This window comes from Pinus tabuliformis, chromosome 5_2 (genome assembly GCF_031772625.1).
Source record: "Pinus tabuliformis cultivar Carrire ecotype Pingquan chromosome 5_2, CPIR1, whole genome shotgun sequence".
Lineage (NCBI taxonomy): Eukaryota > Viridiplantae > Streptophyta > Pinopsida > Pinales > Pinaceae > Pinus > Pinus tabuliformis.
This window is the reverse complement of record NC_142306.1, coordinates 1008889836-1008961924: the sequence shown is the minus strand read 5'-3', so window position 1 is coordinate 1008961924 and position 72089 is coordinate 1008889836.

Below are 72089 nucleotides of genomic sequence, written 5' to 3'. Positions count from 1 at the left end.
TACAATAGTAGCATTGTAGGCAATTACGCAGTAGATTCTTTCCTCGGCAATTTCAATGCTCATATTTCACCTTACTTAGAGAATTCAGTTTTATCCCAAGTTGAAAATTTCTCCCAAATTGATGACTCAAAATGTTTTAGTTTTTTAGATAATTCTGTAAATACTTCTTTATTTTGGAAATTATATTTTGACGGGTCTAAATCCAATGAGGGAGCAGGAGCAGGATGCGTTCTGATTAGCCCGGACGGGAACAAGATTATGCTCACATGCAGACTTGAGTTCGATTGCACGAACAACACGGTGGAGTACGAAGCCTTGGTTCAAGGCCTATACAAAGCGATCGGATTGAACGTTAAGTATCTTCAAGTCTTTGGAGATTCTGAGATCGTCGTAAAACAGGTACGTAACACCATACACTGCCTGTCAAGTCATTTAAAGCACTATCGATCGTTAGTTCAAGATCTCACTGCACATTTCATAGCACCAACATCTCGTCAATTCCAAGAATTCAAAACGCGAGCGCAGACCTGTTAGCTAATGTAGCCTCTAGACTTATTCCTTCCGAAGACTTCAGTCCAGATAGATTCTCAATAGAATTAATCTTTAGACCGTCCATCCCTGACAACATCACCAACTGGAGAGTATTCAACGACGATCCAGACATCGTAAGTTTCCTCACCTCTGAAGGATCCTACTCAAACCAGATAATTGACGAAGACTGTCATGATCACCAAATACAACAAAGTAGCACTGATAATGCTATACCCAAATCGGTGGTCAAGTTAGAAGACCTATATGATTTAAAAAGTCGGTTCAAAAGGTCAGCTAATGCCAAACTCTACAGTTCAACTCTGAACTATGAATCGGTGAACCTAGGAATCGACGAGAAGCCAAAAAACGTTAATCTAGGCCAGGGCCTAGCCCCTGAAGAGAAATCAGCATACATCCGTCTTCTGAGACAGTACAAAAACGTTTTTGCCTGGAATTACGATGAGCTGAAGACTTACAACACTTCAATCATTCAACACACTATCCCTATGATTGACAATGAAAAACCTGTCCAGCAGAAGCTCAGAAAAATACACCCTAACTTAGAAAATCAGATAAAAACTGAGCTTAATAAGTTGTTGAGAGCCAGAATAATTTTCCCCGTCAGACATTCCAAATGGGTGTCCAATATGGTACCCGTTAGGAAGAAAAACGAAGACATTAGAATCTGTATCGATTTCCGAAATCTCAACAAAGCCTGTCAGAAAGATAACTTTCCCCTCCCACCTATGGAACAAATATTACAGGCAGTAGCAGGCTTAGAATTAATGTCTTTCCTGGATGGATTTTCAGGATACAATCAAGTACTAGTGCATCCTGATGATCAGTTAAAGACTACGTTTCGAACCAAATGGGGCACTTATGCATATCAGAAGATTCCATTTAGTCTGATCAATGCCGAAGCTACCTTTCAGAGAGCCATGGACATCGCGTTTAAAGGATTAGTCAATAAATCGGTAGTGATTTACCTGGACGATATAATAGTGTACTCCAAGAACCGAAGCGACCACCTCAAAGATTTGAAACAAATCTTTCAAAGATGTTTAAGGTATGGGATCTCACTTAACCCGAAGAAATCTTTTTTCGCATTAAGTGAAGGGAAATTGCTAGGATTCATAGTGTCAAAATCTGGTATCCACATTGAACCTGACAGAATCAAAGAAATTTCCGAGATATCCATGCCCCACAACAAAAAGACCATGCAATCCTTCCTGGGACAGATCAATTTTGTAAAAAGGTTTGTCCCAGATTTTTCACGTATTATTTCTCCTTTACAAAAAATGATAAAAAAGAATTCAAACTTTAAATGGGGTCTAGACGAGCATGAAGCATTCAACTTGATCAAACAAGCCATCATCAACGCTCCATCTTTAGCAACCCCAAATTTTTCAGAACCTTTCATCTTATACATGTTTGCCTCAGAAAAATCTTATGCTGCGATTTTAACTCAAGCGAATCAAGAAAAGGTAGAAGCTCCAATCGCATTTTTTAGCTCAAACTTACAAGGTGCTGAACTCAATTATTCAGACGTGGAGAAACAGGCATATGCTGTTTTCAAAGCAATCAAATATTTCAGACCTTTCTTGCTAAAGGCCCATACCAAAGTCATAGTACCGTTTCCAGCGGTAAGAAACCTCCTGATACAGAAGGATGTGGGCGAAAAGAGAGCGAATTGGATCACCGCCTTACAAGAATATGACCTTGAGATCAAGCCGGCACATATCGTAAGAGGTCAAGGCTTCTGCAAGATGTTAGCTGGAGCATCGCAAATTCCTGAGAACTCGTCTGAAGAGGTACACACGTACGAGGTAAGCCTAAACGACGCAGAATCATTATATGTCGACACCATTTATTTTCTTAAGAACGGGTATGCTCCATTTCACCTGGATCACACCAAGAAGAGAGCCCTGAGATTGAAAGCTAAACAATACCATCTCATAAATGATGTCCTGTTTAAAAGAAATTATGATTCTGTGCTTCTTAGATGTCTTGAGAAAACTGAAGCCGAAAAGGTTTTGCAAGAACTCCACGATGGACCAGCAGGTGGACACTATGCTGGAGAAGCCACCGCACATAAAATCTTACGTGCAGGATATTACTGGCCCACGCTGTTCAAAGACTCATACAATCACGTAAGGAAGTGCCCAGTCTGCCAGACTGCTGCAGGGAAACAAAAGAAGTCATCCATGCCACTGCAGCCGGTTAACATTGAGCAGCCGTTCAGTCAATGGGGCCTGGACATAATAGGTGAGATCGTTCCTCCCTCTTCTAAACAGCATAGGTATATCCTCACAGCAACTGACTATTTTACCAAATGGGTAGAAGCAGTTCCTCTCAAGACGGCTAATTCTGAAAACATTATTGAATTCATAGATCAGTTTATCATCACTAGGTTTGGATTGCCAACGGCCTTAATGTTTGATAATGCATCATATTTTTCTGGAAATGCAATGACTGAGTTTGCGCTCAAAAGAGGGTTCAAACTGAAGTATTCTGCCAATTACTATCCGCAAGGTAATGGGTTGGCTGAATCAACAAACAAGAACCTAATCAGGATTATTAAAAGACAGTCGACCAAAACCAAAAGAATTGGCACAAAGCGCTGGTAAACGCCTTATGGGCAGATAGAATTACAAAGAAAGCTTCTATCGGCACTTCTCCCTTCAATTTAGTTTACGGGAGAGAAGCAATTCTTCCTACTCACTTAGTCATTCCCTCTTTGTCCTTAGTACAATACATTGATGAAGTACCTACTTCCTCCTTACAATTAAGACAAATGGAAATAATCAAATTAGAAGAACGACGAGAACAGGCTAAGAAAACCCATGCTCACCACCAGGCGCTAATAAAATCCTCTTTCGACTCAAACATCATGACCAGAAAAAACTTTCAGATGGGAGATTTAGTTTTAAAATGGGATAAGGCACATGAAGAAAAGGGCAAACATACGAAATTCCAGAAGCTGTGGCTTGGTCCTTTTCAGATTGTAGAGGTCATAGGCCCATCGACTTTCGTGTTGCAGGATTTAACAGGCAGGAGAGATTCTCTGCCTGTGAATGGACAAATTCTCAAAATATATTTTCCATAGAAGAGAATTCTTCTAATTTTTGTAGGATAGATTTAATTTTTAGTTTTTATTCTGTTTTGTTTTTGTTTTCTTTTTATGAATAAAACCCGTTGTAAATGATCATTTAAAAAGGATTCATGAAAGAGCACGCCAATTCTCTATCAGATTTTGATTTCGCTTGTACAAATAGCAAAATTTTTGAAAATCTGAATTTTATTATTGACAAATAGAGTTAACTTCACCTTGATTACGATATTAGTTTCAACCTCAAAAAACTTTGACGAAAGCAACCTTTGGTAAAGAATTGTTTTGTATCAGCACAATGAAAAGTATCATCAATAATAAAATAAGTATTCTCTGCAAAACTGTTGTTTTCAAAAACTCTATTATTGTCGTCCAGAGCTTTCTTAAGGAAAAACAATGACTTCCTCCCTGCTAAAAGGAAATTGCAGCATTCAGAGAAACAATCCAAGGAAAACATTATATCTCAAAGAATAAGAGGTCTCATCACGAGCCGGCTTATCATGATCACAGATATTATAACTTGCTGACTTTGCCAATACTGTCTATCAAAACAGGGCAACGACTTGAGATTGTTGCAATCAAAAGACAAGAGGTCTCATCACGAGCTGGCTTGTTCAGCAAAAGTGTAAATCAAGTGAATGACTGTGTCATAATTTGGCCACCAAACCAAGACATTGTTCTTTAGAGAATTAAAAAAGGAAAAGTGTGTCAAAAAGGATTTTTCTTTGGAATGTTGCGAGTAACCTCAAGCAGGAAAAAGGATCATTGCTGGATAACATGGTAACCCTGTCGAGGCTATGGACGCTTGCGGGCAGCAGAGGCTCTACCTATGACAAATGAGCATATTTTTCAGCCAGTACGCAGAGAAGACCTTATTTTATATTTAATCAAGACCAAGTAATGTCTGGTGCGAATGCAAGAAAAAGCCTGAGGAAGCAAGCAATTGGGATATAAAAAGGTTGAGACAAAGTATCGTTGACGAGGTGAGGGGTAATCTACTCTATCTATCCATAACAAAATTTAGACATATAAATTTTTTTTTTGCTGTTTCGGAAGTGAACGGTCAATAGAAAAGCAGAGATAACTGGTTCTTCACAGTGAATCGCCATTGTTGTGGTCACCAACAACCCCCCTCTTTGTTTAATGTTATTAATAACATCAAACAAAGGGGGACCCTTAACCAAAAATCCAAAAAATATTTTTGTTTAAAAAATCTTTTGTATTAACTCCCTAAGAGCTATATCGCGTCGCAAAGGTAGAGAGAAGCGTTTTTCCAAAGCGCATAAATACACTGAAAAAGAGCGACACGAGAACCCATCGCATCGCGTGCATTAAAAGCGCTCAAAAGGGGAAAACCTAAGGAATCGCCGACGGTCGATATGCGACGTCGCATGTCGCAATGTCGCATAAGCAGCACAGAGTGATAAGGCGAAAATTTAGCGATCTGCGATCTGCGATATTAACGATTTGCGATCTGCGATAACACTTAATGACGTCACAGCCCTCAATACTACGATACCAATCGCAGAAAATACTCATCGCAAGAATTCTCTGACATACGCGGTAGACCCAAAATTGAGCGCGCGCCTTAAGGGAAATTAATGACCGCATGCTTGAGTATCCAGAAACGATTGCATCGCATTTTTCGAAGAGTCAAGTCATGATGAATGTTAGAATTACGCATTCATTAGAATTTAATGCTTTCATGTCAATCTTTTCGTCATTTCCCTTCTTCTTTGCGTAAACTGCAAGACATGCAACTGATATAAATCTATATGCAGGAAACATCTAAGGAAAAGGGGAAAGCGCCAATAAGATAACAGAGGGAAGATGCCTCTGCAAATAGATGCCGCATGCAGCAGAACCACGGATTCCAGAGTATCACCTAACAGGCACTGATGAAAATAGACTATCCAAGACTCAGAGTCAAAGGCGCACAAAAGCAACATGTTTGCAAAAGATCCTGAAGCTCAGACTTGGTAAAGCAGAAAGAGAAATGCAAAAGAAGGAGGACGCTCCAGAAAAGCCTGGAACAAAGAACGGAAGCAATTCTCGATACAGGGGATTGTCCATACAACGCGACTCCTAACTCATTGAGTCATTCGCACGACCGGAAACTAAAATAGCAACAGCAAAATCAGTTCGAAAGGAACCTGGGTTGTACTAAGTATACGCACAGCGAATACACCCGGCTAGAGAAAGGTTTTCGAAAATATCTTCTAGTCTGTCAGAAAGAGGTGCCAGCTCTTGTTATTTCTAATTTTCAAGCTCGAACAAAAGGAAAGAACAACCAGCCGACTCTTTCAGGGCGAACAGCGCATTGCTTACAGCACTAAGGAGCAGATACAGAAACAGTTAGAAGTTAGATTTGATTTTTAGAAATAAATTTGCTTTTAGTAAAAGGGCAGTCATTTGAAGCCATTCCCTTAATTTGTGTAATTAAGATTAATTAGTTAGTAGTATTTAACCCTTCTCATGGCATTTGGAGAAGGGTCCGGAAATCTGTCAAAAAACTTGTCCTCAGAACATGCACTTTTGCACCCTCGGAGGGGGTTTTTGATGAATGGATGGATCGAGATTTATTTATGTTTGCATTTTAATGTCTGTTACTGATGTTGCACTTCTGTACTCTTAGCAGATATTAGAACAAGTAGAAATAAATCGTTATTGCTTGAAGTTTATTAGTGAAATCAGTCATAAATGGTACTTTTATCTCTTGGCTAATTTCTGCTTATATTCCTAAAGTGATATGCAACTGAGTTCTTTATATGTTAATGTATGAATGTGTGTATTACCATTTGGCACTTCTGTATGGTGGAGTCATTTATTTGTGCTTGACATATGAATAACTAATTATGCGATATGCTGTTCACAACTGTTTTGCCTAACTTTTTATGCAGAATGGTTTATCTTTATTGATTTATATTCTTATAATAGCTGAATGATCTTTATTACCAGCTGTTGTTCGAAATCTTTTTAGATCGCATCATAGAAGAAAATACCCTGGGTTAGCGTAGATTAGATGTATTGTTTTTCATTAGATTACAATAGCATAGAGTTAGTTTAGAAGTTAGAATTAAATTAGCTTAAAATACCTCTAGATCAATACCATCAAACTCTACACACACACACACCCCTCACATTGGGAAACTGGTCCCATTACCCCTAGTCGGACCCGCTACTCCAAACGGGCAAGGAGCCGCCAACCAGGTTCCCGACCGGGTGGGTATCCCCCTTATTGTCGACCCGATTTCGGGGCCCTCAACACCACCCCAAGGTCAAACCTAGACATTAGAGTACCCCATATTCGACCAAGTGGCCAATGCTCCTATGAAAGCTATTCCTCTGCAGATCATCCCAAATTTCCATGGGATGATCATAGAGGATCTTGAAGCTTTCTTGTTTGATTTTGATGTCCTTTATAGAGGGTATGACTATACCACCGACGCCCAAAAGCAAAAACTATTCCCTTCCACTTTGAAAGGGGAAACTCTAAGATGGTTCATAGGTCTAAGTGGGCGAACTATCAATTCTCGGGATGAAATGAAAACCTCCTTCCTCAAAAGATACCAGGACTTTTGTAAAACTAGAGAACTAAAAGATGAGATTTTTAAGATGATTGCAAAAGATAATGAAACACTAGAAGAATATGTAGAACGATTTAATTATAATTTGCAGAGGTCTCCACACACTTCCCTACCAAAAGAAGTCTTAAGAGCTATCTTAATTAAAGGATTAAAGAGGAATGGGTAGAAACTCTAAACTTAATGGTAAAAGGATATATTTCTCAAGAAGATTATGATGAAATTATTCATTTGTGTATCAGGTGTTTGTGGGGAAGCACACGCACAGGAGCAGGAAGTCGAGATCCCATGAGCAGAGGAAGTAAACCGAATAGTGGGGACATAACATGGATGGAGATTGAAAACCTCTTGGAAGATTTTAAGATAGAAATCCTGGCACTCTTACAACACAATTGGACGTCTTATAGGCTAAACAAAAATAGGCTTTAGCAGAACAAAATTTGGCCATCTTCTGCCCACGTTGTCAAAAGAAGCACAACCAACGAGAATTCCCATTAGACATAGTTCAGATGTGTGTCATCTGTACTAAAGATCATGAAACTAAACAATGCCCATCATTACCCGGGTTGAAAGCAGTATTCAAAGAAGCCAAGGAAGAAACAAAACCAATATATCTGATGAACCAACATCGACAATGGTAAGCTAAACCTACAGGTATGTCACAAGACGCACCCCAATTCTTTCCTTCCTCACAGTTTAATTAACAACAGAACCTTGGGGCAGTTTGGCACAGCCAATTGCCCTACCCAAATTGGCAGAGTTTGACATTCCCTATGACATCCTGGCCAACACAATTCTTTCCAGGAATGGCTGGCCAAATTCTCCTCTTATCCCTGTTTGGCAAGGAAATCCCAATCAATCCCAGTGGCCTGCCTCCACCTCTCAAAATCCAAACTGGTCTATAAATTGGCAGTGACTTCTAGGGATATCCAGTGGACCTATGGGGACATGCCCTCAACCTCAACCCGCATTGTCATCTCCTTATATATTACAATAGAATTCTCAACCTTCTTTGCAACCATAGTTGCAAGCTCAGCCGAACCCGAATCCTAATAACAGACCAGTCCAGTTGGTACATATTATTGAAAACCCAGAGTATGAGATTAAGTAGAAAGAATGTAATGAGCTCAGATTGAGGTTAGGACGCATCATCACCCCTGAGGAAAACAGGGACCAACCTTCAATTGAAAATGTAACTCCACCTATACATATTCCATCACCTATACATATTCCACCACCTGTAAATAATACTAAACCAAAATAAGGGGAAGGGACAAATCATCATGATGACCCTGAAAAAATTATAGTCACTTCTCGTCCATTCTTCGAAATACTAATGATACCTAAATCGATCACCTACCCTGATTTCAATCTTGTAGGGGAACTAATTTTTTTTTGTATTAAGATCCCTCTCCTCTAGGCCATTCAAGACATTCCTATCTATGCCAAAACAATCAAAGAATTCTGTGTAAAGAAGCCTGTGAGGAAGATAAAAACCTCACCTACTATCCATGTTGTAGGAACCTTATTCAATTTACTCTTGGGAGAGGAAACCCCATAGTAACAGTTCAGATATATGGCCACTCTTTTCCAAATACGCTAGTTGATCTAGGAGCTGCCATTAACATATTAACAACAGAAACTTGTCAAGCACTTGGTATTACAACCTTGGAACCAAACACCACTTTATTAGAACTTGTTGACCGATCAGTGGTAAGACTAGAAGGGACTTTAAAAGACATCATAGTTTCTGTTGACCCATGGGAATATCCAGTAGACTTCTTGGTTATAAACCCAAGGAGTAGTTTGGATGGGCATCCTTTGATTCTGGGCCGACCTTGGCTGGAAACAATTGATGCATATATTGGCTGCCGAGAAGGTAGCATGAATATTACAAAGGGGGATGCTGTAAAAAATCTGGTGTTATATCCTCCTGCCAGGCCAAGTTTTCCCACTTTAAAAATATGTAAGCAGCCACCAACGTACTTGGAAGAGAGCTTCTATTCACCACTCACACTAGCGGAGGCATTGGAATTTAAAGATCAGACTGAAGATGATGCTATCAATAATTTTATAAATCAGCCAGCTAATGTGAGTAATGTATAGTGTCAGATGTTGAAAGAAATCCTTGATAACAAAGCCATGGAAGATCCCCGAAAGGATACAAACGACCAACATATTTAGACGACTACTGTTCATAGCAACAAACCTGTTGAGATCAAGCCAGGAAAAGTTCTAAATATCAATGACAACCTAGATAATGAACATCAACAGAAGCTTATCCAGGTCTTACAGAAAAATAAAGGGGCTTTTGCCTAGGATTATCCTGATATGAAAGGGATAGAACCACATCTATGTACACACCACATCTATACAGAGAAGGATGCTTGACCCATTTGAAAGCCTCAATGGAGGTTGAACCCACACCTCAAAGATATTGTGAAAGAGTAATTGTAGAAGCTACTGGATGTAAATTTTATTTATCCTATCTTGGACAGTAATTGGGTCTCTCCATTGGTGGTCGTCCCTAAGAAAAATGGGAAGTGGCGTATTTGTGTAGACTATAGGGAGTGAACAAGGCAACACAGAAAGATCACTCCCCCCTCCCATTCATTGATCAGGTCCTCAATATGTTGGCAGGGAAGCAATTCTTCTTCTTTTTAGATGGTTTCAATGGCTACAATCAAATTCAGATTGCCCCTGAAGACCAGGATAAAGCAACCTTCACGTTTCCCTGGGGCACATTCGTATACAAGGTATTGCCATTTGGCTTGTGTAATGCCCTAGCCACATTACAGAGAGCTATACTCATCATCTTTGTTGACCTAATAAATGATGGACTTGAGGTATATATGGATGACTTTACTCCATATGGGGATGACTTTGATCAAGCATTACAAATGCTAGAAAAGGTCTTAGAACGATGCATTGCTACCAAGTTATGTTTAAGCAATGTCAATTGTCAGATGATGATGACTGAGGGTGTGATCCTGGGATATTATATCTCCATAGCAGGAATATAGGTAATTCTTTTACTACCTACCCCCTGCACTCAATTAGAGGTACGTAGCTTCTCGGGATATGCAGGCTATTATCGTAGGTTTATTAAAAAAATTTCACAGATTGCTACACCCTTGTATGCTCTAACTAGAAATGTTGATTTCAGTTGGTCTGACAAGTGTGACACAACTTTTGCAGGTTTAAAGAAACTAGTCTCAACAGCACTGGTATTACGTGGACCAAACTAGGAGCTGCCCTTCCACATCTCCATGGATGCATCAGATGTAGCTATAGGTGCTGTCCTCAGCTAGGAGGAGGACAAGAAACCTTATTCTATATATTATATTAGCAAAAATATCATTTCTACAAAACTTAATTATATAGTGACAGAAAAATAATTCTTAGCTGTTATTTATGCAATAAATAAATTTAGACACTATATAACAGACTACCAAGTCTTTTTGTACACTAATCACTCTGCCATTTGGTATTCAGCTAATAAACTGATCACATATGGTCGAGTAACACGGTGGATATTGCTTTTGCAGGAGTTTGACATTACCATTAAAGATTGTCTGGGGAAGGAAAACCCAGTTGCTGATTTTCTATCTTGAATCCTGAAGGTGAATGACCCACTGGTGGTAGATGACTAATTTCCAGATGAACACCTATTTACCGTGGCAGTCAATATGCCATGGTATGTAGATGTGGCAAATTATCTGGCAGTATGGACTCTACCTAAACATTTGACGACAAGAGAAAGAAAACTGATTGTTCAGTGCAGTGCCTGATTCCCTTAGATATGCAGATATCTTTTTGATACAGGGGTTGGTATGTGCATATGCAGATGTATATGCAAGGATGAGATCCATGAAATTCTGAAGGCTTGCCATGACGAAACCTGTGGGGGACACTTTGCAAATCGAAGGACAGGACATAAGGTATTACAAATGGGTTATTATTGGCCCACTATTTTTAAGGATGCTAAAAAATATGCCCAGGCCTAAGATAGTTTCCAAAGGATGGGCCGGCCTGGCCAATCTGATGAAATGCCTTTGTAGCCTTAATTAGTCATAAAGCCCTTCGAGCATTGGGCATTGGACTTGGTGGGTCCATTCCATCCGCCATCCAATCAAAAGGCCTACATACTGGTAGCCATAGATTATGTGACAAAATGGGTGGAAACAATAGATTTACCAAGAGCCACAAAGGAAGCAGTGATTAACTTCCTTTTTGGGCTATTTGTGCAGTATGGATTACCATGAGAAGTGATCAAAGATGGGGGAAAGCATTTCACAGGGCACAAGATTACTGCCACTCTCAGAAACCATCATATTAAGCACATGATCACTTCTTCGTATCACCCATAGGCAAATGGGCAAGTCGAAAGCACCAATAAGGTTATAGAAGCGATTTTGACTAAGATGGTCTCAACACACTGACGAGATTGGGCTGCTAGACTGTGAGAGGCCTTGTGGGCCTATCTTACGACTTGGAGGAATACTACTGGATACTCTCCATACTAGCTTGTGTTTGGTAAAGAACCAATTTTTCTAATCGAATTCGAGATAAAGACTCTAAGAACGGCCCAGGAAGTGGGGCTGGATTTAACAGAAGCCCAAACCAAGCATCTTTAGCAGATTAACGAACTATATGAGGCTCGATTGCTTGCTTTGCAACGAACTGCAATAATTCAACAGCAAAGGGCAAAATGGCATGACAACCTTATCAAGAATAAAACATTTCAAAAAGGGGATTGGGCACTTCTGTACGATTCTAGATTCTAGGACTTCCTAGGCAAGTTGCAAACAAGATGGCTCGGCCCTTTTGAGATTCAAGAAGTGCATAATATTGGTACTCTTACCTTGACTACCATTGATGGATCCAACCATTCTTTTAAGGTAAACGTGCATCGAGTGTGCCTCTATCATCAGCTGCTTACCAAGGAGTCTTTCTACGAGTAGGTACGTGAGGACCCCTCCATGCAAATTCTAGTTGCAGGGAATAAGGACCCAGTAGCTTTTCCTTCAAAAAATTGAAATTGCTTGAGAAATTGTAAATAATGTACATACCCTTTTTAGGAATTACCATGTAAATATGATTTTTTTTAAGGAAATTTCACAAAGTTAGGAAGTTTTTTTTCCTTTTTTTTGTTTTTTTCACTGTTCAAACAATTAAACATCTGCCATTCAATTCATTGAACAAGACATTTTCTTATTTTTGTTTTCACTGTTCAAACTATTGAATGTCTTGCATTCAATTGATTGAACATTTCGTTTTATTTTGTTTTCTTTGTTCAAACAATTAAATGATTTCCGTTCAACTGATTGAACAACACATTTCATTTTATTTTGTTTTCGTTGTTCAAACAATTGAATGACTTCCATTCAACTGATTGAACATCACATTTCACTTTATTTTGTTTTCATTGTTCAAACAATTGAATGTCTATTGTTCAATTGATTGAACAACACTTTTTTGTTTTCGATTACGCTATTCAAACAATTAAATGTCTGCCATTCAATTGATTGAACAACATTTTTTTTGATTGTTCAAACAATTGAACGTCTGTCGTTCAATTGATTGAACAACACATTTTTTTCTTCTTATTTTCGTTGTTCATACAATTGAACATCTACCATTCAATTGATTGAACAACACATTTTCTTCTTTTTGTTTTCGCTGTTCAAACAATTGAACGTCTACCGTTCAATTGATTGAATAACACATTTTCCTCTTTTTTGATTTTCACTGTTCAAACAATTGAACAACTGCCATTCAATTGATTGAACAACACATTTTGTTTTTGTTGTTCAAACAATTGAACGACTACCGTTCAATTGATTGAATAGCACATTTCGTTTTATTTTGTTTTCGCTATTCAAACAATTGAACGAATGTCATTCAATTGATTGAACAACATATTTTGCTTTATTTTGTTTTCGCTGTCCAACCAATTGAACCATTGCCATTCAATTGATTGAACAACACTTCTTGTTTTTGAATGATTTTCACTGTCCAAAAAATTGGACGACAGTCGTTCACTTGAGTGAACAACACTTTTTATTTCTCTTGATTTCACTGTGGAAACGATTAGATGATTGCCATTCAATCGATTACACAACACTTTTATTTTGTATTTTGATTTCACCGTTCAAATGATTGAACGATTTCCCTTCAATCGATTGAACAACACCTTTTAAGAAGATAAATTATGAATTTTCCTCATTTTTTTTCATTATGACATTTTCTCTTCTTCTTTTGTATTGCAAATAAGCACCATTTGAATTGATTTGTGCCTCCTCTAAGGAAAAACGGTAATAATAATATCATTATGACTTCTAAAGCCTTTTGATGGTTATCTTTATCCATAAGCTAATATGGTGTATCCTTATAATGACTGCCTGAACATCTTTCCCTTTGGACATATCATGAAATGATTCATTATTCTTAATCCATGTTGGCTTACGTTTATACTCCCAAATGGATAAAACTCATTGATATAATGATAAGGGGATAAGAGTATAACACTTTTAGTGGCATCCTTTTACTTCTTACACCATCCCTCACTCTTAAGGAGCAAATGAGGCTCCCTTTTTTTACAATAAGAATTCCAAAAATAAAATATGAACATGCTTAAAACATTGTCTAAAGAGGATAGGCGGTCTCATTATGAGCCAACCTACCATGATCATAAGGATGTAACATGTGACATTCCAATTTGGCTACCAAACCAAGGCAACGAACTTCGTGATAAGTAAATATATCAAAAGAACAGGGGGTCTCATCACAAGCCAGCCTGATCACTTTGTTACACCTTGGTGAGTGGCACTATGGTTATCTGGTCACCATGCCAGCATAATGGTCTCTTTATGATAAAGAAAAGAAGAATTAACTATAATAAGGACTCTCGCTCATTTGGGGGGGTTAAAAAGCAACCTTGCCAAGGCTATGAATGCCTGTAGGTAGCAGTGGCTCTTCTTGTGGTATTGGAGTATCACCTTTTATTGCCATATGTCATTTAGCTCTTATCACCTATGGATTTGTTCTAACGAGAATTTCCATTTGAGAAGCACTTTTACAAGCCGAATAGCATGGTGACTTTAATCTATATTCATTATATTCCATATGTACAATCATTAAAATACAATCATCAAACACATACCGCCGATTATGCTGATGTGATTAATACCGATCACAGTGAAGATATTTGACAAAATGGATTAAGAATCATTGATTTTCGATTTGGCCAATTCACACCTGACGACGAATATTTCTTAATTACTTTACCGATTTGCATGCTGTGTTTTTTAGATTGGTTGTCGACATTTATTTCGCATCAATATATTTACTTTCTTTTCGTGTGTTGAAAGGACGTGGAAGTCCTTTTCTCATTAGAGGGGGGATGGCCTGCGTATGCATGAAACGTATCACAGCTATGGATAACTGTGTGACAATCATTCGGATTAGCTCCAGAGTACGAACAGCATGATGAGTATGAATGTGTAATAATTCGCAAGAATTTCTTATTGGACAAAGAATGGAAACTGTTATGGCGGGCATGCGAACTTACGATCCTACATTAAGTATGGCTAACAGGATGAATGACTTAACTAAATATGATAATAATTGTCAAAACAACGTCATTTCCTTGTTAATTGTTGTAACATACATTGCCGCTGTTCTGAATTACAGAGGTAAAACACAATTGCATAAAGGTGAACCAGCCTCAAGTGCAGCAGCCATGGATGGAAGAGATATCTGGAGTGAACCTCCAGTGTTGATGGTATCGGATCAAGCTTACGAAATCCTTGAACGTGCTGCCTGGCTACAGTATTTAAACAGATTGCAGGGATTTTATGAGGAGTTAACGTTGGAATTTCTACAGAATCTGCAAAACAGTAGCACTTTGGTAAAAGGTATAAGCATGATGGTTTTTGAAGAAGTCCTAGCTGAAGTCACTAGAATTCCGGTGGAGGGGGTGAAATGGACAGATAAACACGTCATGTTATACAATGTGAATGAAGTATTCTAGGACCTGGGTGAGTGGTTGGTATGAGCAGGGAAAGGAATTCATCCTTTGGCATTACAACAACCATGGCAAGAACTAGCATTCATCATCCAAAGATACGTTACCTACGACAGTCAACATGATGTGGTAAAGCCCCGACAACTAAAACTTCTAGCCATTTTAAAACAAATAATTTCAGTTAATTTACCATTTTATCTGAATTCCCTGTTACATGATGTCACCCGACGGGTAAGGACAGCTAAATACCCACATAGTGTAGTCAACCATCATGGGTTAATTAAATTAATTATCACAAATAGATTGGCTCAACAGAAATTGACATGGGATAGTCTCATAAATCCTACCTTGGCTCCACACCCGGAAAATGTAGAAACAGAGTAGCAAGGGCTAAGAACCCCATGCCCAAAAAGAACACTAAAGAGAAAGAATTCCTCTGCACCCTTAGAACCAGCAAAGCATAGGTGCTCTATGTGAGTGAAAGCCTAGCGACACATCTCAATCCAAGTAGAGGAAGCTAGACCATCCCATACATCTCCTCTTAGTTTGCAAGAACCCCCTTTGCAAGATTATGAGGAGGAAGTGGCCAGGGTATTGGGAAGCATGGGAATGTTTGCTGAAGGTAGAGAACAACTAGGGAGCATTGAAAAATATAATTGTACCCCTGATGGGTCGGACCCTACTGACACCCCTAATCGGGAGAAAACCCAACCATTCATTGATGCCATGGAGGAACAAAGGGAGTCAATTCCTTCTATGGAAACACCCCTCAAAGCCAAGGTACATTAAGGAGAAGCCAACAGAGAAGAAACCCAGATAGTAGGCACTGGTCCAGTGGACCCCCTAGCAGAAGGAAAACCTGAAGATGAAAACTCGAGAGAAGCTAATCAACCAGGTGATACTCCCTTTTTGAAGTCCCCTGTGGATGAGGCCTACAAAGGAGAAGAATCAGAGAATGATAATTGTTCAGGAGATACCATTGCATTGGGATCTCCTGAAAAAGAAATACATAATAACAATGAGCTAGAAGGAGAAATTCAACCAGAAGACACAGTCCCAATTGGGAACATCCCTGATGCTGACATAGTACATCTTTTACAGGAAACAGAGGATAATGCAGTTAACCAACCACCAGATGGAGGCCCTGGAGTAAAGAAGTCCTACAGAGTTAGGCTTAGGAAGATTCTCAGAAAGTATAGAAAATAGAAGCAAGTAATTGGGCAGCTGAAACATTGGTTAAAAAAGGCAACCAGAAACAGGAAATTGAAAGTGGAAATGGAAACTACAGGAATGCAAACATAACAGTGTTCTAGGAAGGATGCTGAGACTCAGATGGAGTTTCTTGTGGTATTTCCAAAAGAATCCCAGACTGAGCCAACAATGATAGAAGACACTACCATGCAAACTGAGGACCCCTGTATTTTTTCACAGGGAACCCAAACAGACCACCCCACTGTGGATACTGTTGTCCAAATAAATGTTGAAGAAGATGTTCGAGTTGATTATATAATTCAAGAAGTAGCTGAAGCTGTTGTGCAGATATACCCTACGGAGACCTAGGATGGAGAGGCCCAAATAGATGAGACACCCCTTTACAGCCTCTTGGTAAGAGAAGTCATCATCAGAAAATTGCAGAATGAGCTACCAGCGTTTCAATAGGAAATGGCTCAGCACAAGGAAAAGGTGGTCCCTCTGCATGAACATCAAGGGTTAAGGAAAAAGTTTGAATCACTTACCATGACTGAAGATGAGACTTTTTCTCAATATAAGGCTGAGAAAAATAAGGTTGAAAGATTAAAGGGTCAATTGCAAAAAGCTAGAGAGAAAATGGAGACCTTCTGCTCTCTTTATTCAGACACCCTATCCCGCTGAGCTCCTGCCACAAATTATGCCTTGTTTCTCATGGAAAGATACCTCCTACTAAAATTTAAGGCTGCTAAGGCTGTAAAACTGGTAGAGATAAAAAACACTCCTGACTTTATTGAATGCTTCAGAGAGCATGATGAGAAGGTTCAATGCCTCCTCTGTGAACTCTATATGCATAATTTCTTTTTAGAAGATGATAGGGACAGTCACCCTAGCCCATTTATAGGAGACATCCAATTTCAGGCATTCCTCTCATTTACTACCAATCAGATCAAGTGGGCCAAGGGTCACAACACTTTCAGAAAACGTGAATATGGCATTGACCTATGGGTCAGAGGGAAGCCTACACAACCATTACTCCTATCTATTAGGAATAAACAGTTTATACAGTGAGCTAGTGTTGTACGCAAATTGGGGCCACTCCATACCAATATTATTCAGGTTGGAAAGGAATATTTCCAGGACATTAAGGACGAAGCCTTCTCTACATCAAGACAGAGGTGGGAAGTCTCCAGTAACATTGTGAGGAACCGAGAGCCATTTGGATATCGAATCTTCCAAATCACCTTTGCTCATTTCTATAAATATAGTAATATGGTTTTAACGATGGGGCATGATTAGATAGGATGTCGTTACAGACCCCCAATCATATGGTATCCTCCTGATCAATACCGCAGTGACTATAACTTGAAGTATCAAGAGGTAATCGAGGGTTTCACTGTCCTTAAGCAGAAAAATGGTTTTAGGAAATACAAGGAGGAAGTATATCCTACTTATTCCATAACTTAGTTGCATCTAAACTACTCACTTGCATGTGAACATGCAAAAAGGTAAGCTGGGGGGTATGTTGGGACAGGAAAAAGTTATGATTTCTCTTCGTAAAATGCTTTATTTACCCTTCATCCTTATATGATTATCTTTGTTTATAGATTAAAATGAGGAAAATATCGGCTAAAGTTGGATGAAAGCATTTGGTGATAGAACATGCAAATCTAGTACAAGAAACTAATTTTTTGCTATCTTTGTGTGGAGAGATGTGGACTGGGGAAAAGCCATTCGGTTGGTAGAAAAACACGAAGCCATAAAAGGGAAAAGCTACAGTGTCTTGGGCAGACAAAGAATCGGGAGATCAGCTCGAACAATGCTATTTTATCACATGATCAGATTATGTATTGCGAAATCCCCAGGATCCCATGATCTTGAGGATTCACTTTTATCTAGTTACTCTTTTATGTTATATATAGGGCCAAAAGGAATTAAAGATAGTTCAAAATTTGATAATCTATAATTATTCTTTTTGAAAACATATACGTTGTTATCTCAGTGACTTTTGTAAGCTGTTACATGCATTAATGAAAGAAGGTTGCATTTGATACATCTTCATATTATGAGTTCTTATTAAGCGGAGGCTTCTGGCAACTTTGGGCCTATTCACGAGAAGTTCTACTGCTCCCTTGTGTTATATTTTTTGTATTCAGTCTTTTCTATTGATTTAAAAGTTTAGTCATTGGTTATTTCATTTATCATAAAGATTTGTGATATTGATTCATACTATTGTTCAATTAGATTTAGAGTGAAGCCGTTTGACATACTTAAGTAGCGCTTTGATTGGAATGAGTGAATCAGTGTTAATAGCAGATTGTTGTTCATTTCTAATTGATGTTATCATAGATATTGGAGATAAGGCTGATTAACTTCTACAGATTGCAATATAGATAATTTTCCATTTAGAAATCCTTTATCGCTATTTGCCATTCAATTGCTTTTTGTTGTTCAATTACCGATTGCTGTTCAATTACTATTGCTGTTCAATTGAGAATTGCAAGCTAACTTGGGTTGCTATAGATTAACAATGCTGTTTAATAGTTATAGTTTCTTTCCTTGATTGAGTAAGTTATCCTTAAGTCTATTTGAACAATTCTAAGTGTGATTATTCTTTGCATTAAATTTTAACTGATTTCGTAACAAGTTGCATAGAATTTCAGAGTGTGGCAATAGTATTTGTTCCATAGATAGTTCTTTCTAGATTTGTGTGAACTGAATTGATGAATTAGCCATTAGTGATTGCAACGATTCATCATTAGATAACCTCTAGATTCATTGCATATACTATGCTGACACTCTTGAGATAAAAAGACTTACCTCGGGTTTACAACTAATGTAGGGATTGAGATTACCTGTAAAAAGACATCTTAGTGAGCCAACATCTAGTATGATAAAAATACATCGACTCGATAACGCTAAGGCTCACCTAAGACTTTATTAATGATTTCCACCCTAACTTTGGGGTATGTTTGGAAGAAGAACTATGCTAATTATTCGTGTCTAAAACCACAAATAATTAGGGAGGTTAAGAAATTCCCTAGAGTGAAACCCTTTGATATGAATCATAGGCTTGCCTACATGTTGTTACATGGCTTAATAATCATACTAGAATATTTTTTACAATACAATAGTAGAGTTTGGAATTACATTGGGAAACTGGAAGCTTCATGACGATAAATGAAAAAAAATTATCCTTCTGACAGGTACTTTGCTTATTGCAATAGTTGACACATGCGTGGTCAACAAAAACCATTTCAAAACAAGTATCTTCCATCAAACAAATGCCTTACTACTGAAGGCTTTTTGAACATTATACAGGAAATCATTGTTGAGTCTATCTCTAATCAAAATGATGCAGAGGAGGTTGAAATCAATATTGTGGAAGATAATGATCAACCACCATATGCTACAGGGAATTTTTCATATATATTGTTTGAAGAAGTCCCTGATCCAATTGTTTCCAATTAGCTCTAGTACAATACATGTAGTAAAATCTTGACTGGAATACATGATTCTCTCCCTATTGATAAAGTAAAGAACACTAAAAAATAATAAACAATGTTAAAAAAATGTTGTTGTAAATTTAGAATATGATCCATTCAAAGACTTGAAAAAACATAAAGCTAAAATTTCATTGTTTGAGTTGCTCAAATTTCATTTAATACAATAGAAAGTTCAACAACATTTTGCTAAAATTTTTGTTAAAAATGAAGTTGTTATAGAAATATATCTAGCTAGTTTTGAAATACCTCCATTTGATGATGTGCATATTTTAAAATTCCCATACGAAAACTCCCCTACACACAAAATAAAACCACCCCCATTCTTATGCCATAGGGATTTTTTTTTTTTTTTCGATTGGAAAAATATTAAATCCTCTCAGGTTCTCCCAGAAACCTAGGGAAGACAGGGTAAGGGAAAGAATGTTCTAAGGCTTGGGATTTTCAGCAAGGCAAGAAGTAGAGTATATATTAAGAATATGAGAAGAAAGTGAGCTTGTAAATATCTTGTAGTGGCTCCAACACCCTCCAAAATTTTGGCTCGCATCCAATTTTGGAGCCTCCTTTGAGAGTTTTACTTGATGTTTGCACGCACTCGGGTTCACCCTGTGAGCTTGTGTGAGTCCTCACACCCACCTTGCTTGATCGTTCGACAAAAAACTTTTGCATGTTGATGTCATTTTCATGCTTGCAACCATGTTGTGATTATACACACGGTCTTCGCTTCGTGTGTACATGTTGTGTTCGCTACGTAAACATCTATCATGCTCAAACACGAAGTCATACACACTGTCATGCAAACATCATCATGGTCATCCAATGATCAATCACAAGCGTCACTCTTGTCGCTCAAACCATCGATCAGTCATGTTGAGCATATGTGTCTAGATGGTTTGAGTCATCTCATCTACAAGTCATGTAAGTGTGTATTTGTAAGTGTGCGTATGCACCAAACCACTGGCTCACATAGTTAGTCATTTTGTTGAAGTTCTAGGACTAGATTCCCCTTTGTCAACCAGACCTTCATCCCACCATTGACTCAATCGAATTTCACCAGAACATCGCAGAAGCAGCAAGCAAGCCATTTCAAGCTGCACTTCCTGCAAGTTGATCAATCAACCTTCTTGCTGGTCAACCAGAGAATTTGATAGCACAATCACCTGGGCACTTATTCCCTTAAAAAATTGAGCAGAGGGTGCAGACCTTGCCCACTCCGTAGACTGAGGAAATTGTGCAAATAGTTTGGACAAACACACAGTGCCAGTCCCTATCTCCCTCAGAAAATCATGTACTTTTTCCAGCCGCTCACCAGTCTGCCAATCGACAGCTCACCTAGAAAACTACGTAGATTTCATGAACAAGCCCTTTACTGCCCAATAGTCCACTCAACTCAGAAACTGTGTAGAGGTGATCAATAGGCCAACCTCCCAGCAACTGCACAGTTTTTCATGCCAGCGGCTTTGTTGGCTTGATGGGGCCTAACCCAGGTTTAGATTTAATTAACCAAACAAATCCTTGAACTACTGGCCCTTTCGGCAACAGTCCGGAGAGCGCAGACTGAGGTCTCACCCGAAGTAGTATGGGGGGGTGCTGGAACTAGGTTTCCGCACCCTTGATATATCTGATGGTCTAGTTCGATCCAATCGTTCATCCCTGCATGTAGGCTGCTTTGCATACTTCCCTGGTGCCCTGATATGCTTACCTTCGTGTAGCCCTAACCAGGGGCTGTGGGGCTTCTGCACTGCTGGAGCAGTGCTCTGCGCTATTCCCTTAAGTCGCACCCGAGATCTTACTTATCTTCTTATACTAGTTAATTATCTTCGCATAAATGGATGTCTTACGTTATATTTATTTATACAATACATTCATATGAGTTCGCGCAACAAATAAATAGTACACTTGAAATTTATACCCAATCATACATTAAAACAGGAAAAGATACACAGAAATATGGTAAACTTCTCTTTATTAATTCTTCCAACGGTTACAGAATCGACCTACCCTACGCACTCAGCTGCAGTCTACTAGGCCTCCGTGCACTCAGCTGCAGAGCCTTCTCCTACTTTATGAACCAAAGACACACTTTACACTTCGACGCAATCACTTAGACTCATCATGCTTCTATTCTTTTTCATCCTATCTTCTACATTTAGAGCCTCGCTCTATTTATACAATCCCATGGTTCGCGGACCATGGGTAGGTCTATCAAGCTGACATTATATTACAAAAACAAGCATAGACAATCCTGTGACTCTATTATGACTTCGAGCTCTGCGCCCACAATTCATGGAGCTTTTACATAGGATTTGGTCAAAACTTGGGCTTTAAGCCCCAAAACATGCCTTGGGGGGATTCCATGCCCAACAGGCCCCCAACACAAACATCGTGACTCACCCTCGAGTCACTCTGTCAGTTTGGAGATCTTTGTGTAAAGTCCCACCAACTCTGTTTGAACCACTTCAAGGTCGGTAGCGCACTAAGCGGCTGCCTGCTGGATTTCCTGTACATGTTGTTCAGAGACTGTGGTGTTAGACCTGCTTCCCTGCATCTGTTCCTGTGTCCCCTGCATTTGTTCGTGTGTTCCCTGCCTTCAATTTCTGATGTGATGGTGAAGGCCTCATCGATCCAAGGCTAAATGCACGCCTTCAGGATTGCTTCTTTGTGTTGTGCTGTGTCCACCTGCTCTTTCAGTGCTTTGGCCTATTGCATCCACGCAAGCCTCTGAGTGAGGGCCACCGTCTGCGTAATTCCTTTGACACTGTTGTACTGCTGCTAGAGTTATCATGCCTTTGTTTCCTAAGCACTGGATGTTGTGGTCCTCTTGCAGGTTCATGAGGACCTCAAATGACTCTTCCAGCATTCTGGTACAGTCTCTCACTGAACTACCGATCTCGTCCAGTCCTACTGTAATAGCGCTGGCACGTTGTTCCCTTACTTCCATAGGGGTGGACGACTACGCATTCAACTACAGCTCTGCGATCTGAAGGTTCATCTCCAGCCGAACCTTTGTCATTTCCTCCTGCGCCTTGTGCACCCCTGCTGCTAGCTTGTGGATGCGTGCCTCTGCTGGTGTGTCTGCTCGGATGGCCAACTCAGGGATGCTTTGAAAAGCTTCGTCCAGTACCTGTACCAACTGCCAATTCTACAACACCACTTTGTCATGCTGCAAGCTCAACCATTCCATGTTGATTTTCTACTTGCTTAGTACTTGTAGTGCGTGACTCTCACTAGCCCACAGTTCTGCAGTAGTCCCATTCTGCAAAATGTATAATGTCTCCTATGAGAGTGCACCCATGTTGATTCCAATACCCTTTAGTGCGCTAATTGTAGGCTTGTCAGCCTCATTTGTTGTCACCAGTGCCCCTTTCGGTAGCACTATGGTATTTGTCACTCGAGCGCACAACATCTGCTCTGCTGCCGTTGTCCTGACTGCGAGGTTGGTTGAAAGGGTACCAACCTGAGGAGTGCACAGCTGCTATAGGTTTTAACCCTGTATAGAAATTACTTGCATATGAATTCTAAAACACAGAAAATAAAAAATGCGAGAGCATAACACATAAAACACATATACACAGATATTTTCCCTTGGATCCCAAAGCCGGGACTACTAGCTTGATTTTTCATTATGTTCCTTTCAATGTTACAATACACATTTATACATTCCGAAGCATCCAATACCATGGACTGAAAACCATCGTGTCCAAAACCATGTGCAAAAATCATGCAAAAAACCATAAGTAGGTCTGCCAAACCTAACATAGGGTCCAAAACCAAAATCCTACAACCCCTTGTGGCTCCCCTCGCTATGCAATCGGCGCAACGAAGGGGTGGCTCCACCCCCTTTCTAATTCCCCGGTTAACTATGTGGGCTAGTCGTGGGACAAATATAACACAACCCAACATTCTCCCACTTGTTATTTTGTTTCCATAGGGAACCACAAGAGAGCTTAGTCATTTATCCAATCCTGCAACACCCATTGTTTCTCTACACCAAGATAACTTCTCAGAGCTCATAGATTTTGTCAATGCATCTGCAGTATTCTTCAAAGTGTCCACCTTTACTAGCAACATCTTTTTGTCTTCTATCATATCCCTTAGAAAGTGATATTGAACATCAATGTGCTTTGTCTTTGAATGATATGCAGGGTTCTTTTCCAAGAAAATTGCACTTTGTCTGTCACAGTCTATCCTTATAGCTCCCTGTACTAACCCCATACTTGAACACAATCTCTAAAACCAAACTGCTTCCTTTCTCGCATGAGTGGTTTCCATGTATTCTGCCTCTATAGTTGATAGTGCCACTACAGATTGTTTCTTACTCATACAACTGACTGCACCTCCAAATAGGTTAAACACATACCCACTTGTAGATCTTCTCTGATCCAGATCTCCAGCCCAGTCTACATCAAAAAAGCCATGAATATCCAACACTCTGTCCAATCGTGGTCTTCCTTGGTAGCACAAACCATAATCATTAGTGCCACACAAATACCTGAAAACCCGCTTCACTGTTGTCCAATGCTCCTTCCCTGGTTTTGACAAAAACTTGCTCAATACTCCCATTGCATGTGCAATGTCTGGTCTAGTACAGACCATCGCACATTAGGCTACCGACTGCACTTGCATATGGAACACGGGACATATCCTCTTCCTCTTCTTGTGTCTTGGGACACTGTTCAGTAGACAAATTTACACCTACAGGAATAGGAGCCTTCACTAGTTTACTATCCTGCATATTAAACCTATACAGTATTGTCTCGACATACTTCCTCTAGTTTAACCAGAGCTTCCTCTTTGCCTGATCTCTTTTAATTTCCATGCCCAAAATATAGTTTGCAACACCAAGATCTTTCATGTCAAATTTGGAGGACAATTGGGTCTTCAAATCTTGGATAGTTTCTTTGTCGTTTCCAGCAAGCAACATATCATCCACATACAAGACCAGATAAATAACATGATCACCAATTAATTTAAAATACACAGTGATATGCTTTGCTTCTGGTGAAGCCAAGTCCCCGTATAAATGTATCAAATTTCTGATACCACATCCTTGGCGACTGTTTTATCCCATAAAAAGAATTATTTAATTTTCATACTAGTTCTTTCTTACCCTTCACCGCAAAGCCTTCAGGTTGTTTCATGTGGATTTCCTCTTCTAGATCCCCATGAAGAAATGTTGTCTTCACATCCATTTGTTCTACCTTAAAATCAAAAGCAGCAACAATAGATAAAAGTAATCTAATAGAATTTACCTTGGCAATAGGAGAAAAAATATCACAAAAATCAATTCTCGACACCTAGGAATAACCTTTTTCTACCAATCGAGCTTTGTATTTATCCACCTTTCCTTCTGCATTTCTCTTCTTCTTGAACACCCATTTGCTGCCAATGGGTTTTCTTCCAGCCGACAACTCCACCAGATCCCAAGCCTCATTTTTGTGCAAAGATGCCATTTCATCAACCATGGCCTCTTTCCAGAGTTTTCCATCCTCTGAATCTACTACTTCCTTCATAGTTCTGGGATCATCGTCAGTAATAGATTCAACAGAAAGTAGATGGACTATACCTTTCTAGTTGCCTTCTTTCTTGAACTAATCTTCTCACACCTGGAGTTTGTGGCTCTTCATCTTCTGATTCGTCCTCTGTTGTAGAGTCTGATTCTTCCTCTGTTGTAGAGTCTGATTCTTCCTCCTTAAGCTAAAACTCTATCTATTTAGGTTCCTTTGGTTGGACTTCATGTTTAATAACATATTTCACCTCTCTGAACACCACATCTCGGTTGTACACAACCTTCCTTGTTACTGGGTTCCAAAGCTTATAACCCTTTAAACCATCCTTATACCTAATAAAGATGCACCTTTCAGATTTACTATCCAACTTGGTTCTTTTCTCCTTTGGAACATGTACATATGCATCACATCCAAATACCCTCAAATGAGAAAGAGAAGGTTTCTTACCAGTCCATACCTCTTGAGGAGTCTTATCTTCCAATGTTGATGAAGGTGATCTATTGACCAGGTAACACGCAGTCTCCACCGCCTCTACCTAGAATTCTTGTCCTAACCCAACACCACTAAGCATGCTTCTTTCTCTTTCCATCAACATCTTGTTCATTCTTTCTTCAACTCCATTTTGCTTAGGTGTATATGGAGTAGTTTTCTGCCATGCTATACCACACTTCTTACAGGATTCTTCAAATTCCTTACTTCAAAACTCTCCACTGTTATTTGTGCTCAACACCTTTATCTTCTTCTCTGTTTGGTTTTCCACCAGAGCCTTAAATTCTTTAAACCTATCAAAGACTTCATATTTCTTCTTAAGGAAATATATCCATGTATTCCTTGAGAAGTCATCTATAAATGATACATAGTACATAGACTTACCCAGTGATGGAACCTTCACAGGTCCAAACACATCACTATGCACAAGCTCTAATATATGTTTCACCCTTTTACCACTAGAGGGGAAACTCACCCGATTCTACTTCCCATATACACAATTTTCACAGAAATCAAAATCTAGAGAGCTATTACTCATACCTTCTACCATACCTTTACCATGAAGTATTTGAAGGCCCTTCTCTCCAATATGTCCAAGCCTTTGATGCCACAGCATGGTCTTCTCTCTAGAGACCACTATATTCTCTGCTCCACTTTCAGGAACCATAGAACTGTTGGACCCATCAACAATAGTGTTACTTGGTAGCTTGTACAGAGTTCCAATGCTACTTGGCAGCTTGTACAGAGTTCCAATTCGAGCTCCCCGCATCAATACCAATGCCCCCTGAACCATCTTGCAAGCATCCTTCTCGAACACTGTTTTTACACCTGCATCATCCAACTTGCTTGCATAAATCAGATTTTTGGCTAATGTAGGAATATGCAGAATGCCCGGAATTGTTCTAACCCTTCCACCTTGCAACTTCAACTTTAATTTTCCACGACCAACGATTCTAGCCTTCTTGTCATCCCCAAAGAAGACATCACCACCATCATATTTCTCATACTTGCATAACCACTCTCTATGGGGAGTGAAGTGAAAGGATGCACCTGAGTCAATCAACCATGCCTCATGATATACATGTGTACTTGAAGAAGCCAAGTACACATCCCCACCTTCATCTGAGGTGGTTTTCACCTCTTCAGAAGAAGCATCATCAGATCCATTTCCTTTGTCAAGAGCTTTAGATTTACAGTCCCTTTTGTAGTGCCCTTCCTTTCCACATTTTCAGCAAACCACCTTTACAGGTTTTCCTAGAGATTTAGATCTCCCTCTAGATTTAGATCTCCCACTCGATGACTTATTTTTTTTTATGTTCTGGGACCTTCCTCGTACATAGAAGGCATCACCATTTTGGCTCTCCATATTTTTCCGTCTCATTTCCTCCATCAACAGGGATGAGACTATTTAATCAAACTGCAAGGTAGTTGCATTGCTACCTATTGCAATAACTAGACTATCCCATGAATCTGGTAGAGAACACAACAAACTGATGCACTTATCTTCATCTGAAATTTTAATATCAACAGACGATAATTAACTTACCACAGTATTAAATGCATTCAGATGCTCTTTCACTGAGTCTCCATCTTTCATCCTCAGGTTATACAACTTTTTCCATAGGAATAGTTTATTCACCAGAGACTTAGATTGGTACAAAGTCCCTAACTTGTCCCACAAAGCCTTCGTCGTAGCTTCCCTTGATACATTCAGCAATACTGAATCTGAGACACATAATCGTAGTGTGCTCTTTGCCTTTCGATCCAACTTCTTCCATTCTTCATCAAACACTCCCATTGGTTTAGTACCCAGATCTACCATGATCCACTAATCTTTATCCACCAATAGATCCTCCATCTTGAGTTTCGACAACTCAAAACTCTGACCATTAAATTTATCGATCTCTATCTTTCCATTGCTCACCATCTTATTTCACCACCAGAATCGATCTCATAGATCTCCCACTGAACAGGGTCTATCACAGGCCTGAGCGAAACCCCTCACCAACAAAGGTGTTGCCTTGAAGTCAAAAACAACTTCGATACCAAATGTAGGTTTTAACTCCGTACATAAATTACCTGCATATGAATTCTAAAACATAGAAAATAAACAATGCGAGAGCATAACACTTAAAACACATATACACAGAGATTTTCCCCTGGATCTCAAAACCGGGACTACCAACTTGATTTTTCATTATGTTCCTTTCAATGTTACAATACATATTTATACATATCGAACCATCCGATACCATGGACCGAAAACCATTGCATCCAAAACCATGGACCGAAAATCATTGCATCCAAAACCATGTGCGAAAATCATGCACAAAACCATAGGTAGGTCCACCCAACCTAACATAGGGTCCAAAACAAAAATTATAAAGTGGGGTTACCTGCACCCCTCAAACTCCCTATGGCTCCCCCCGCTAAACAATCAGCACAATGAAGGGGGGCTCCACCCCCTTTCTAACCCCCCGGTTAACTATGTGGGCTAGTCGTGGAAAGAATATAACACAACCGAACACCTGAAACTCCTCTAGCTGCACTCTGAGGCTCCCAAACATAATCTAGTTCTCCTGAACAAAATTTTGGAGGGCGTCGGAGGTGACATTGCACACTGTCTCGCCAATGTCATGCTAATCACCCTCTTTAAGGGTGATTGGGTCAATAAATATTTTCAATGCCTTGACCTTCTTGTGCGGCCTTGTTTGTTTGGTCTGGTGCTAGTGCTTTAGTTGTGTTGATGCAGTTTGTGGGTCCATGCCTCCCTCCTCTTCCTCTGCTTCCTGCCCATGCGAAGGTGAATTTTAGCCCTCGCGTGCCTTTGTAGCTTCCTCCTGCGCTGCTGCTGCTATTGTGGCCTTTTTCTATTCAGCTGCTATTTGTGCAGCATCCCACACCCCCCGTGCTTCTGCTTACACTACCTCCTTCCTTCTCTTCTCGGCCAACTGAGCCAGGCGCACTTTGGCCTCCTCTTTCTTCCTTTGCGCCACAAACTTCTCCATTGCCGCAATGTCTGGAGTGCACCACCCCAGCTACCATGTATCCACTACATTAAAGATTACATTGTCCATGGCCACAAAGGGTAGCTCTGTCCATTTCTTGGCTAGGTCCTTGCGTGCTTTGATGTATATGCTGTGGAGGCCCACTTTAAACTTTGAAAATTTTTTAGGCTGTTGTAGATAGTGGGTGATAACCATGGCTTGTGGCTGATCCCCATTCTGAGGTTCATCCTCATGAACACCCAGAATATCTTACTGTCACGGATTTTGGTTTTCATCCTTTGTGGCCTAGAGTGAAGTGTACCTCATGGCCTCCAGCAAATCCCTGTCAATTGTGGGGAACTGACTGTGCTCCAGAAATTCCCCTGCCATGAGCACTATGGATAGCAGAAGCCATGCATAATGGAACATTTTTCCTTGTTCCTAAGCCTCGTGGGAATTCTCCAAGAATTCCTTGCAGAGGAACTTAGACCAGTTAAACTTGATCCCCTCCATGCATTACTCAGCAAGTGCTATCACCGACGCTGGTACATCGCCCGCGCGACACTTGCACATAACCTTACCTGCCAGTATTTGGGTCACCACTCTTACTGCTTTGTAATTGATGCTGGATATGGCGTAGCCCCTCTTCTTCTTTTCCAGTTTATATTTCTTCTTCATGGCCTACACGATGGCCAAGTCACTGCTTTTCCCCTCCGAGATATCTGCAGGGTCCTCTCCTTTGCATGGCAGTCGGGTGATGCGGTGAATCAAGTGTTCCGTGATGGGGATGGGCTCCTCAAGTCATAAACACCCACCATGCACGAGGCATAGAAACTGCCTGATGATGAAAATTGTTATTGGGGCGCGGTGGAAATGCGACACCAAAAGCAGGTTTAGTAGCCCTGCCTTTTCCACTCTGCGCAACCACTTTCATGGCTCTAATTCAGTAACCCCCGCCGTAGTGTTCTTCTTGGTTTCATGAGCTGTTCGATCTCTAGGTAAGGGAACTTCTCATGGTCAGTGAGGTCCCAATCATCAAATTTTAAGCTAGGCACCCATCCCAAGTGCGTGCCCTAAAAAATGATGTTGTCTGGGAGGAGCGGGGTCTCGAGGGAGCTCTTGCTCTCATTAAGATCCTTGGGCACTTTAGCCTTCCCCTTCTGTCGGGGGATATAGGTGGGCAACTTTGTTGGAGGGTGCGCAGGTTCAGTTTCCTAATCCATGCCTTCATCCGCATCTTCTTCAATGATAAGGTCCTCCAGGTCTTCCTCCTCCTCGTCGGTTTCTATGTTAACGACTTTCCCCTTCTCCTCCGTTGTTAGCCTAGTGCACAGTGGATTTTTTGGGGACACATGTACAGGAACCATCGCCTATTTTTCTTTCTTTGGTCTTGGCGTGCGTGGTGATTTAGGGGTTTCTTGCCACAATCCCGGTGCCTTTAGGGGCATCTCCCACTGTCAGAGCCTGTGTAGCCTCTTCGGCAGTCATCTCTATGATTTCCATAACTTCCTCAATTGCTGCCATCATGTCCAACCAGAAATATATCGCTCATGTACTGAGGGGCTCAATCAATGCTTTGCACAGGTCAAACGGGGCTCTACTCAGGCTATGCAGGGTATACAACTCCTCAATTCACAAATGACCAAGTGTTGTTTATTGGGCAGCCCTTTGTAATTTATAGTGCCTTTTGAATTTGAATTCAACTGTTCCCCCCAAATCCAATTCATTAATGCTCGCTTGGCGGCATATTTTCCCAAATATTGCCCATAAATTGTGTCTTAAATGTCTACCGCCCGCTTGATTTGGTCTCAAGTCGAGCATCACATCATGGATAGTGACTTCAATGGTCACTTTCTGGCCAACCCATGTAGTAGCATAGCCCCCTCTGCATGGTTGTGGACCCTGTGAATCTTTGCTTCTGTGCGCGGCTCCAACATTGCGCAGCTCTTGGGCAGAGTAGTTTATAGTTTCGCACCTCCTTTCAATTGCCAAGAGTGCTAAGACTATACTTTACACGACTAGTCAGGTGGCCATGCCACATGTATAGGGTGTCATCGGGTCATCCATCACTTTTCCTAGAAAATACTCACCTTTTATTGTTACTGGAAGCGTCATGCATTTTATCATCTGCAGCGTGCCACCCTAGTTGATTTGCTTAGTAATGTGTGGTCCAAGCCAAGGCATCAGACTGATCAATTCCCGGTGATAATCCTTAAACTTGTCAGTGTGATTATGTGCACCCTATTTTATCACCATGGTCTTCTTATCGAGAAAATCTTCCTTTATCTCATCCTCCAAATTCTTAACTTCCGCTTCTACTAGAGTGATTCTCGCCCTTAATCACACCCTTTCTTTCCCAAGTTCTTGGAGCCTAAACTTGCCCTGTTGGGTTTCTTCTTCCAAGGTTCCGTGAACCGTCGTATCTACTGGTGCTTCCATGTGCAGACTAGGCATTTCATGCTTTATGGGGATTAGAACGTTCGCTTCATACTCTAGCCTTGGAGGTGCTTGCGCTGTTAGGTTCTTGTATGCGGTTCTATAAGCCCACAGAACTGCTGGTACGCACAGGTCCCAGTTAGTCCACTTCGCATTGTGGACCTTGTTCAACACTTCAAATAATTTGTTAAAGGTTTCCATGTGGATAACCTTCTGCACACTTGGTCTTTCCATACTCCATGGTTCCAACCATAGGGGTCGTTCGTGCCATTGCCTTGCCCGCACCTGCTTACTAACCATGTCTCCTAACACGAAGACTGTGTGCATCAGCGTAGTTGTTGCACCATATGCCTAAATCCATATGGATAGGTGGGTGTGCAGACCATTTCTCTCGACAATCTTGTCTATCAATCATATTTGAGGCTTCCCAAATTGCATGCGCATCATCACCCTGCATTCGTGCCAGTCCTCAAAGCTTCTTTGGTGTGTACCCCACCACCTCGCAGGTGTAGCACGTAGTACCCATTTCAAAGCTTCGAAATGTTTTTGTTCCAGCACTTCTCTTTCAAATCTTCTCAGGAAGTCATCCACCTCACTTAACCCATCATACGTAGGCAGCTCCCTTACCTCTGTTGATACGTAGCGCAATGATCTCGTCATCATGTTATAGTTAAGTGTGGTTCTGCCATCGTTCTCTTTCCTCATACGTGTTATCACTTAGAATTATCCTTTGAAGTTATTAGAAGAAGGAAGCATCAGAGGTAATCGAAAACCAATCTTTTAGGCTTAGGCTTTAGCCAACCTAAGTCCAGAGAGGGCTCTCTCTATATAATTTAGCTTTGTTTTTATGGGATTTTAGGCTAGTTCTAAATGTTCATTGGGGTTTTGGTTTTGAATTGATGGTTATGTGGTGGAATTCTTGGAGCAAATGGACAGAGCTAGGTCTTCAAGCCATTGGGCTATGGAGTCAACAAATGGATAGCATAACTGGATCAAATAATTAAAGGGAATGTTCATAGGGCATGCTAGGAAAGCAACATGCAAATCTTTAGGCCTAATGGGTGAAATAATTCTAACCAGGGTGAAAGGGCACTTAAGAATCCTTGGACCGGGATTAGAATGAAGAGCAGAGGATGATCATGAGTAAGGGGCAATTAAGAATCCTTTTCTATAGACCAGAACTACGGAAGCTAAGGAGCAGTTAAGAACTCCCTAGCTAATATAGTTTAGGAGAAAACATTCAGAATGTAAAACAGTCAAGATAGAGTGAATTTAAGCAATTTTTGAAATATCATTCGATGTTATACATTTAGATTTTAGAAGTTCACACAAAAGGCTATGGCAAAAACATAAGGAAAAACAACATTGAACATGGGAGAATACTTATTTGTATTTCTCTTTACATAATAATCCTATAAAATATCTAATCTTTATTCCTTGATCCAACAAGCCAATCCAGTCATTGATACAATAGAACTTTGATTTGAGAGAAAAAGTCTATAGAAATGTCTTGGAATCCACCCTACATACTTCGAAATGTGAAGTATTTATACAAAAATATTTACAAAATATCTCAAAACAACTTGAGACTTAATCTAGGGAATAAGAATATCTTCTTGCATGAAGATAGAGACAGATGTTAAATTGCTTCATGCTGTCCCTTTTATTGTGGTGTTGCTGATTGTTTCAGTTAAGTTGGAGCCCTTTAAGCTGACTGATATTTATAGCATTTCTACACTGGAATATTCTTTACTTTTATCTTTCAACTGATAGTCTTTGACCCTGCTACTCTTTGACCCTTCTTCTCTGCTTTTACCTGTTTCACTTGGCTGCCTTCATTTATTGTGCAGTAAATTTATAATGTAAATTTATTACAGTAAATCTGTCATGTTTTGCAACCATTTCGCATTAGGCAGTTTTACATTCATCATCTTTCTATAGATTTCATCGGCCTCTGTGTACTTTACGAAATTTGGCTTATTGAGGAACAAGTGTTTCACCTCATACTCTAGGAAAAACAAATTTTGAAATGTATCATATAACACTTTGCCTATTGGCAAAGCTTTAATAGATGAAGAGCTGGCTTTTTCGTTGGCCAACTTCCTGACTCTATCACTATAGTCCAGCTGAGGCATGAGCTTGTCATTTATGACCATAGGACTGGGAAGACCCTTCCCCCTCAAAATTTGAAACTTAGCCATGAATCTATCAATGGCTACCTGCATGTTATGGAATTTCTCTTCTAGGTTTAGCTCATGGAGCTCATATCTGTTCTTGTTGTTTCAAAAGTGGATGAGTCGATTGGAATCCTCTGGTTTATTCCCCAATTCTTCCCTTACTTTTGGATATCTTCAGTAGCTACCTTCACTCATTCTGTCTGCTCAAATATAACTTGAATTGATGGCCAAATATCATTGACAAAGTCAATGATATTGGCCCAAATTATTTCTTTGGTTTGCCCCAATGGTTTTTGTAGTGTTAAATCCTTCTCCAGGATTTTGATTCTATCACCCATTCTCAGTGCTTTTTGTATTTCTTCCTTTTGCTAGAGTTGAGAAAGTTTACAATCAGTTTCTAGACTTGCTGTATTTTCTTTTATTCTCTTCATCTCTGTAGCTTGGATAGATATATCTTCCATGGCTTTTACTAACTCTACTTATTTCTCTCCCTGTGTACCTATTTCTACTGTAGGTTCTACTGTTATTGGCAATGTTGTGGGAGGTGGAGCTATGGGTGCCAATGATGCTGCTAGTGTGGATGGAACTATTGTAGATACTATGGGGATGATAGTTCTAGAAGTTTTGGCCAAGTTTGCTTTGACTGAATTAAAGTGTCCAACCCCTTCTCTGTCTCATTGAGTTAATCATTTAGCTTTAGGACCAAGTCCATGAGCTCTTCATGTCCTTGCTGTGCTTCTAGGACTTCCTGTGTCTGTGGGTGATGCAACTGGGGTATCTTTAGCTGCTTCTTGAGTGCAGCAATGTCATCATTTTTCTTCTTAATCAGCTGCTCTGTAGCTTTTACATCTTTGGGATCGTGTCCCAATTCAATCACTAAGTCCTCTAAGGACTTGATTCTATTATCTTTAGCCTGTGAGGAAGCCTTCTCCAACTAAAATTGGGCTGATATATTATTTAGGGAGTTCTGTAATTGGTGGGTAGCAATGGCCTTCCCTGTTAATGTGGAGTATATCATCTCCCCTGTTTTCTTGTGCAGTTCAATCTGGTCAATGGGATGAATATCCCTTGCCACCACTTCAAAGTCCACTTTCTTAAGATCTGATGTTTTCCTTGGCTACTGAGTGGTTGGCTTAATGAAATTCATTTGCATTTTCCCCTCTTTGACATCAAAGGCTGACATTAGCCTTGTTTGATTAGTGGGAGTCATCTTTAGATATTGTGCATATGTTTGGGCTTTAAGCCTCTCATTCCTAGCCTTGATCTCTTTGTATCTTTCCTTTATGTCTTGATCTTTATCTGTAGGCATCCTGAAAGAAGATACCTCAATACTTTGTTGCCTTTCCAACATCTGAGTTTGTGATGTGGAAGGCTCTGGCATGCCTCCAGATGGAGTAGCAGGCCTGCTCCTATTTCCTTCTACACTAGTGACCTCTGTTGTTTCCTCTGTGTATTCCTGTTTAGAGATAGGATTCACTCTTTGTCTTTTAGCTTGGCTTGTTTCTGCATAAGCTTGTGAAGTTTCTCTTGTTGAAGTGGTGGCCCCTTCCCTATTTCTCTTTAGGTTTTTCTCCTCATTTAGAGGAGTCTGTACAATTGGGGGGTGCTCATGGTTGTCTCTGGTCTGTCTGGTATGTATGATTAGTCTGACACCTTTGATTTCTCTGGTACCTCTGATGGTTCTATCCTAGTTGACTAAGCTGGCCTATCTGACTGTTCTGGAACCTGTAGGAAAGAATCCTCATCAAGTTGTTTTTCCAAATAAATTAATGTGTTTTCCACAGTAACTTTGCATTATCCCTATCCTCTAAAGTGTTTTCCACCCATTGCAATTGGTTGGCATACTTTTCTATCTCAAGGACACGATGATGGATATAGGGGGCCATCTTGTTCTTCTACCTTATTTTGCAGATGAAGTCCAAGGGATCATATCTCCATATGAAGCTCTATTTTAATTTTAATCTCTAAAGGATTAGGTCTGCTTCCTTTCCAGCTTCTCTGCTATTACAAATAAAGGGACCCAATTGGTCTTTGATCTTGAGCTGGGCTTTCTTTTTGGCTTTAACAAGGTTTACCTCATCTGAATTTATTATTTGCCTATAGTTCTCCGGGGCAAATAACCTCATTGGGAGGTATTTAGGTAGTTTGTATGGGGCCATCTCACAACCATAAATCCTGATTTTAGTGTTGTTTTGGTACAAGTACCAATCTCCCACCTGATGATTAATGTTTAGATGGACTCTCCTAATCTCAGGACTGGTTCTTGGTGGAGGGGTTCCAGTGAGAATGGTCATCACAGGGTGGACAAAGGAATCAATGAATTCATTGTATGAATAGGGGCAGAGATGTTGATGAAGCAATGGGGTCCAAAAGATAACTGATCTTGGTTGGCCCTTGGTGTCCAATTTTTGCAAGGTAAGTGGGAATTTGTTGGACTAGTAATATAGGAAAAGGTGATACAATACCGAGGAGTATTTGAAAACTCTCTCATTACTCATTCTGAGGAACTGTTCATGCATCCTGTTAGCTATGAACTGAGCATAGTCATATATGATAGTAGGAGGCTGTCTTGGAGTGTATATGGACATGAAGGCTAAAATAATCTCATCAATATATTCACTGGTGGTATAACCCAGGACCCTAGATATCATATCTACAATACTTCTACCCCAAGGAGAAAATAAAGCTGCTACATATGGAGGGGGGTCTTTGGGGGTATACTTCTCTTCTAGGATGAAGGTTTGGATTATTTGGGCCAATCTTGCAGGGCTGAGCTTGGGAAATAAGTCCAACAAGTCTCCAATGGAGAGGGGAGTCAAGTTTTGGCTAGGCTAGAGTTGTAGCATCTCATTTATAGATTTAGCAGTGATAGTGAAAAGAATGGCCTGGTTAGGGGACATGACTGCTCTTTGACTGGGGACATAGTTGGCATGGAAATAATGTACAATTTTTGGGAAAATGTGGACTCTGGGGAACTGGTACTTAGGAAAATTGGACTCCCACAGACCAATTTCATCAGCCTGGTTCAAGTATCTATCCCTACTTTGGCAGTATACTTTGAGTGGGGATTCATGGACAGTGGTGTCCTTTATCTGGAAATCCCTATCAGCGAGGGGGAGGTGGTCCATGTCTAAGTGGGGTGTAGAGATGGGTCTCACATCCATGGCGATTGGGGCAGCCATTCTCAGTTCTTGTGGATTTGAGAATGGGGGAGGTAATTTGCAGTGTTTTTAGGGCAATGGTGGTTTAGCACAGAGTAGGCTTAGGTTGGTTAAGATTCCTTAATTAATTTTAAACTTAACTAAGACTACTCAATCACTGGTTTTCTTTGAAATTAACAGGGTTTTTTCGGTGAATTGTGGCTTAAATACCTAGAAATGAGGTAAAAATGGCTCTGAACAAGGTGGTTGGTAATTGCAAATGGTCAAAAGGGCTTTGTGTAGGTTGGAAAGAAGACTGGGTGCTCTACGACGTCTTTGGAGTGCAATTGGAAGTGAGTTGATGGCTTCAAATGCTTGCAGACAACGTGCATGCGTGCAGAGGTTTATCGTTGAAATTTCAGAAAAACAAATGATTTGGGGCTTTTCGGCTTTTATGCACGAAAAGCCAATTTTGGTGGGTACGAGGTGAATAGTGGATATTTTGTTGTGTAGCGGGCGGGCGGTAAATGGTTTCTATTGAACCACTTTTGGGTGTTTAGTGGTATTGGGGACAAGCTGCCCGATTCCACTCATCGACGAACACGTAGCATCAGGGGCTAGTGGAAAAATTGCTTTTTTGGGTGGGTATAGTTTGGCGGATGGGTTGGCCCAATATGGATAAGGGCCGTCGGATGTGGAGGGATGAGATCGCACGATGATCGGGCGGGTAAACGGCACAGAGGGTAGAGGGGGGCCCAACAGGTGCTTAAGTGTGGTGGTATCAGGGTTAATGATGGGTTAAGGAGGGATTAATGACTAAGGGTGAGATTTTAATATTTTGGAGGGATAAGGGGTAATACTATAGTCTATAATTAAACCAATGGGTGGGGTTATTTTATATAGAGGAGTTAAATATCTACGGGATAGTGAATTTTCGGGAATTAATAAATAAAGTTAATAATTAATATGAACGGGTGGAAAAGGGACACAACACACAAAGCAAATGCCTTTTCCCGATTTAAATGCTTCTCACATATTAACATTAATACTTAGGGTAATGTGTTTTTGTGGGTTTTTTGGGAAAAAGGGGGTTTTCCATGGGGGTGATTAATTTTCCTAGGAAAATAGTGTTTTAACTTTAGGAAAAGGGGTTTTATTAGGGAAATGAGGGGGAATGGAGGGAGATGAATTTTTATGAGGGGAATTTAGTACTTTATATCCATAAATCATTGAGCCGAGGGTCTGGTCCCTCCAAAAGTCAGAGAAATGCTCTAAGCCTCTTTGACTTAAAGCTTTTAAGTACTTTGAAGTTTATTTATGGGAAATTAGTAAAGCAAAGGGGTAAAATGAAATGAGGGAAGTTAATTAACTGATTTTGTAAATCATTTGCATGCTTGATTTTTCAGTGATATTTGGAACTTTTATGATGAGAATGATAAATATGCTTTTTTCAAATCAATCATCACACTTCTGCAACCTTTTTTCTACTTACCCATCTACTTATCCTACCATTTTTACTTCTCTTTATTAAGGTGCATTTGAGCTAGCAAACCCTTATCAAAGATTTTTATTTCTCTTTAAAATAGTAAACTAATTAAATCTAACCTTCTTACATCTAAGGGCTCAGATTAAACAATTGAGCTCCATTTATTTACTCTACTTATCTACTTATCTGCCAAGGATACACTGTTTGGGTAGATTTTTATTCTCTATCTATTGACATGAAATCGAAAAAATGAAATAGTCAAGTTTAAACATTTTGACCATCATGGATTGTGGCAAGGATTACAAGCTGCACACAATCATTTATTCTGCACAAAAAGTAAATAGTAGTGGCATTTTGGCTTGCTCACTTTCATGGTATTTTTCCTTTTCTTGGGGTTCATATTTTTCATCTTTTTTGACCTTTTTATTCTTTTTGTCCTTTGATTATTTTTTTAGGACTGTTGGGTAGTGGATTCCCCCATAATATGTTTTTGGGGCTTGAAGCCTGAATTTTGGGTCAAGTGTAACGTAAAGACCCCGCAAAATACAGGCGCGGAGCGCAAGAGTCTAGGATTGTCCACCCTAAGATAATGTAATTTAATGTAGAGTGTGTCGGCCTACCCATGGTCCGTAGACCATGGGATTATATAAATAGAGTGAGGCTCTAAGGGTAAAGGGAGTCTTAGCTTTGAGAAGTCTTATAATGTTCTTGGATGAGGAATTCGCTCTGATTCTGTAAGTCTGAGTCGTGGGTTGTAGTAGTAGGAAGAGGCTTTGCAGCTGTGTGCGTGGACCCCTGTAGCTGAGTGCATAGGGCGGAGTTGGGATTATACCTAGACAGAGAATTAATAAAAGATAAGTTGATTTTGGAATTTTCTGTGTCTATGCTTCTGTTATATTTATGCATCTCTTTATAGTTTATGATTTCACGCATTGGTTATAAATGTTGAATGACTAATGAGAATATTGGGCTCACATAATTAAGTTAAGATCTATAATAAAAGCACAGTAAGGAATAAGTATCTAGACAACACCTCTTTGCGCTCTTTACAGAGCTATGTGGAAGAAGTTGCACAAGTCATGAAGGATAGACGGCTGCGCAGAGTAGTGCAAGTGCGCAGGATCGGTTCGCGAACTTCCCAGACTTCATCAAGACATCCCTAGGGTGTGGAAACCTAGTTTGAGGATGCTCCCATACTACCTTGGGTGAGACCTCAGTCTGCGCACTGAGGACTGTTACCGAAAGGACCGGTAGTTTCGGGATTTGTTTGGCTAAATCACTTCTAAACCTGGGTTAGGCCCCAACAAGCCAACAAATGGTTCCGTTGCTGGGGCTGGGGTCTACCTAAGGGATGTCTGATGTCATGCCATTGGAACCCAACAAAGAAGGAAATTGAAGAGTGGTTAGACAAGAAGCTTCATGAGTTCATGACACAGGAAAATAGAACTCCGCAGATATCCGAGAAGAGGTGGTTGGATCGCTACGTATATACGGAAATCCATGAGATCTTCTTCATGTCCTTCCCTTTTGAACTGTATGAGTGGATCACGAGGTTAGTTGACAGCCAGGGAAGGCATAATCTTGATCAACCGATAGTGTGGACTTCGGAATTAGTGCGCAGACTAGAGACATCAGAAGATAAGATCGTGCAAGCTGTGGACCATTGTCTCGACTGGATAATAGGGGGATTTATGACTAAGTTTGTGATAGACACAACTGTGATCTACAACGAAGTAGAATGACATTTTCTCAAGGGACTGCGAGGTAAGTACATTAAATCTTTGAATACCTGTATTTAGATGCTGTTATGTGAAAAACGGGTGATGCAAATACATTAATGTTTGGAACGACGAGGAGAAGAAGGATCTACAAAGGGAGTGGGGAACTAGGAAACAGTCCCTTAATTTCACCTTTGTGAGAGAGAGAGGAAGAGCTCGCTCGGGTCTCTCCTAGAAGTGTAGTCAGTTTGATAAGGTGACGCATTCCGTAGTTACCACCTCCACTTATGCCATCACCCGCTTCACCTCCTTCACCTCCATCTCCAGCCACTCCACCTCCACCACCCCCACAGTTCAGCATGGCAAGCGTGATCAAGCTACCCGTATTCAGAGGAGTAGGGAATGAGGATCCAGACTAGTTTTGGTTCATGGTAAGAGCAGTGTGGGAAGCACAATGGGTCACAAATGACAACATTAAGAAGGCCACATTGGTGAGCACGCTACAGGATCACGCGTTGACATGGTATATCAAGCACTCTAATGATCACCCAAATTGAGGAATAACGGAGATCTAGAATGCGTTGAACAAAGAATTTAACTAGCTGAAATCAGAAACACAGTCAATCATTGGATTTAGAGAGATCACGATGCTTCTAGGCGAGACCCCCTGGGATCTGGATAAGGGGTTGAAGAGTATGATCCGCGAGGCTAATATGACGCTCATGGATGCACAATATCATGCATGGTTTGTGACATCTCTAACACCGCACTTGAGGATGGCGCTGTCGCAACAAAAGCTTTCAAGCCAGGTTGAAGCATTGGAAATGGTGATGAGGTTGCATGAAACACCAATATAGGATCCGGTGTTGGGAGTTCAACAAATCCACGCATAGCTATAGAATCTTTGCCTGGAAATGTAGAGCTTGAAGCAGGATAGGGCACTATGGCTGGAGGCACGTGAGGAAGTGTGGTGCATAAAATACAAAGGCCAAGACCATGACAAAGACCACTATCTAATATTCGCGAAGTACTTGGTAGGAGGGGGACTAATGTCATTGAGACCAGAGGCACAGGCAGGGCCAAGTGCAGCACTCGCGCTATGGTGTGCGATCTGTTAGATAGGGGGAAAGCACACGATGGATAATTGTCATTTGTTGCAGAAGTATACACAGACTCCCCAATAATTGTTTTGTAATTTTTGTAGATCGCTGGGCCACGACGAGCGTACTTGTCGCAGCTATGAGTTAATGATGGAGTAGACCCCAGCATATGGAATGTAGATAGAAATGTGAGGTCTCAACCCAGCCGTAGGAATGGCATGCACTGGATTTCAGAGCCAAGGTCAAGGACGAGGAGGAATGGGGCCAAGAAGGGGTCGTAGACAGTTAATCTATTACAATTGCGGAGGACCAGGGCACTACGCTTGTGATTGTACCAACCCAATGAGAATATCTTGTTCATACTGTGCTCAATTTCATCATGAAATGGTAGATTGTCCTACGTTGATAGCATAGATGTGCGAGAAAGGGGTACTCCAGCCTACTCCGACTTAGAATATCTAAATGATGAGATCTAAACCCCGCAAAGAAGACCCTAACATGAACATGATGCTCCGAAGTGGTGCAACCACAAGGGAAGATAAGGAGAAGCTGCCTCAGGAAGATACGTGGGTTCACAAGGATCCTACAAAGCAACCTGAGTTTGACTTATAATGCGTAAAGGAGACATTTATGGAAGCTAAGAAGAGCTTCATGGAGGCCTCCACTTTAAGTAGTAAGGATCAACTAGAGTCAGGAATGGATCCTTCTATGCTTACTACCTTTTTAGAGACATGCATGAAGCTGTTGCACGATAATAAGGTAGTCAAGGGACTACAAGAGTTGATCACCAGGTGCGCAGGGTCAAGGGCGCCATGCGTAGCTTGGAAATTGGGGAAGCATGCATTGTGCACCAGGAGGGAAATGAGATTGACGACGCAGATTGGTGAATATGAAATGGATCAGGTAATCCTAGACCTGGGTTTGGATGCAAATGTGTTACCAAAGCAGACATAGGAATGCATGGGCAGGCTCAATGGTCTCCTATTCAATTACGAATGGCGAACCAACAGAATATTTTGCACATGGGGAGATTGCAAGGGGTAATAGTTGATATTGAAGGCGTGAGCACACAGACGAACTTTGAGGTAATAGAGATTGTCGATGACAGCAACCCTTATCCCACATTGCTAGGAATAGACTGGGCCACTGATATGAATGGAGTCATCAACTTGAAGAAGTGGAAGATGATATTCGAGAGAAAGTCCCTACGTGTAGTAGTTCCTCTAGACCCAGCCGAAGGAGCACGCTACACCGAACCAGTGCGAAATGATGAAAGCGATGATGAGCTAGATTGTATTTACTAGATAACAGTGCAAGACCAGGATCAAGTGAACCCAACCACATATGGGAGAATCTCATGGGAGCACGATAGTTCTTGTACTTCGGATTCAGATGAAAAAGTAGAACGCTGGCAGAACCAGTTGCATGAAGTGACAATGTTGAATTACAACATGATGATTAGATCCCTGTATTGTGTGAAAATAGAGGCAAGGGAATTTCCAATATATGATGGAGTAATAATGGTGGATGAATTCCTAGACAAATTTGAAAGCGTAGTCCTGGAACAGTAGCAGTATGATGCGCTGGAATGGGCGCTGCGCGCAACACCTGCATGATGGTGGAGTACACATCAAAAGACTATTGGAAACTGGTGTGAATGTAGAAGACAAATGTGCTTACGATTTGGAAGTCCCCAGTGTCAAACGAGAGTCAGGCTTCCAGGATGAACTAGTTTGCGTGCCCACCTGTGTCGATAGGTGCAGATGTGTGCTATGCAAGCACATCCTAGACTAAGGATCGAAAATCAGCACTCGACGCGGTAGCAGGAAAAGTGACGCACACCACAAATATTCCACGTTGGAGCATTCACAAAGCTATGTGGAATCATGAACAGAGTTTACTAGGCATGCCAATGGTCTGATGTGCCTAAGGGGCCATGCAAAATAACCTGAGCGTAGGAATGATTCCGAAGACGACGAGCAGAGTTGAGGTCATAGCTTTGGGAAAGAATCCTCACACAATAACTCCCATAATTGGTATAGCACGCAAGGACCAGAGTGAAGAGAGTATACAGTTGCACGAGGATGAACATATGTAGATTCAAGAAGCCATTTGGCGAGGGAACATTGAGCTTGGGAACTCAAAGAAGATTGGGTACGATTGAAGCAGAAAAACATATTAATGGATGCAAAAATAAGAAAACTGGAAACCAAAATCACGTAAGCATTACGTGTCGACAGAAGGATAGGGAAACGTAGGGGCAACCCCACCATCGCACTAGGAGATTGTCGCTAAGAATTCCTGGCTATACTACCATGGCTGCGACCACACCTTATTAGACAAAGTAACTAGGGAAACGCACTGCATAAGGAAGAACACAAGGTGCTGATTGGCGCGAGGGTAACTAAGGGAGGCCCGCGGACTAGGTTGGAAGGTGACTTGAAGCCTCACACCAGTAGTGCGACCACCTAACTATTCAGAGGAAGCACAGTCTCAGCGCTCCAAGCAGTTGAAAGAGAGCGTGGGACTATAAAAGAGTCTGTATGGGAGCTACGCGACATAGAAGCTATCCGTAGGATCAGTAGGATGCACGAGTCACATTCACGCACAAGGGATTGCGCTGCCACGTGGGTAGGCTGGAAAGTGACCATTGGTGTCATTGCTCATGACAAGATGTCCAATTTAAGGCAACAAGGAGTGGATGATGGGCAATTAAGACACAAAGTCAGAACTAGATTTGGGACTATCTACCTCCATTCTCACATTAATGAGCTGAATATGGGGGGAAAGGTTGAATTTGAATTCGAAAGGGCCTATAAATCACAGGTGGCTCTCCACTGAACAACCCTTGGTGTTTTGAGACTTTAGTTGTTGCGTTATCAAATGGGTATGAACCTAACGAATTTGGAGGTTGTGAGATCAAGTCCGTGGTTTGAAGCATTGCCGAAGCAGACACAGGATTCCCTGATTAGAATGATGTCAACAACCAAGGGAGCCACGCAGAACTCTAGGCCAATGGTAGGGGATGCACCAGAAATCCATAATCACCCTGGATGCCGAGGCCCAAAAAGGATCCACAGGCAGCAGGACAAGTTTGTATGTCTCCGCAAAATCCGTGGTTTGGTAAATTGTTAATGGAAGATAAGGGCAAGATGGTTAATATTGAGATAGACGATGAGGAGTAGGATATTTAGGCCTTTGTGGAAGAGATTGAACTAGATGAAGAAGTGGCGGAAGACATTCAACCAGTGCGCACTGTAGCAAAACTACCCAAATATGTCCCCCCGCGGAAAGGGAAGGCAAAAGTACCCAAGTACATGGACACTATTAAGAACGCACTCAAAACCCTACTCCTCTGAGATGGAATTATATTTAAGGGTTTAGCCCTGGGCCGCATACCCACGATGAAATTTGAAGATTGGGACCTCGGAGATAGCGAAAAGTTCCCACATCTGGAGACTAGCCAACTTATGAAACAAACCAAGGAGGGGGTAGTTACAGCACTGCAGCCATGGAAATGGCTGCGCAGGATGGAGGAGGCCAGGCTACTCCACCTACTATGGATTCCACACTTTCACTGGGCACTAATCATGATATTCGTCATCAGGCAACTGCTTTGCCTAGTACATGAGGGGTACTTATGGCTGGAGGAGCCGATTCCAATTATGGCGGAGCTGATTGATAGGATTTTAAACCTTCCCTGCATGGGAAGGGACCCTGAGGAAATAGTTGTCCAAAGTGGAGACTTGGCGCTCGCAGAAACCATGAAGAAGAAATACAAGCTAGAGAAGAAGCAAAGGGGCTATGTGATTACTAGAATTTAAGACAAAGGGGTGCGCGTAGCCACTTAGCTGCTGGCAGGAAAAGTGATGAGAAAATGCCGTGGAAATGAGGTACCAGAAACGGTCATTGCGTTGGCTGAGCAATGAGCTGAGGGGATACAGTTCAACTGGGTGCAGTTCCTCTGCGAGGAGTTCCTGACGAACTAGAAAGAGGCTCAGGAGCAGGATAAGACCTTCCACTATGCGTGGTTGCTCTTATCCATCTTGTTGGTTGCAGGGGAATTTCCGGAGGACAGTCAGTTTCCTCCCCTGGACTAGGACATGCCAGAGGTAGCAAAATACGTGTCGCTCTGGATGACAAGGCATGCCACATGCATCCACGAGATCAATATCTTCTGGATACTCATGGAGGTGAGCGTACAGATCTGGATCCATAAACGACCGCGCCTATCACCCATGGTATACGACAGTCTATGGAGCTTTGCAAACTTTAAGGTGAATATGCACGATGTGTATATCAAGGCACGGAAGGACTCGGAGCAGAGCTGAACCAAACTCCCATTCATCGCAATCGATGATGCGATGTTCGTAGTGCTCAACTCATGGCCACCTGAATGCCATGGCTCGGATCAGGCAGTGCGTGATGAGGTAGCGATACAAAGATAGAAGGATGCCGCCAAGATGCTGGCACTATAGAAGCGGAATGAGCAGCTCGTCAAGGAGGTCAAGGATTCGCGCAATGCAAAGAAGGCTGCCGTAGAGCAGACCAAGGCTGCCAAAAAAACAACAGCAACAGGGGCCACCCTGACATAGGAGGAAAGAGGCCTAGACCTGACCACAGGACATGGGACAAATGATACAGTGAAAGGCGCGAACCTAAGCACCACCTCTACATAATTGAAACGGCCACGCGGGATGGAATGAATAGGGCCATGGAAGAAGACCAAGGCTTCCAAATTGGATGGGGATCCTATTACACTGACATAGGGTGATCTATACGACATCAGCGACACAGTTCACGAGGTCACCAGGGAGATGCTCCAAGAAGCAATGACGGAGCAACAGAATGTGTTGGGGGCACTCAAGGCACAACTGTAGGGACTTCAGATGTGACTCCCACAAGAAGGAATGGTAGCCGTCTATGGTTCCATGGGAGCATTGGCAACAGAGTAGTTGTTGTGGGCCAAAATGGCCAACACCGTCGCGTTGCCGGAAGGAGCACTGACAACGGACAACATGGAGGATAGAGCTGTGGTAGGGCAGATCAAGGGACTCGGCTTAAACTTGGCTGCCCTTCCACAGGAGATTTTATACCAGTTACAGGACGGAGTGACGACGGAACTCTACACTAGAGAGGGACATGTAGTGCAAACGCTAAGTGAATAAAGAATCAATATCGAACAGCTTAGCCTACAACACGATGAAGCGGTGGCTTAAAACCAACAGTTGGAGTAGATTGTCGAGGAAGAATGTTGCCACGACCCAGAACTGGAAATTGCGATAGATTTTCCAGCAGGAATGTAGATCCACAAGTTGGCTAATGGATTTTGCAAGGTGAAGGAGGAAGCTACAAGGATCCAGCTGGACCTCAACTTGAAAATTTCTAAGTTGTGATTGAAGGCACAACCTTCCACACCCCTAGAAGTCAGAGATTAGTGAGCCAGTGATATCCAAAAGGGGTTGGAATAAATTGAATAGGTAGTGCAGAGCTGCACCATGTTGTTGGAAGAATCCTTCGGGGTCCTCACAACCTTACAGGAGGACCCCACCATATAGCGGTTGGAAACCGAAGCACGAGAGATTCAAATGCAATATGATAGCGTGCACGGGACGATGTAGATAGTGGTCCTAACTCAGCAGCTCATAAGGTTACAACAGGAAAAGGCATTGAAGGAGAAAGTGGACACAACGTTCCAAAATGAGGTAGTACTTAAAGCACGCATCCAGCCTTGGATTGATGAGGCCTTCCTCATCACGACTGACATCAAAGGAAAACTCACGCAAATGAAAGAGATGCATGACCTAAGACAGGTATTTGACCCTTACACAGAGAATTTGGCCGAGCGAGCAGAATGGATCCAGCAGACGACAGAGTAGTGCGCTACGGATCTTCAAGCAACACAGGCACAGTTGGATGGGCTTCGGGCAAAGATTGCTGCGCCAGCAGAGTGACTCAGGATGAGTCACGAGGATTGTGTTGGGGGCCTGTTGGGTGACGGATTCCCCCATAGTATGTTTTTGGGGCTTGAAGCCCGAATTTTGGACCAAGTGTAATGTAAAGACCCCATGAAATACAGATGTGGAGCGTGAGAGTCTAGGGTTGTCGCCCTAAGATAATGTAATTTAATGTAGAGTGTGTCGGCCTACCCATGATCCACGTATCATGGGATTGTATAAATAGAGTGAGGCTCTAAGGGTAAAGGGAGTCTTAGCTTTGAGAAGTCTTATAATGTTCTTGGATGAGGAATTCGCTCTGATTCTGTAAGTCCAAGTCATGGGTTGTAGTAGTAGGAAGAGGCTTTGCAACTGTGTGCGTAGAGGCCTGGTAGAGTGCACAGCTATGTGCACCGACCCCTGCAGCTGAGTGCGCAAGGTGGAGTTGGGATTATACCTGGATAGAGAATTAATAAAAGATAAGTTGATTTTGGAATATTCTGTGTCTATGCTTCTGCTATATTTATGCATCTCTTTACAATTTATGATTGCGCACATTGGTTATAAATGTTGAATAATTAATGAGAATATTGGGCCCACATAATTAAGTTAAGATCTATAATAAAAGCACAGTAAGGAATAAGGATCTAGACAACACCTCTTTGTACTCTTTACAGAGCTATGTAGAAGCATTTGCACAAGTCGCGAAGGACAGACGACTGCGCGGAGAAGCGCAAGCGCACAAGATCAATTCGCGAACTTCCCAAAATTCATCAAGACATCCCTAGGGTGTGGAAACCTGGTTCCAACACCCTCCCATACTACCTTGGGTGAGACCTTAGTCCACGCACTGCGGACTATTGCTGAAAGGGCTGGTAGTTTCAGGATTTGTTTGGCTAAATCACTTCTAAACTTCGGTTAGGCCCCAACAAGCCAACAAGGACACACCCTCTTTACATTTTTTAATTTTTCAATATGGAAAACATTTGTAGAAAGCAAAGTTACATACATATTACAAGTTTTAATATCAGTCATTCAAAAATTATGACTCCTATTGGTATAGGAACCTAATAGTACGAATCCGATGTGCAGGAGCTTTCGTGCTCCCATGAGATTCATCCATATGCAGTGAGATTCACCCAGTCTTGCTCTCTTGTGGTTATCTTGTAGATGTAGTCCAAGTCATCATCACTGTCATAATCATGCACCGACTCCATGTAGCATGATCCTTCTGCAGGGTCCAAAGGTAAAACCACATGTAGAGACATTTTCTCAAAAATCATCTTGCGCTTCTTCAGATTTATAACCCCACTCATGTCAATGGCCCAATCTATTCCTAATAGCATGGGGTAGTCGTTGCTGTCATCAACAATCTCTATCACTTCAAAATCTTCTAGCATGCTTTCTCCTTCGATATCTACTATGATTCCTTGCAATCTCCCCATAGTTAGGATCTTTTGTTGGTTTTCCATTCACAGTTAGGTAGGAGACCATTGCAGTGTAGGCCTTCCTATGCGCTCCCATGTCTACTTCGGTAGGACGTTCGCTTCCGATCCTAGATCCAGAATGACTTGGTCCATCTCATATTCCACAATCTGTGTGGTCAATCTCATCTCCCTTCTCGTTCACGTCATGTGATTTCCAAGCTTCCAGACTACATGCGGTTCTCCTATCGTGGTCCCAGCGCATCTATTTATGAGTTCTTGCAACCACTTTACAGCCTTGCTATCGCGTAGTAGCTTCATGCATGATTCCAGGAACGTTGTGAGCATTGATGGGTCCATTTCCAGCTCTAGTCTATCTTTACTTCATGAAGTGGAGGCATCAACGAAGGTCTTCTTGGCTTCCATAAAGGTTTCCTCAGCCCGCTCCAAATCATACTCTGGTTCCTTCTTTGGAGCCTTGCAAACCTAAGTAATTTCTTTAGGCTACTTGCCTTTGTCATCTCCTATCGTAATTCCACTTCAGAGCACGATATTTACATTAGGGTCTTCCTCGTGCGGCTTGGACGTCATCATTTGCATGTTCTAAGTCCGGGGAGGTTAGAGTGCTCCTTTATCGTGCAACCGTGCTATCAGTGTGGGACAATCCTCTGTCTTGTGATCAAACAATGTATAATACAAATATGATGGCTGCGTTGGATTTGTAAAATCATGGGCATAATTTCCTGGACCTTTGCAATTGTAACATATTAGCTGTCTGTGACCCCTTCCTGGTCCTCCTCCACCTCGGCCTCGTTTGCATCCTTGAAATCCAATTCATGCCATCCCTATGTTCTGGTCAAGGGGCCACATTTCAGCTTGAACTCTATAGATAGGAGTTCGATCCATCATCAGCTCATAACTTCTACAGGTGTGTTCATCATGTCCCACTGACCTACAGAAATTACAGAACAACTGTTGTGAATTCTGTGTGTACTTTTGCAATAAATGCTAGTTATCTGTAGCATGCTTTCCTCCTATATGAAAAATCATGCACCATAATGCAGGTGCCACACTGGGTCCTGCTTGTGCCTTCGGTCTCAATGGCTTTGGCCCTCCTCTCGCGAGGTAATTCAAGAACACTGGGCAGTGTTAGAAAATTATACATTACAGAGCAATGGGACATATAGAATATTGCATAAATATAAACACAAAAAATGCATAAAACCAGAGAGACACAGATATACATGGTTCACCTAGGTTCGGCTACGTCCACCCCAAATAGCCAGTCCTTCCTTTCTATTATCCAGAAAAATGAAGAGACACAACCTACAACAGATCTGCTGTAATATCCTCTGTTTTCTCTCATAGTCTCACCTCTCTATTTCTCGTTTAGAGAATACACATCTATTACACAACCTCAATACAATGCCCTCATACAAAGAGAGGGGTTTCCTTCTAGGGCAAAAAACCCTAAACTAAACATAAGTTCTACCGTCAGATCATCCGCCTAATGAATGGCCCAGATTGACTAGAAACTACTATACTTTTACAAGGCAATTTTACATCTGTTTTTAGCTTCAGGGGTGCTGCCCCCAAAACCCTTGCTGGGGGACCGCTGGCCCCCAGACCCCCCTAGCCAAGGGGGATTGCCCCCCCCCCCCCCCAGGAACCCCTGCAGGGGGGACAAGTCCCCCCCGCACTTGTCTGCGTGGAGCGGTGTAAAAAATTCCTGGGGTATACATCTGGCTGAAACAAAGACCTCTAAACAATCATGCTCCACACCGAATAGGTAGTGGTCCTTGTCATGTCCTTGGCCCTTGCACTTTACGCACCATACCTCATCGCGCACTTTTGGGTGGGTTGTCCTGTCTTGTTTCAAACTCTGCATCTCAAGGCATAAGTTTTTCAATTGTGCGTGAATCTACTGAACTCCTAGGTTGGGATGCTATATTGGGGTCTCGTTCAATCTCATTGTGACCTCCAAGGCCTTGACTTGAGTTGTTAGCCTCTGTTGTGACAACATGTTCCTTAGATGCAGCATTAATGACACTACAAACCATTTGTGGTGTTGTCCATTTGTCAACGTCATGTTAGCTCCACAAATTGTGCACTTCAGTCTCTGATCCAACTCCCAATGGGTCTCGGCTGGTAGCATTGTGATTTCCTTCAACCCAATGATCGGTTGTGCCTCTAACTTTGGCTTGCTAAATTCTTTGTTTAGTACAGCTTGGATATTCACAATCCTTGCATTCGGATTGTCATTGGAATGCTTAATGTACCAGGTCAGCACATGATCCTGCAGAGTGCTAACCAACATCGCTTTCTTTATATTGTCATCCATGACTCCCTGTGCTTCCCATACAACTTTTATCACGAGCCAAAACTGGTCCGGATCTTCATTCCCTATTCCCTTGAACACTGGCAACTTTATCACGCTCGCCATATTTCTTTGCAGTGGTGGCAGAGGTGGTATGGGAGAAGATGGGGGTGAAGATGGTGAAACTGGTGGTGGTGTGGGTGGGGGTAGTATGCATGGAATTCTCTGTCTTATCAAATTGATCACGCTTCTTGGTGAGACCTTCATGAGCTCTTCTTCGCCTCCTTGCAGAGGTGAAATCAAGGGGCTAGTTTCTAGTTCGATACTACCTTTGTTTCTGTAGATTCTCCCACTTCGTGTAGCCCTAAACATCAATTTATTTGCATAACCCGCTTTTCACATAGTATCATTTTAATCCAAGTGTTTAAATTTTTAATGTACTTACCTCACGGCCCATTGAGGAAGTGTCATTCTACCTCGATATAGCTGACTGAAGTATCTACTGCGAACTCGATGATGAATCCTCCTATGATTTGATCGAGCCAATGATCAACATCATGCATGATCTTATCTTCCAATGCTTCCAATCTATGCACCAGTTCTTGAGTCCACACAATAGGTCTATTGAGATTACACCTTCCTTGGCTATCTGATAGCTTTGAGATCCACTCGTATAGCTCAGTAGGAAAATATGCGAAGAAAATTTCATGGATCTATGTATAGAAGTAGCAGTCTAACCACTCTTCCTTTGATAGTTGTGGGTTCAAGTTCTCCTGCGCCGCAAACTTGTGAATCTTCCTATCCAACCAATCTTCAATTCCTTTCTTTGTCAGATTCTAGTGATACGACATCAAACATCTCTATGTAGATCCTGATCTTGGCAATGAAACCATTTGTTCACTTGATGGGGCCTAACCTAGGTTCGAAGTTAATTAGCCAAAAAAATCCCTCTACTACTGACCCTTTCTGAAACAGTCCGCAGAGCGCGGACTGAGGTATCACCCGAAGTAGTATGGGGGGCTGCTAGAACCAAGTTTCCACACCCTTGAGATGTCTGAGGGTCTAGTTTGATCCAACCGTTTGTCCCTGCACACAGGCTGCTTCGAACACTTCCTTGGTGCCCTAATATACTTTCCTTCACGCAGCCCTAACCAGGGGCTATGGGGCTTCCACACTACTAAACCAGCACTCTGTTATTTCCCTAAGTCGCACCCGAGATCTTACTTATCTTCTTATACCAATTAATTATCTTCGTGTAAATGGATGTCTTACGTTATATTTATTTATACAATACATTCATATGAGTTCACAAAAACAAATAAACAATACACTTGCAATTTATACCCAATCATACATTAAAACAGCAAAAGATACACATAAATATGGTAAACTTCTCTTTATTAATTCTTCCAACGGTTACAGACTCGATCTGCCCTGCGCACTCAACTGTAGGGGTCCGTGCACTCAGCTCCAGACTACTAGATCTCTGCGCACTTAGCTGTAGAGCCTTCTACTACTCTACGACCCAAATACACACTTTAAACTTTGACTCAATCACTTAGACTCATCATGCTTCTATTCTTTTTCATCCTATCTTCTACACTTACAGCCTGACTCTATTTATAAAATCCCATGGTCCGCGGACCATGGGTAGGTCTATCAAGCTGACATTATATTACAAAAACAAAGGCAAACAACCCTGTGACTCTATTATGACTTCGCACTCCATGCCCACAATTCGTGGAGATTTTACAAAGGACTTGGTAAAAACTTGGACATTAAGCCCCAAAACATGCCTTGGGAGGATTCCATGCCCAACAAACTCCCAACAGCTGATTGCTAGTTCCCTCCAGGAATTACACAGTTTTTGTTGCCAATGTCCCAGTAATCGAATACCAGTTCCCTCCAAGAATTGTGTAGTTTTGGCTGCCAGGCTCCCACTACCCGCTCCTCCAAAAAATTATGTATATTTTGTCTGCCTAGCCTTCCTGCAACCGGGATTTCTCCTTCAAAAAATTGTGCAGTTTTGTCTTCTAGGTGAGCGAGACCCCGTAGATAGTCACTGTCAATTCAGATTGCCCATCAACATCTTTCAATGACTTCTACGTAGTTTTCACCAGCAGTGCCCAGAGCCTCCATCCTAGCTTGAAGCTCACCACCTTGTCCTCTCTCTCGGTCACCTACATCTAAAATGATCATGCATCATGGCAAACTAGGAGGTTTATGGATTTGATGTTGTCTCATCATGAGTGACTGCAGATATAAGTACACAAAAAAACATGGCACGACGAAGGATGGGATGAACAAAGGGAGTACATGTAGAAGTACATGTTCGCCAATGGACAAACAAATGATGCATGCAAAGGGATGTGCTCACAAATGAACAATCATGCAAAGATGTGTTCACGGATAGATGGACAGACAAACATGAGAGGATTTGTTCACACATGGACAGACGAACAGACGATCATGCACTTTTTACAAATGGATGAACCTATCAAGCATGCCAACATACAAGTAGGGAGAAACATGCGAATGCAAAATCAAGAAAATTCAATGACCGTGCACCTTGCCATGTGGAGGTAAAGCTGTAACACACCGTAAGGAAATCCATCACCCATAAACACTGCAACTCAACATGCACACCAGCAGCAGCATGAATTTACTAGCACTCTCATGTCGAGTCTTGTCATGAGTCATGTCATCCACATCTCTACTGTGGGCCATATTGTCAATCAATGTAATGCAACGTGGAAGTATGAGAGACCCACTTGTCATATGAAAAGTCATGTAAATTTGAAAGGTCATGGAAGTCAAACAATCATGAGAGAAGTCGAACAACCACAAGGGCCAGTTTCAACCTTGGCTATAAATACCCCCTCATTTGTACATGCAAAGGACTTTTTACCTCAGCTCCTCCCACAGAGCCTTGAGAGTTTGTAATATTTTCTTTGAGGAGTAAGTAGTGGCTACAATGCCCTGCCCATGGGGTTAGTGATGTATGGTGTAACGATGTGTCTTAGAACTTTCGCTTAATTTAGAAGCCTTTTAATAGGCCAACATGTTTTCAAACATGTATTGTAACTATTGTAATACTAATCTTGAACACTTGTAATGCATGTTTCTTTAACCTGTGTTTAACACTTGAACTCATTAAATTGTTGTAATACATATATATTAATGAAAATGTGTTACATGAGATGTTAGTTCTATCCTACCCATGTTGGTTACCTCCCCAGACATCAGACAGACCTTTCACGTAAACTTGCTATAACAACCGCTGCACTCACGCATATTCCTTCGCTGTGTGTTGTACGTGTTATCTTTACTTGTGTGTTGTGACTACCGCATCCGTGTGGACTACTCTTCCGGAAGATGTGCACGTCCTATTATGTTGTGTGTTCCTAACTGAGTTGGGGATTCCTCCCATCTGACTTGGGACTCACTCCCACCCTCTCCCTCTGTAGTGAAAGAAGCATTGACACACGTAACACTAGAAATCACTAGGCACATGAACCTCACTACTCGAAGACAAAGCATACCACTTGCCTGTGCTGACAAGCAAGATATGAGGCAAATATTTAAGATAATGGAAACTAGGCCATCATACTGGATGGGACTCCCACACTAAACGGTGTGAGATCTAGTTGGGACTTCACACCGGGGTGATCCCTTGAATGTTGGCGGGTCCAACACTGTCAACATTTCTGGTGCTAGAATTAGGGAAGCCAACTGTTTATGGCTGAACATCCTCTTACACTCACTCATCAAACATTTGGTCAAGGCAGTAACTCGCACTCCCTCTCACCTAAGCATGATTCTGCAGTTGGTTACTTCTCACCTCCTAGGAATGAACACGAAATTCCATATCATCACATTCGCTCCATTCATCCCATCACCCGCTAGTTCGCGAAAGTAGTCAGACTGATCCAAAGTATACAACATCTTCCATACTCATCAAGGAAGCCAGAAAACACTCCCACATGGGTGGTTGTATCATCAGTGGAAGAAGAAATTCTTGCCACTCTTAAAGGTCTGGCATAAGCTGTTGAAGATGGAGAGGAACCTCTAGTCTTCCGATAGGGGTAATGAGACACCCTTGTGATCTTGGGCTCAGACTTTGGGAAGGTGGTGGAGGAGGTGGAGGCAGAGACGAACCAACAGACTTAGAGCCAGAACTATCAAATTCTGAGGAAGAGGAGGAGGAGGAAGAAGGGGAAAACATGGCTTACCAAAAATTGGAATGGATGACTCAGGGATCATTGGGTCTCCCGGGTGCTTTGCACAATATGCCAAAGCATTCAGAGAGGATTCTCACAAAGTATGACCTTGATAGCACAATGAAGGCATAAGACCACTTGGACAACTTCTACCTACAGCTGTAGACACTCGAGGTGCGACATGGCGAAGTTACATGAAATTTTTTTCCATGTACCTTGCATGACCGCACAGTAGTATGGTATCAAAGTTTTCTTGTCAACTCCACCCATAACTAGGTTGCATTCAAACAGGTATTTTTGGAAAATTTCACTTATGACAAGACCCTAACCATCTTGTTCAAAGAGTTGGGCAATCTGAAAATGGAGTCAAAAGTAAAGGTAAAAGAATTCACACAAAGGTTTTTTCGCATATTGAATAAGTTTGCAGTAGACACAAAACCTCATGACTCCATCACCGTCAACTACTACACGTCTGCACTGCTAACGAACATTGTGTAGTTTGTCAAGCGAGCTACAAAACCAACATTACTAGAAAACTATGAAGAGGCAATCGTTGTAGAGAAGGCATGTAATTGGAGTCATCAAGGATGATGAACCAGTGAAGGACTCCAGAGACATGAGCAGGAAACCCCAGGGTGCTGCGAGCAAGGGTAAAGACAAGGAAGCAAGTGATATTGAAACCCTTAGTCGTCTTGTTAAGAACTTGACAACAAAAGTGTCAAAGCTAAAACAATGAACAATCAACACATTTGCGAGAAGCCTACCGCCTAGATAACAACAAGGAAGCATTTCATAAAGAAGCAACTGTCTCCCAATGAAAGCTACACAAAGCTCTATGTTTCAGCTCGATGGTACGTGAACCCTGAATTATGTCCATTTCATGAAGATGGTCACATAGAATTCTTGTTTAGACTGTAAGCGAGTCGCAGGCTCAGTATATAGTCTCACACTTGACATGGAAAATAGTATGCAAGAACAACGGGAGATACGAACAATGATGAAGATGTTGCACTAGATGAAGAATCAAGTTTTGGGCATGTGGTGAACATGTATCAGTGATCAAAAGTAGCCCTGAAGATGAACACTGAGAAATATCCGCCAAAGAAAAATGACCGCTACAATCTTAGGAGTAAAGGGGCTCCCCTTACAGTTGGGGAAGCATAAGAAAAGATGAGATTGCTGATGAGGAAGGTTGACCCACCAACCATCCCAAATGAGAAAACACAAAGCAAGTCTGGGAAGATAGCGTCGGGCAAGAGTACGTCCATGAGCAACAAACTGTAGAATACTCTACCGAACAACACGAACATCAGTCTTACCTCGGACACATTAGTGAGTCTACCCCCTATGGACTACAACATTGTGGATGACATGAAGAAAACTCGTGTGAACATTATTTTGTTCGAGTTATCTATGATCCAAAGTTAGCGTGACATCCTATTGTGCACATTGGGACATACAACAACGAACAACACAACCTCTACCAGCAAGGGAGAAAGCACACCTCGCGGATCACTTTCGACTGTGCTAAACACACTCCAGATGGAAGAAGAAAACTCAAGTTGCCCTCCATTCCTGCTCTCATTTAAAATTTTCAACTATAATGCTCACAACTACTTGGTTGATTCTGGCGTGGCAACCAACATCATGTCTTTCTCCATTGCTAAAAATATCAATGCACAATGGAGCAAGACATCCACACAAATCATCCAACTTAATCAAACACCTATACCAGCCATTGGTGAGCTCCAAGATGTGATCATTCGACTATCTCATGACGGTCGAGTCCACTACTGCATCAACATTGTTGTTGTGGACATACCAGAAGCATACGGTTTACTAGTCAGAAAGATTGCTCCAACAAACTGAATGAATATTTTGCTACATACTAGTCACACATGTGGCTTCCATACATGAGAAAAAATAATCAAATCTAGGTGACATCTAAGAGGTATATGAAGCATAATGTCACTCTCATCAATGACGAGAATGAGCCATTGGCCTTCACAGAACTCATGTTTGGCAACTGCCTCCTAGAATCAACATTCGGGTGTTATCCTGCACGACTATCTGCAACCCTACCAGACATGCAGTTGGGTCTCCTTCCTTGCCAAAATGATGGTAATGAAGCATGTATAGTACCTTGTACCAATAGTAGCAGTAGCAATAGCAACAGTAGTAGCAGTAGTGCAAGCGTTTCGAATGGTATGTGTATAGATGAGTTGTAGACCATGTATTTCAACAAATGAAAGACATAGGATGGCTCTGGAGTCGAGTGTATCTTGGTCAACCCAAACAATAGAAAACACATGATTTCAAGCCGCTTGGAGTTCGAGTGCACAAACAATGTTGTTGAATATGAAGCACTCATGTTGGGCTTGGGAAAAGCCATTAGCCTCAACGTGGTCACACTCAAAGTGGTAGGTGATTCAGAAATAGTGGTATGACAGGTACGTAACACCATTCCCTATTTGTCATCTCGTCTCAAAAGTTACCAGCTAGAGGTATGGTGACTAATCTCTAACTTCCAAGAATTTAATATTACTGTTGTGCCAAGAACACATATTGCAGCTGCTAGTGCCTTGGAAAACATAGCTGCTAGCATGTTACTACTTAGGCATAGATGTACTGTTGAAATTTTGTATAAGCCTTCTATCTCTAATAACATAACTAAGATACACGTTTTTGGTGATGGTCAATAGATACTGCACTCCATGAACAATGTTGACTTTCAAGGACAAAATAACTGATGAAGATGAGCATGAGCATCCCCTACAAACTACAACTGATGGCGAGAAAGGTGACCTCATCCCCAAGGGTGTGGTTCTTCTCAGTAGGTTCTATGATTTGCATAACTGCTGTCAAGAGTCAAGAAACAACAAAACCCACAGTTCCACTATGAGGAACGAACAGAGCAATTGGAGAACAAACCATGATCCAGAGTTAGTCAGTCTTGGTATGTACTACACACCACAGTAATGAAAATCCCTTGTCCACTTGTTCAAATAGTATCGGGATGTGTCTGCGTGGGCATGTGATGACCTGAGTACATACATCACATGAATAATCTAACACAGAATTTCAAGCAAAGAAGGAGCGAAGCCATTGCAACAAAATTTGGGTAAAACACATTTATCACTTGAACCCCTTATACAGAAATAACTTACTAAGTTTTTGGATGTTCAGATCACCTACAAATTTTTTTATTTTACATGGGTGTCTAATGTAAGTTATGTACGTGAGAAATCCAAGAAAATTTGCTTGTGCATTGATTTCAGAAAATTGAACCGTTCCTAGAACAAAAACAACTACCCTGTGCCATGATCTGAATCTATGTTACATGCAGTATCTGAAGCAGTAGTGTTGTCTTCACCTAAAGGTCTTTCGAGATACTACCAGGTTCCGGTAGCAGAACCAAATAGTCCATATACAGTCCATGAGAAGCTTGGCCCACACATGTACCATCTACAATCACTTGACGGGAGGATTGACACTCTTCTTGTCAATGGCAAAGATGTCAAACACTACTTCCAATAGGCCAGGCCGCACCCCGCGCCATGTACATAGTATGCTTGCTACTTATTGTTTTCATTTTGTTTGCATTACTTACTATTTTTGATTTCATTTTGTTTGGTTTACATAATACCTTAATTTTTTTGTGTTCCGTAAATAAGTGATGCCATATACTAAGTTTTGGCTTTTGAATGAGTATGTGGTTGAGATATGAAGAGACTTGTGACACTGCAGCACTTGGCCAGTTTTGTCCCTATCTTCTTTGTGCTTGGTTATAACCTTCGGCCGATGAAGTCTTGATGAAAATACTAGTTGTCTATAGGGGGAGTTTTGGTCCAACCATGAACCAATGTCCACACTGGGAAGCCTCATGCCTATACTCAGCCTTCTGCTCTATGTGTCCAAGCTCATCCAACTAGTAGAAATGGAGAAAGGGAAAATCTAAATGAGAAAATGTATGTCAAAGGTATTACATGCTTCTTTGAAGGAAAAACCTCTTCTGCTCTCAATAATTTGGGATCCCTCTTCCACCGCAAAAATAAATAAGTGCATATGTACACTCCTCTTAAAAAATCTAAATGCGAAAGAAGAGAAAGGCTTCCTGTGCAGAGAGGTGAAGCATGCAACTCCACCAGGGTACTGACCAAGCTCACTGGAAATGGAGAAATGTGTGTGTTCCTACGTGACTCCATCAGGGTACTGTCTAGGCCTACTAGCACCGGAGAAACACCACATATGAAAACTTATACTCTATAAATCTTCAACTCACAAGCTAAACTACCCTTCCTGATTTTGAAACACTGTGATCTAGCTGAAATTTTGTTGTGTTTAACTGAGTTGGCGAAAGGTGAACCATGTTTGTCCATGGGGTAAGTGGGGAAGCTGAAGTAACCCACACAATGATTCAATACTCCTCGAAAGACCAAGGCCCTGTGTTGTCAATGAACCAAAACAGAGAAGCTGGAGTTCTACCAGTGTGTCGCCAAGTGTTGTAGCGGCTGCAACACCCTCCAAAGTTTTGGTCCGCATCCAATTTTGGAGCCTCCTTTGAGAGTTTTATTTGTTTTATATACACACTCGGGTTCACCCCATGAGCTCGTGTGAGTCCTCTCACACACCTTGCTTGATCATTCAACATACAAATTTTTCATGTTGATGTCAATGTCATACTTGCGACCATGTTTTGATCACACACAAGGTCTTCGCTTCGTGTGTACATGTTGTGTTCTCTATGTAAACATCTGTCACGCTCACACATGGAGTCATACACACTATCATGCAAGTGTTGTCGTAGTCATGCAACAGTCAATCACAAGCATCGCACTTGTCGCTCACACCATCAGCCAGTCATGTTGGGCATGTGTGTCTGGATGGTTTGAGTCGTCTAGTCATCAAGTCATGTAAGTGTGTGTTTGCAAGTATGTGTATGCACCAATCCACTCGATCACACACTTAGTCATTTTGTTGAAGTTCTAATGACTGGATTCCCCTCTAACAGCCGTACCTTCATCCTGCCATCGACTCGATCGATTGCCATGAGAACATCTCAGAAGAACTCAGCAAGACATTTCAAGCTACGCTTCCTGCAAGCTAATCAATCAACCTTCTTGCTGGTCAACCAAAGAATTTGATTGGGCAGTCACCCCGAGACTAATTCCCCTCAAAAATTGTGCAGAGGCTACAGACCTTGCCCGCTCTGATGACTAAGGAAATTGCGCAAACAGGTCAAACAGACACCCAGTGCTCATCCCTATCTCCCTCAAAAAATTGCGTAGTTTTTCTAGCCAACCCACGAGTTAGCTGACTGACTCCTCACCTAGAAAACTGTGAAGATTTCATGAGAAAGCTCTCTACTGCCCAAAATTCTACTCAGCTCAGAAACTACACAAAGGTGATCAGAAGGCCATCCTTCCAACATCAGTGTAGTTTTTCCTGCAAGCAACCCCAAACAGCCGACTACTAGTTCCCTCTAGGAATTGCACAGTTTTTGTTGCCAAGGTCCCAGCAGCTGACTGCAAGTTCCCTCCATGAATTGCACAATTTTTACTACCAAGGTCCCAATAGCTAACTGCTAGTTCCCTCCAAGAATTGTGCAACTTTGGCTTCTAGGATCCTCCCAAAAATTGAGCAAATTTTGTCTACCCAGCCTTCCCGCAGCCCAGATTGCTCCTCTAAAAAATGACGTAGTTTTCTCTTCTAGCTGAGCCATACCCCGTGGATAGTCACTATTGATCTGGATTGCCCATCACCATATCCCAATGACTTCTATGCATTTTTAACCACAAGTGCCTAGAGCCTCCATCCCAGCTCGAAGTTCGCCAACTTGTCTTCTCTCTCGGTCACCTGCATCCAAAACGATCATGCATCATGGTAGACTAGGAGATTTATGGATTTGATGTCATCTCTTCATGAGTGACTGCAGATACAGGTACATAAAAAAATGGCACGATGAAGGATGGAATGAATGAAGGGAGTACATGTATAAGGACATGTTCGCCAATGGACGAACAAACGATGCATGCAAAATTGATGTGCTCACGAATGGACTATCATGCAAATATGTGTTCACAGACAGACGAACGGATGGACGAACATGCGAGGATGTGTTCACACATGGACAGATAGATGAACATGCACTTTTCGTGAATGGGTGAACCTATCAAGCATGCCAACATACAACGAAGGAGGAACATGTGAATGCAACATCAAGCAAATCTGACGACCATCAAAGACTCAGTGGACCTTGCCATGCGTAGGTAAGGCTGTAACACACCATGAGGACATCCATCACCTAGAAACACTGTACCCTGACATGAACACCAGCAACAACATGATTGTACTAGCACTGTCATGTCAAGTCTTTTCATGAGTCATATCGTCCACATCTCTACTGTGGGCCATAGTGTCAATCAATGTAATGTTACGTGGAAGTACAAGAGACCCACTTGTCATATGAAGAGTCATGTAAAGTTGAAAGGTCATGGACATCAAATAGTCACGAGGGAAGTTGAGCAACCACAAGGGTCAGTTTCACCCTTGGCTATAAATACCCCCTCATTTGTACATGCAAAAGAATTTTCACCTCGACTCCTCCCACATAGCCTTGAGAGTCTGTAATATTTTCTTTGAGGAGTAAGTAGTGGCTCCAATGCCCCACCCATGAGGTTAGTGATGTATGGTGTAATGATGTGTCTTGGAAATTTTTCTTAATTTAGAGGCTTGCTAGTAGGCTAGCACGTTTTCACACATGTATTGTAACTGTTGTAAGACTGATCTTGAACACTTGTAATGCATGTTGCTTTAACATGTGTTTAACACTTGAACTCATTCAATTCTTGTAATACATATATATTAATGAAAATGTGTTGTATGAGCTATTAATGCTATCCTGACCTTGTTGGCTACCTCCCCGGACATCAAACAGACCTTTCACGTAAACTTGCTATAAAAACCATTGCACTTGCGTGGACTCCTCTAGTGTGTGTTGTACATGCTATATTTCCTTGTGTGTTGTGACTACCGCATTCATGTGGAATGCTCTTCTGGAAGATGTGCACGTCATGTTGTGTTGTGTGTTCCTAATAGAGTTGGATCTTCCTCCCATCTGACTTGGAACTCACCCCCACCCTCTCCCTCTACAGTGAAAAAACCATTAACACAAGTAACACTAGCAATCACCAAGCACGCGAACCTCACTACTTGAAGATAAAGCAGACCACTCTCCTATGCTGATAAGCAAGAGTTGAGGCAAATCTTTAAGATAATGGCAATGGCAACCAGGCCATCATATTAGATGGGACTCCCACACCAAATGATGTGAGGTCTAGTTGGGACTTCACACTGGGGTGATCCCCCAAATGTTGGCAGGTCAATCACGGTCAACAGAATCCTCACATGCGGATCCGTTGGAGTGGTCAATGTAGCTAGGAAGTGCTCGTAGCTAGCTCCAAAGTCTAGTCCTACATATAAAAAGAAACAAGAAAACTATAACAACATAATAATCTTGATAATTAAAACTATAATGAATAAAAAATAATGCATTAATTAATAGAACAATACAAACCAAACTTCCAAGTATTCATTAGTTATACATAAGAAATGAACAATGAATAACAATTAGGAAGAAAGAATAATCGATTTATCTTTATTGAATAAATGAAGGAAGATTACAATGATCATATGTAGTTTCAACAACACCTCCTCCAACTCCTAGCTCTAAATACTCTCTCTGTCGAGCAGTATCTTGAAAACATCACAATACAATAATTCCCATCCTCATTAAAATGGCATTTTCTCCAATATATTGGCAAAGGAAAGCTCAAATTTGCCAATTTCTTCACCAGTTTAATTTGGGAAAAATCTAAAAACTTTATTTTCTTTATTTCTCTTTCCCTATGTACTAGTCTTTGTTAGGATAGGCAACCTCCAAAGACGAGTTTGAGGTGATCCCTTCCAGATTTTTAGAGTCAACTAATGAATGATTCATTGTGAGTTAACTCGTGATTTTCCTTCACGGGCTCATGAAATTCAGGTAACATGTTCTTAGTGAAGGAACAAAGCATGTTTTTCTAGGTTAACATGGTCTACTGGTTGTTGGATTGTGTTAACACACTTATTGCCAATTTATTGGGTGTGTTACCATGGTAAATAGGCATGTAAATTAGGGTTTTACTTTAGCTGAAGTTGTTGTTCTCCTGTGAGCCGATAAGGAGGTATTTTCTAGTGTAACATCTTTCTTACTTATGAGTTATTCAACCATAATGTTCATAATTACAAGATAAATTTGGGGGCTTCCCAAAATGTCATGCCACTCTCTGTATGCAAGAAAATAAATTCCCAAATGCAGCCTTTTGAATAAAAAACTGTTCAACTTAATAGGACTAATACGAAGGTGGATTAGGGTTTGAGTGCACTAACAATGTTATAAAGTACGAGGAAATCATACAAGTACTTAATAAGGTTTTGGACCTTGGAATTAAATGATTAAAGGTTTATGGTGATTCTGAAATAATCATTAAATAAATAAGAATGCCGTAAATTATATTTTAGCTCACCTAAAAAATTACCAAGTAAAGATATGGGACTTAATATCAATTTTTTTTGCATTTAATATTGTTTCTATACCTTGGTTTGATGAGGTAGCCGATTTGTTGACACATGTGGCATATATATTAATTGCTACTAAGGGATTTGAGCCTAATTCTTTTTATGTTGAGTTGATGCTTAGACCATAAATCCCTGATAATGTTACTAAATGACATGTCCTTGATCATGATCAATAGATACTTGAGTTCCTCCATTTAGAAGACAATTTTTATGACAAACGGATTGATGAATTGACACATGATGAGAACCTTCATGATTTATCTAAGATTCAGATTCAACGATCAATAGATGAATTGATTGAACTAGTAGTTCAACCATGAAATACAAATTCATAAACCTGAGCACTAAATATAAGCCTTAAAATATAAATTGTGGAGTTAATTTCAATCGTTAGGAAAAGGTAGGTTTTATACATATGTTTAGAGAATTTAAGACATATTCACCCGAGACTATGAGGACCTTAAAAGTTTTGATCTCAATACCATTTAACATACAATTCCCATTAGACCTCAAACTATTACTTTTCAATAAAAGTTGAGGAAAATCCATCCCAGGTTGGAGCCAACTATTCAGGGTGAGCTGAACAAACTCTTGGCAGTGAAAATAATTTTACCTTTCTGTCATACCCAATGGGTTACAAATTTAGTTTTGGTGAGAAATAAGAAAAAAGAGGCTCGTCTCTATATATACTTTAGAAATTTCAATAAATACTCTGACAAAAATAACTATAGAGTACCTCCCTTGGAGAAAATCCTACAACACATTTCAAGCTCTAAGATGGTGTTCCTCCTGGATGGTTTCTCAGGCTATAATGAAGTTATGGTGGATCCCTCTGATCAGTTAAATAAATTCGTTTAGAACTCCATAGGGAGCATTTTCATACAAAAAGATGCCCTTTGGCTTGATTAATTCTATCAAAACTTTTCAGCGAGAAATGGATATTTCCTTTCGAGGGTTAATTAACGAATCTATGCTGGAAAAATATTACTGAGAGGCAGGGGGCGGGGGGGTGAATCAGTATTAGCAAATCAATAACTTTTTCATTTCATACTCTGATTCATATGCACTACTTCAGTTAAGGGAACTCGCGTGTACATGAACTGTGTTTAATGCAAGTAGCGTATATCTAGTAAACTTGTGATTCAGTTAATTCATCATATGTTGATCTTTAATCAATGCATCAGAACTTCATTAACCATATAAACAGTAAATAGGTGCATTAAAATAGAATAGATCATCACACATAAGAAACATAGATGAACACCATGATATAAGGTGGAAACCCAATGCGGGACAAAAACCACCTGCTGCCATCTTCCTTTGATATAAGAAAAACCTATTTAAATTCTTGTACTGGCATAAACTCATACTAGTATGTAGGCACCCACCTGCAAAAGTCTAGTACCTTCTCTCATTCTCTAGCTAACACTGGAAGGGAGCTACAATCCCCTGGCTCTTGTACTAGTCGATATATTTACTAGTATGTAGACGCCGGCCTACAAAAGGCTACAACCCTCTCTCCTTTTCCAGCTGCTATTGGAAGGGAGCTCCAACCTGTTACCGGGAATAGTGTCTATGCAAAACTGCTAATCCCACTAAGGCTAGTGGCTACCTTAGAAAAAAACAAAGTAAAGACTACTTTCATTTTCCTTTATGAGAGATAGATGAGGGAAGAATAAAGGATACCAACCTTTGTCTTGCGCTTGGTTCCTTGCTCGATTCCTGTCTCTTCTGATAGTCCTTTGCTACTTGCTTCCTTGTATACCCAGCTTCACAGAGTACCTATAGAATCAAAGCAGCACAATACTATACGAGAACATGGATCTATTACCATAAACAATCTAGGATCAGATGTAAATTGACCATACAAATGCATAAAACATAAATCACACAAGAGTATGGAGGAAAACTTGAATAGCTTTATTGATAATCAAGAAAGAGCCAAGAGAGTTACAACCAAATGTTCTGACCCAGCATCATCCTCTCAGCAAGAAGAAGCCCTTCTTCACCTCATGACAAGCTTAGATCACCCAACACTATGATCTTTGCAGCAATAAACCAGCAGCACTTCCTCACAAGATACAAAATTCCAGCCTCTAGATCTCTGGGATGATGGATCCATATATAGATATCTGTAAGGGAGATGAGTCAGCTTTTGAGAGTTGATTAGTGTCTTCTCTTTGATAGTTCTTGATTCCACTTGGAGATTCATGATCTCTTACTCATCCCTGGTTGAATTCAGAGAGGCAAGTGTCACAGGAGAAGTTTCTGGAAGATTCCATGCTCCTCCACCTTGCGGATTGACCCTGCCATTTGTCCCTTCTCGCCCATCGCACCCCATAGAAGGGCTTTTTGAAATGCATCGCACCTACTGTGTGTATTTAGGTGGGATGCAGTGCACTTTGCCTATGGAGCAGGTGAAATGGTCCAGTTTTGACCAGTTCTGAGTAGTTTTTCATGGAGAACTTCTGGGAGAAGGTGTAATCAGTTGACCTTGTTCCTTTAGGGGTTAGAACAACACTTTTAGGGACTTAAGAGCCCTTGGTTTATTGACATTTATTGATTGGGGTTGTAGTGCCCAAAAATGTCTATAACAGTTGCCCCCTAAAGCATGAGGTCGTAAATTTGTTGATGTCGGGTGAAATGCTTTATCATGAGGATCTGAAGTTCTTTCAAGCTGGAAGGAGACTTGTAATAAGATACAATACAATACATTATCTTCATAATATTTTCATGATCTAGCTGAGGCAGGCATTCCCATGCTTAGCTTTCTAAATTCATTTTCATGTACATGAGACAGACAATCGTCTGAGTGTAGACTGATGATTCTGATAGAGCCATCATCCCTTAGATTGGATGATTATCTGTGCAGCAATGATGTACATTTGATGTCTTTATTTTCCTGAATATATATTGCAGCCCGGATGGATGAAACTAGATCCGAGGTCTTCAATCTCGTTCGATCTTCACTCAAGTACAAGTCGATCCATGTGAGAGATGTTTTGGAGTCGAACATGGAAAGACATCGCCTGATTACCAGCCAATGATGTAAGCTGTTAACAGGTGCGAGAGGAATCACCGATAATGATGATGACCCTCAAGGTACTACAGTACAATTCACGTGGTGTGAATAGAGGACTTGGTGTTGAACACCACGCAAAGTCTTTCAGTCGAAGGCCATTGATGTAAACTTGTCGCTGGAAGTGAGAAACTTGCCATTGAGGCATGCAAGTTTCAAAGTACTGAAAGGGTTGTTCCTAGATCGACTTCTTGGATAATGAGCTGATGTCGACAAGAAGTGATCCGTCATAGGAGGGCCTTAGTGAATCCCACATCAATGACATGGAATGGAGCAAATGATTTTAATGGAGGTGAAAACGATCTGGTGATATACGGTTCAGGGTGGCGGTCATGAAAGAATGGAGCGAAGATGTATTATAGTAGGTGAGACACAGGTGAATTCTCTGAGTGACTTCTCTTGAACATATCGGAAACACTGACATGATGGATTGGTAGCATTAACCCCAAAGATGGATGGTGTGATGGAACCATGGTGATGTGACCGGTGAATGGAACAACCCAACCCGACTTGGATGCGGAGTGAAAGTGTCATGTTCAAGAGTGACTTGCTACCAATAAAGTTTCTTCAAGTTTTCTTCCCAATTTTTTCCCAGTCATTGCTGACCAGTACCTCTTTATTTTTATCAAGCTTGAGGAGGATAACATATGCTTGTTCTATAATTTTCCCTTCGGGCAAACCCATCGCTATGTTTTAACGAGCCTAGCGATAGTGAAACTCACTCTTGTCTGCTATGGACAAGTTTGTCGCTATTAGGTTTTAACGAGTTTAACGACAAAGATAACTTGGTCCTTTTAATTTTTAGAGAGTCTGAAAAGGGACGTAAAGGAAACTCCAAAGATCCTTTTTCGTCATCTAATCCCTTAAGTCCGAAAAAGTATAAAATAATACAGAAGGGATGAATTTTCAATACTTTTAACGAGCCGAACAAAACAAGCGCTCGATCTTTTTGTGTAATAATCTCTCAGGTCCAAAAAGATTAAAATCTAAAGGAGGGATAGCACTTCTGGTCACTTTAACGAGCTGGAGAGGCCGATGGCTCGGAAATCTTTTCATATTTTACGATTCAGTTGAAAAGAGCTTAAAGGAGACTCGTGTTTGAGGAACGAGTGATAAATTCGAGTAGCAGCTGATTCCAGGTAAGGTTTGGAATTTCCCAATCACGGCAGTGTTACAAGGATGGCTAACAGGATCACTCTTCGTAGTTGTTCCTCAAAAGGGGTAAACAATCAAGTGGAGGTGAATGATCGACCAATACAGAGTGGAGGTGATGATGAGAACAGGACCAAGGCTTTAAAGGCTGAAGTACTACATTCACGACGGTTTATTTACCAGAAATTGGTTCATTTTTTAATGAGATTAAATGTTGGGGGAAACATTTGCTCATGACTTATGTTTATTTTTTTAACGAGCTTGAACTATGTGCTAAAACTGATTGATATAATCCAGTCTTATAATAAGGATGTCTCATAAAAACGACATTGTTTCAAAGCTTTGCCCCACATCCTTTCTTTATGAAAGTTAGGAAACAACCAATCCTACGAGTTTAAAGGGTTAGAGGACCTACAAATTTTAAAAAATAAATGGTCACTCTTCGCTTGCATGCCAAAAGGTTTGCATGCCCCCAGGTATAGAGACATAGAGTTTCAAGGTTACCCCACAATTTCACAGACAAAACATTTGTTTTTCCAAAAAGGCCTACCTCTTCCAGGTTACCAAAGATTGCTCTATCTGTACCACAAACAAAAACACTTCTTCGGTGATGTCTACCAAAATAGACAAAGGCGAGTGGCTTAGACGCCTCCACTCACATAACTTTGATGAGGGAATCTTATTCCAATCTGACCCCCTTTTCCTAGACGGACGGAAGTGTCAGACTAGTCAGATATCTTTCGCGGAAACCTATGCTATACCTGAAGTTTTTCTGCTGAAGCAGACCAGGGTGCGTGCCCCCTGGGTTTCAGTCATGTCCCCCGAATCACTCGCGCTCATCAGGCGGATGGACTGGGGAATGATGAGACATTCCTTGCGTGAAAAGACCATTTAGGGATGGTATAAGACTATTTGCTATGCGTGAACTGGGGAATGAAAGTTGGTCTACGAGCTTGACCATTCTTCCTTCATGCGGAAAACACATTACTCTAAAGAGTGAGGAGACAATTGCTCCCATGCAATAAATATAGCCTCGTCCAAGGAGTAGATTATAATCCAGGGGTCCTTGGACTACCATTACGTTTATGTGAACGATTTCCCCCCTCAATGTTATGGGCACATTGGGAAGGATCCCTAACAGTCAACTGGTTCCTTTGTCAAAGCCTGTTAGATTTCTCATCTCAAGCAAAAGCGATGGCGAACCAAGAGCTTTCCAAGCAATCGAGGAAAGGATACTCACAGAAGCCCCTTCATCTATGATGGTACTGGCCATGACCATTCTATACACTTGAGTAATGATTCAGAATGGTATACTAGTCGGTAAGCGGGGTCTGCCTAGTAGATTCCAGTCAAAGGAAACAACTAGGTTGCTTGGAGGTGGGACCGAATAGACGGTCGGGTATGACTTTGACGAACTTCCTTCCTGCAGTAAAGGAATGGGTAGACTACCCCCATGTTCATCGGAGTCTGTTTTTACGAAAAGAATTCAGACGGTGTCATCCTTATTCTCTTCGATGATTGTATCATCAGAAGATGGAACCTCTGAAGGCAAGATCGGGTCAACTGCCGCCTCAACCTTTTGACTTTCATCTGGTGTGGATTCAGATGGTTCATCTTCAATGATAGGCGCTTCGGCCGACCACAAGGGCGTGTCAACCGGATTCTCAACTAGTGACGGACTCGGCAGGAGTTTCTTATATCCAGGAGGAAGCCGTAACGATGAAACCGGACAGTCGTCCAAAACTCTTTTAGCCTCATCTAAGAAGGGACAATGGTGGACGGCATGATCGCCTTCACACAGTTTACAAGGAAATTTACACTTTCCTTTTTGTCCAGGGGCTTCACTTTCACTAGTTGACGGTGTACCTTCAACATGATTACCAGAGGTTGACGACACCGGGTTGTGCAAAGGAGGAGACCAGTCCCTTAAGATCCGAGGGATGCAGGGACAATCTCGATGATAGTGGTCTCCTTTGCAAATGACACATGGTGATTTAGGCCTGGTCAGTGCAGTGTGTGGATTTTCACTAAACGATGCTTGGTTGCCCCTTTTCGTCTTTGGCTCCTTCTTCTTCTTCTCTTTCTTCTTCTTTTCCTTCTTCTTCTCAGGTACTTGATTTTTGGCTTTACCAGCTTCATCAAGCGAAGAGGAAGGAGGAGAGGAAGAATTGGACGAAGTAGAGGGTTGGGGGGTAACTATGGAATTGTTTAGTTGCTGACTTGATTGTTCAGGAATCGCGGTGTTCTGAACGACAGAGGTTGAGAAGAGCCATATGGGCAAGCCGATTGTCAATCCTGGAAGCGACAATGTGGCCATATGGGGCGCACCAACATATCCCCAAGAGGAGAAAGGACTAGGATTTCCTCCAAGGGGAACTCCTTGGTTGGTGGACTCCATTTTCCTCAACCTAGGACCAGTGTAGGAAAGGTGATGATTATTCCATTTAAAATAAATTTTAGACGCTTTGACACAACTTGTTTTTTCAATTTTAAAGAGTCGAGAAAAAACAAAAGATGACTCTAGTCGCCTTCGATTTTTAATGAGCCTGAAGTGACAAGTGCTCAGATGGACCTTTTCCGTTAAGGAGTCTGAAAAGGAATGAAAGGGATTGCTATGGAAATCTAGACAGAGGGATTACCAAACCAATGGCAAAACTACAGAATACTTTTTACAGTACGGCAGTCAATCTTCCCGAATGTTGTGTTCAGTGCATTGCGATTGATAGGGCAGTAGACACGGCTTCCTATGGATAAAGGATTAAGCCTATTGCGGTCTCCCAAAATATACTCGACAGTACATGGGAGCACAAGTCCACACTAGCACTTATCGTCTCAAAGTGGAGGAATCACCCAACCAACAGTGAAAGCAACAGTTACTAGGCTTTACGACACCAGAATACATCTTTAGCCTAGACTTCTAGATGTTGTGCGTTAGGTTCCAAAGCGTTTTTAGATTCATTAAATTTATTTTATAGTTGATCTTGCTTAAGAAATTTTCCTTTCAGGTTCACCGCGTGATGTAAATGTACAATTCCTAAAATGCAATCTAAGATGATAAACAGTCGTTTAATCTTCTTTTTAGCAGATGAAAATCCTAGCTACTAAGGAAAGAGAGATGGCGTTCTTTCAGCAAAGAGCAAAGAGCACACATTATATGCACTGTCCTAAATCAAACCAACAAACAGTCTAAATGCAAATGCACATGCATGTATTTGTTTTCAGCCTTCTTAATATGTGAATGATAAAAAGAAAGCTAATGCGCAAATCTGAATTATTTTCAAAGCGACAATTACTAACAAGTTTCTTTTCAAAACAAAATGAGGACAATGACAACACTTTGTGATTTGGAATTGAAAACTTGCTTTCGACACTTAGAAAAACTACTAATTCAGAGAAAATACAATAGTAACAAGATAATCGACTATCAAGAACAATTAGATTCTCTTCTATGACTAAAAACGACACTTGCGACACTTTCAAATCAAGGAACGACAGTACAATTATGCTATTTCTTTGTAAAGGAGAACTGAAAATGACTCAAAAAATACATAAAAACATTTACAGTTCTTTGCACAATGGAGGCGGAATATCAGCAAGGAAAGGGGGTTTAAACAGAGGTGTACTAATTATAGGCAGCAAAACTCCTGAATAGATCTGAAAAGAATGAGCACAGAAACCAAAAATTCAAGAACAAGGCCTTGTCTGATCAGCACACCTGTAACACAGTGAAACTGAAATGCAACGCACCTTCTACACTCGGGAAGTGCACTGCATTTGAAGTTCACAGAACAGACAGTGCGTTGGACCATGGACGAGACTTTGATTGGGTTCTGAGTCACAGTTTGCAGTTCAGTTCAAGGATTTTGGCCGAGCAAGTGGTAATCAGTAAATCAATCATAGGGGTAGATCTAAGGAGGTTACTAGAGCCACCACAAGGGAAGTTAGAGAGTTTGTAAATCAATTGTTTAATTCATAAAAAAGCCCGGAGATTGACTGAAGCGGCATTTATCTACTTTGCATTTGCATAGCAAATGCAGTTCGAAGGCTACCTGGCTCAACTTTAGGCTCCGTCTATAAGTTTATAAAGTAAACAAATGTAGATAGACAAACAACCTAGTCGCTCCCCAGTGGAGTCGCCATTTTGTTACCGGGAATAGTGTCTATGCAGAACTGCTAATCCCACTATGGCTAGTGGCTACCTTAGAAACAAACAAAGTAAAGACTACTTTCGTTTTCCTTTATGAGAGATAGATGAGAGAAGAATAAAGGAGACCAACCTTTGTCTTGCGCTTGGTTCCTTGCTCGATTCCTCTCTCTTCTGATAGTCCTTTGCTACTTGCTTCCTTGTATATCCA